Source organism: Elephas maximus, chromosome 18 (genome assembly GCF_024166365.1).
Source record: "Elephas maximus indicus isolate mEleMax1 chromosome 18, mEleMax1 primary haplotype, whole genome shotgun sequence".
In the NCBI taxonomy this organism is placed as follows: Eukaryota; Metazoa; Chordata; class Mammalia; order Proboscidea; family Elephantidae; genus Elephas; species Elephas maximus.
This window is the reverse complement of record NC_064836.1, coordinates 1,369,710-1,441,798: the sequence shown is the minus strand read 5'-3', so window position 1 is coordinate 1,441,798 and position 72,089 is coordinate 1,369,710.

Below are 72,089 nucleotides of genomic sequence, written 5' to 3'. Positions count from 1 at the left end.
CTTAACCCTAAACCTAACCTGAACCACTAACCCTAACTCTAACCCTAACCCGAAACCAAACCCCCACACTTAACCAAAATTTCAACCTAACCATAACCCTAAACCTACCCTAACTTCATTCAAACCATAACCCTGAGCTAAACTAACGCTAAACCTAACCCTAGCCCTAAACCTAAGTCTACCCCTAACCGTGAATCTAAACTGAACTCTAAACCAAAACCCTAAACCTGACCCTAAGATTAATCCAAACAGCTACCCCAACCCTAACCCTCATCCTTAACCTAAATTTCACCCTAAACCTAAGCCTAAAGCACTATCACCATACTCTAGCCCTAACTCTAAACCTAACCTAACTCTAACCCTAAACCTTACTGTAACACCCAAAAACATCAGCTTAATGTAAACATAACACTAATCCTCACACGAAACCCTACCCCTTTCCCTAACTCTAACCCTATCCCTCATCCTAACCCTAAACCTGACGTAAACCTAACTCTTACCCTAACCTTAAACTTAACCTTAACTCTACCCTAACCTTAACCGTAAACCTAACAATAACTCTAAACCTGACCTTAACCCTAACCCTAGAGCCTAGCACTAACTCTAAACCTAACCCTAACCTAGCCTTACACTTTACCGTAAACCTAGTCTTAACCCTAACCCGACCGCTACCTTAACCCTAACCTAAACCTAACCCAAACACTAACCTTAACCCTAAATCTAACATTAACCCTGAATCCCTCTATTAACTGAAACTTCACCATGACCCTAACTCTAACCCTAACCATAACAATTACCCTAAACCCTCACCTTAACTGTAAACCTAAACCTAACCCTCACCATATCCCCAACCCTCACCCTAACCCCTAACTATATTCCTAACCCTAAACCTAATGCTATCCCTAACCCTAACTGTAACCCTAACACGAACAGTAACCCTAATCTAACACTAACCCTAACATTAACCCTAAACTTAAACCTACCCTAACCATAAACCTAAAAGTCGCATCCTAAACCTAACGTCTAACACTAACCCTAATCCTAACTCTCACCCTTAACCTAAACTTCACACTAACCCTAAACCTAAAACTAACCCTAACACTAAACATAACCCCTAACCCTAAACTGGACCCTAAATCTAACCATAACACTAACCTGAACACAAACCCAAACTCTAGCCCTAACCCTAAAAGTAACCCTCAGCCTATGCTAAACTTCAACCAAATCCTAACCCTAACCATAACCGTAAACGTAAACCTAGCCCAAACCCTAACCTTAAACCTAACTCTAACCGTAAAGCTAGTCCATCTGTAACCCTAAACCTAAGCCTTACAATAGCTCTGAACCTAACCCTAATCCTAAGCCCAACAATAGACCTAATCCTAAACCTACCCCGAACTCTAAACTTGACCCTAAATAGAACACTAACTCTAACCCTAAACCAGGACTTAAACCTAAAACTTACCCTGCACCTAACCCTAAACCTAACCCTAACTCTAACTCTAACCCTAATCATAACACTTGCCCTAAAACCTAACCTTAACTGCAATACTAACTGTAACCCTCACCTAACCCCTAACCGTACCCCCAAAAGCTAACCCTAACGCTATCCCTAACCCTAACCCTAACACTCACCTGAAAACCTAAGCCCTAACGATAACCCTAACCCTAACCCAAAACCTAACCCCTAGCACCAAAGCCTGACCCTAACTCTAACACTAACCCTAAACCTAATCATAAAACTAACCCTAAACCTAATCATAAAACTAACCCTAACCCTAAACCAAAACTAACCATGACCAGAACCACAATGCCTAACCGGAACCCTCACCCAAGCCCTAACCCAAAACTACTCCTCTAATCCCTAACACCTTACCATAACCATAATTCTAACCCTACCCAACCCTAATCCTAAACCTAATCCTCACACCAACCACAATGCCTAACACAAACCGTAAACCTAACCCTAACCGTAACACTGAACTTAACCCTAACCTAAAATCTACCCCTAACCCTAAAAGTAAACAGAACCCATAAACTTATTCCTAACCCTAAACATAACCTTAACACTAACCTGAAAACTCAAGCAAACCTTAGCCATAACCCTAACCCTCACCCTATCTTAAACTTCACCCTATCCCTAATCTAAAGCACACCCTAACTTTAACCCTGACCCTAACCTTAACCTTGGCCCACCTGTAACCCCAAACCTAACCCTTACAATAACTCTGACCCTAACCCTCACCCTAAACCTAATCCTAATCCTAACCCTGACCCTAACCCTAACCAAACCTTAACCCTAACTTTACCCTACCATAAACTTAAACCTAACCCTAACCTGTAACCCGAAATCTAAACCTAACCCTAGCCCTAGGCCTAAACCTAACCCTAACCCTAAATGTAACACTTACCCAAAACCCTCTCCTTAACTGTAACCCTAAATCTAACTCTTAACCTAACCCTAAATATAACCCTACCCTAAACCTAACCGAAACACTAACACCTAACTCGAAATCAAATCCTGATCTTTAGCCTAAACCTAACCTTAACCCTAAGCCTAAGCCTAACCACTAACCCTAATTCTAACCCTAACCCTAAGCCTGATCCTAAACCGAACCCTAACCCTTACCCTAAACCTGACCCTAACATTAACCGAAACACCTAACCCCAACCCAAACCCTAAACCTAACCCTAACCTTAACCCAAACACCTAACCTTAACGCTAACCCTAACCCTCATCCTTAACATAAATTTCAAGATAAACCTAAGCCTAACCTTAACCCTAAAACCAAACCTAACCCTAAAAAACCCTAAACTATCCCCTAAATATAGCCCTAAACCTAAACCTCATCCTAACCCTAACTACAACCCTGACCTAACCGTAACACTGTAAAACATCAGCTTAAGTGTAAACCTAACACTAACCCTCCCACGAACACCTAACCCTTTCCCTAACCCTAACCTTAACCCGGACCTAAACCTAACACTTACCCTAACGCTAAACTTAACCTTAACTCCACCCTAAAACTAACAAAAACTCTAAACCTGACCCTACCTCTTACCCTAAACCCTAGTACTAGCTCTAACTCTAAACCTAACCCTAACCTAGCCCTACCCTTTACCGTAAACCTAGCCTTAACCCTAACCTTACCCCTACCCTAACCCTAACCCTAACACTAAACTTAACCCTAACTGTAATCTTAACCCTAACCCTTACCCTGACCCTGACTATTAACTGAAACTTCACCTTAAACCTAACCCAAACTCTAACTCGAACCCTAACTATAACACTGACCCTAAACCCTCACCTTAACTGTAAACCTAACCCTAACCCACACCCTAACCACAACCCTCACCCTAACCCCTAACCGTATCCCCAACCCTAAACCTAATGCTATCCCTAACCTTATCCCTAACCCAAACACGAACATTAAACCTAATCTAACCCTAACTCTAACATTAACCCAACCCTAACCATAAACCTAACGTTAGCATCCTAAATCTAACCTCTAACACTAACTATAATCCTAACCCTAATTCTAACTCTTATCCTAACCCTCACCCTTAACCTAAACTTCACACTAACCCTAAACCAAAACATAACCCTAACCCTAAACATAACCCCTAACCCTAACCTGAACCCTAGCCTTAAAGCTAACCTGGACACAAACCCAAACTCTAGCCCTAACCATAAAAATAACCCTCACGCTATCCTAAACTTCATCCAAACTCTAACGCTACCTTAAACCTAAACCTAAACCTAACCCAAACCCTAACCTTAAACCTACCTCTAACCATAACGCTAGTCCATCTGTAACCCTAAACCTAACCCTTACAATAGCCCGGAAATTAACCCTAAACCTAATCCTAGCCCTAGACCTAATCCTAACCTAACCCTAACTGCACCCTTGACCCTAAAGAGAACACTAACTCTAACCCTAAACCTGGACCTAAACCTAAATCTTCCCCTACACCTAACTCTAAACCTAAAAATAACTCCAACTCTAACCCTAATCATAACACTTATCCTAAACCCACACTTTAACTGCAAAACTAACCGTAACCCTCACCCTAACCCCTAACCGTATCCCCCAAACCTAACCCTAATGCAATCCCTAACCTTAACCCTAAAACTAACCTGAAACCCCTGAGCCCTAACGATAACCCTAACTCTAACACAAACCCTAACCCCTAACACCAAAGCCTAATCCAAACCTTAACCCTAACTCTCACCCTAACTCTAACACTAACCCGAAACCTAATCATAAACCTAAACCAAACCCAACCATGACCAGAACCACAATTCCTAACCGGAACCCTCACCCAAACCCTAACCCTAAACTACACCTCTAACCACTAACACCTTACCATAAACCTAATCCTAACCTTTATCCTAACCCTCACCCTTAACCTAAACTTCACTAACCCTAAACCAAAGCGTAACCCAAACCCTAAACATAACCCCTAACCCAAAACCGAACCCTAAACCTAACCTTAACACTAAGCTGAACACAAAACCAAACTTTAGCCCAAACCATAAAAATAACCCTCACCCTATCCTAAACTTCATCCAAACCCTAACCCTAAACCTAAACCTAACCCAAACCCTATCCTTGAACATAACTCTAACCATAATGCTAGTCCAAATGGAACCCTAAACCTAACCCTTACAATAGCCCTGAACCTAACCCTAAACCTAATCCTAACCCTAGACCTAAACCTTACCCTAACCCTAAATCTAACCTTGACCCTAAATTGACCACTGACTCCAACACTAAACCGGCACCTAAACCTAAATATTGCCCTACACCTAACCATAACCCTAACTCTAACCCTAATGATGACACTTAACCTAAACCCTCACCTAAACTGTAAAAGGAACCGTAACCCTCACCCTAACCCCTAACCGTATCCCCAACCCTAACCCTGATGCTATCCGTAACCCTAACCCTAACACTAACCTGAACCCCTGAGCCCTAACAATAACCCTAACCCTAACCCAAACGCTAAACCCTAACACCAAAGCCTAACCCAAAACTTAACTCTAACTCGAACACTAACCTGAAACCTAATCATAAACCTAACCGTAACCCTAAACCAAACCTAACCCTAAAAAACCCTAAACTATCCCCTAAATATAGCCCTAAACCTAAACCTCATCCTAACCCTAACTACAACCTTGACCTAACCGTAACACTGTAAAACATCAGCTTAAGTGTAAACCTAACACTAACCCTCCCACGAACACCTAACCCTTTCCCTAACCCTAACCTTAACCCGGACCTAAACCTAACACTTACCCTAACGCTAAACTTAACCTTAACTCCACCCTAAAACTAACAAAAACTCTAAACCTGACCCTACCTCTTACCCTAAACCCTAGTACTAGCTCTAACTCTAAACCTAACCCTAACCTAGCCCTACCCTTTACCGTAAACCTAGCCTTAACCCTAACCTTACCCCTACCCTAACCCTAACCCTAACACTAAACTTAACCCTAACTGTAATCTTAACCCTAACCCTTACCCTGACCCTGACTATTAACTGAAACTTCACCCTAAACCTAACCCAAACTCTAACTCGAACCCTAACTATAACACTGACCCTAAACCCTCACCTTAACTGTAAACCTAACCCTAACCCACACCCTAACCACAACCCTCACCCTAACCCCTAACCGTATCCCCAACCCTAAACCTAATGCTATCCCTAACCTTATCCCTAACCCAAACACGAACATTAAACCTAATCTAACCCTAACTCTAACATTAACCCAACCCTAACCATAAACCTAACGTTAGCATCCTAAATCTAACCTCTAACACTAACTATAATCCTAACCCTAATTCTAACTCTTATCCTAACCCTCACCCTTAACCTAAACTTCACACTAACCCTAAACCAAAACATAACCCTAACCCTAAACATAACCCCTAACCCTAACCTGAACCCTAGCCTTAAAGCTAACCTGGACACAAACCCAAACTCTAGCCCTAACCATAAAAATAACCCTCACGCTATCCTAAACTTCATCCAAACTCTAACGCTACCTTAAACCTAAACCTAAACCTAACCCAAACCCTAACCTTAAACCTACCTCTAACCATAACGCTAGTCCATCTGTAACCCTAAACCTAACCCTTACAATAGCCCGGAAATTAACCCTAAACCTAATCCTAGCCCTAGACCTAATCCTAACCTAACCCTAACTGCACCCTTGACCCTAAAGAGAACACTAACTCTAACCCTAAACCTGGACCTAAACCTAAATCTTCCCCTACACCTAACCCTAAACCTAAAAATAACTCCAACTCTAACCCTAATCATAACACTTATCCTAAACCCACACTTTAACTGCAAAACTAACCGTAACCCTCACCCTAACCCCTAACCGTATCCCCCAAACCTAACCCTAATGCAATCCCTAACCTTAACCCTAAAACTAACCTGAAACCCCTGAGCCCTAACGATAACCCTAACTCTAACACAAACCCTAACCCCTAACACCAAAGCCTAATCCAAACCTTAACCCTAACTCTCACCCTAACTCTAACACTAACCCGAAACCTAATCATAAACCTAAACCAAACCCAACCATGACCAGAACCACAATTCCTAACCGGAACCCTCACCCAAACCCTAACCCTAAACTACACCTCTAACCACTAACACCTTACCATAAACCTAATCCTAACCTTTATCCTAACCCTCACCCTTAACCTAAACTTCACTAACCCTAAACCAAAGCGTAACCCAAACCCTAAACATAACCCCTAACCCAAAACCGAACCCTAAACCTAACCTTAACACTAAGCTGAACACAAAACCAAACTTTAGCCCAAACCATAAAAATAACCCTCACCCTATCCTAAACTTCATCCAAACCCTAACCCTAAACCTAAACCTAACCCAAACCCTATCCTTGAACATAACTCTAACCATAATGCTAGTCCAAATGGAACCCTAAACCTAACCCTTACAATAGCCCTGAACCTAACCCTAAACCTAATCCTAACCCTAGACCTAAACCTTACCCTAACCCTAAATCTAACCTTGACCCTAAATTGACCACTGACTCTAACACTAAACCGGCACCTAAACCTAAATATTGCCCTACACCTAACCATAACCCTAACTCTAACCCTAATGATGACACTTAACCTAAACCCTCACCTAAACTGTAAAAGGAACCGTAACCCTCACCCTAACCCCTAACCGTATCCCCAACCCTAACCCTGATGCTATCCGTAACCCTAACCCTAACACTAACCTGAACCCCTGAGCCCTAACAATAACCCTAACCCTAACCCAAACGCTAAACCCTAACACCAAAGCCTAACACAAAACTTAACTCTAACTCGAACACTAACCTGAAACCTAATCATAAACCTAACCGTAACCCTAAACCAAACCTAACCATGGTCAGAACCACAATGCTTTACCAGAACCCTCACCCACCCCTAACCCTAAACTACACTTCTAACCCCTAACACCTTACCATAACCATAATCCTAAGCATACACAACCCTAACCCTAAACCTAAACCTCACCCCAACCACAATGCCTAACACAAACCGTAACCTTAACTGTTACACTAAACTTAACCCTAACCTTAAATCTAACCCTAACCCTAAAACTAAACACAACCCATAAACTTAACCCTAACCCTAAACATAACCTTAACACTAACCCGAAAACTAACCCAAACCTTAGCCATAACCCTAACCCTCACCCTATCTTAAACTTCATCCTATCCCTAACCTAAAGCTAACCCTAACTTTAGCCCTAATCCTACCCCTAAACCTAACCCTAACCTTAACCTTGGCCCGTCTGTAACCCTAAACCTAACCCTTGTAATAAATCTGACACTAACCCTCGCCCGAAACCTAATTCTAATCCTAACCCTGACCCTAACCCTAACCTAACCTTAACCCTAACTTTAAGCCTACCATAAACGTAACCTAAACCTAACCCCTAACCCAACTCTAACCCAAAACCTAGCCCTAACCCTATCCGTAACAGTTACGCAAAACCCTCACCTTAACTGTAAACATAAATCTAACTCTTACCGTAACCCTAAACTTAACCCTAATTATAACCCTATCCTAAACCTAACTGAAACACTAACCACTAACCCTAATGCTTAGCCTAAACCTAACCTTAACCCTAAACCTAACCTGAACCACTAACCCTAACTCTAACCCTAACCCGAAACCAAACCCCCACACTTAACCAAAATTTCAACCTAACCATAACCCTAAACCTACCCTAACTTCATTCAAACCATAACCCTGAGCTAAACTAACGCTAAACCTAACCCTAGCCCTAAACCTAAGTCTACCCCTAACCGTGAATCTAAACTGAACTCTAAACCAAAACCCTAAACCTGACCCTAAGATTAATCCAAACAGCTACCCCAACCCTAACCCTCATCCTTAACCTAAATTTCACCCTAAACCTAAGCCTAAAGCACTATCACCATACTCTAGCCCTAACTCTAAACCTAACCTAACTCTAACCCTAAACCTTACTGTAACACCCAAAAACATCAGCTTAATGTAAACATAACACTAATCCTCACACGAAACCCTACCCCTTTCCCTAACTCTAACCCTATCCCTCATCCTAACCCTAAACGTGACGTAAACCTAACTCTTACCCTAACCTTAAACTTAACCTTAACTCTACCCTAACCTTAACCGTAAACCTAACAATAACTCTAAACCTGACCTTAACCCTAACCCTAGAGCCTAGCACTAACTCTAAACCTAACCCTAACCTAGCCTTACACTTTACCGTAAACCTAGTCTTAACCCTAACCCGACCGCTACCTTAACCCTAACCTAAACCTAACCCTAACACTAACCTTAACCCTAAATCTAACATTAACCCTGAATCCCTCTATTAACTGAAACTTCACCATGACCCTAACTCTAACCCTAACCATAACAATTACCCTAAACCCTCACCTTAACTGTAAACCTAAACCTAACCCTCACCATATCCCCAACCCTCACCCTAACCCCTAACTATATTCCTAACCCTAAACCTAATGCTATCCCTAACCCTAACTGTAACCCTAACACGAACAGTAACCCTAATCTAACACTAACCCTAACATTAACCCTAAACTTAAACCTACCCTAACCATAAACCTAAAAGTCGCATCCTAAACCTAACGTCTAACACTAACCCTAATCCTAACTCTCACCCTTAACCTAAACTTCACACTAACCCTAAACCTAAAACTAACCCTAACACTAAACATAACCCCTAACCCTAAACTGGACCCTAAATCTAACCATAACACTAACCTGAACACAAACCCAAACTCTAGCCCTAACCCTAAAAGTAACCCTCAGCCTATGCTAAACTTCAACCAAATCCTAACCGTAACCATAACCGTAAACGTAAACCTAGCCCAAACCCTAACCTTAAACCTAACTCTAACCGTAAAGCTAGTCCATCTGTAACCCTAAACCTAAGCCTTACAATAGCTCTGAACCTAACCCTAATCCTAAGCCCAAAAATAGACCTAATCCTAAACCTACCCCGAACTCTAAACTTGACCCTAAATAGAACACTAACTCTAACCCTAAACCAGGACTTAAACCTAAAACTTACCCTGCACCTAACCCTAAACCTAACCCTAACTCTAACTCTAACCCTAATCATAACACTTGCCCTAAAACCTAACCTTAACTGCAATACTAACTGTAACCCTCACCTAACCCCTAACCGTACCCCCAAAAGCTAACCCTAACGCTATCCCTAACCCTAACCCTAACACTCACCTGAAAACCTAAGCCCTAACGATAACCCTAACCCTAACCCAAAACCTAACCCCTAGCACCAAAGCCTGACCCTAACTCTAACACTAACCCTAAACCTAATCATAAAACTAACCCTAAACCTAATCATAAAACTAACCCTAACCCTAAACCAAAACTAACCATGACCAGAACCACAATGCCTAACCGGAACCCTCACCCAAGCCCTAACCCAAAACTACTCCTCTAATCCCTAACACCTTACCATAACCATAATTCTAACCCTACCCAACCCTAATCCTAAACCTAATCCTCACACCAACCACAATGCCTAACACAAACCGTAAACCTAACCCTAACCGTAACACTGAACTTAACCCTAACCTAAAATCTACCCCTAACCCTAAAAGTAAACAGAACCCATAAACTTATTCCTAACCCTAAACATAACCTTAACACTAACCTGAAAACTCAAGCAAACCTTAGCCATAACCCTAACCCTCACCCTATCTTAAACTTCACCCTATCCCTAATCTAAAGCACACCCTAACTTTAACCCTGACCCTAACCTTAACCTTGGCCCACCTGTAACCCCAAACCTAACCCTTACAATAACTCTGACCCTAACCCTCACCCTAAACCTAATCCTAATCCTAACCCTGACCCTAACCCTAACCAAACCTTAACCCTAACTTTACCCTACCATAAACTTAAACCTAACCCTAACCTGTAACCCGAAATCTAAACCTAACCCTAGCCCTAGGCCTAAACCTAACCCTAACCCTAAATGTAACACTTACCCAAAACCCTCTCCTTAACTGTAACCCTAAATCTAACTCTTAACCTAACCCTAAATATAACCCTACCCTAAACCTAACCGAAACACTAACACCTAACTCGAAATCAAATCCTGATCTTTAGCCTAAACCTAACCTTAACCCTAAGCCTAAGCCTAACCACTAACCCTAATTCTAACCCTAACCCTAAGCCTGATCCTAAACCGAACCCTAACTCTTACCCTAAACCTGACCCTAACATTAACCGAAACACCTAACCCCAACCCAAACCCTAAACCTAACCCTAACCTTAACCCAAACACCTAACCTTAACGCTAACCCTAACCCTCATCCTTAACATAAATTTCAAGATAAACCTAAGCCTAACCTTAACCCTAAAACCAAACCTAACCCTAAAAAACCCTAAACTATCCCCTAAATATAGCCCTAAACCTAAACCTCATCCTAACCCTAACTACAACCCTGACCTAACCGTAACACTGTAAAACATCAGCTTAAGTGTAAACCTAACACTAACCCTCCCACGAACACCTAACCCTTTCCCTAACCCTAACCTTAACCCGGACCTAAACCTAACACTTACCCTAACGCTAAACTTAACCTTAACTCCACCCTAAAACTAACAAAAACTCTAAACCTGACCCTACCTCTTACCCTAAACCCTAGTACTAGCTCTAACTCTAAACCTAACCCTAACCTAGCCCTACCCTTTACCGTAAACCTAGCCTTAACCCTAACCTTACCCCTACCCTAACCCTAACCCTAACACTAAACTTAACCCTAACTGTAATCTTAACCCTAACCCTTACCCTGACCCTGACTATTAACTGAAACTTCACCCTAAACCTAACCCAAACTCTAACTCGAACCCTAACTATAACACTGACCCTAAACCCTCACCTTAACTGTAAACCTAACCCTAACCCACACCCTAACCACAACCCTCACCCTAACCCCTAACCGTATCCCCAACCCTAAACCTAATGCTATCCCTAACCTTATCCCTAACCCAAACACGAACATTAAACCTAATCTAACCCTAACTCTAACATTAACCCAACCCTAACCATAAACCTAACGTTAGCATCCTAAATCTAACCTCTAACACTAACTATAATCCTAACCCTAATTCTAACTCTTATCCTAACCCTCACCCTTAACCTAAACTTCACACTAACCCTAAACCAAAACATAACCCTAACCCTAAACATAACCCCTAACCCTAACCTGAACCCTAGCCTTAAAGCTAACCTGGACACAAACCCAAACTCTAGCCCTAACCATAAAAATAACCCTCACGCTATCCTAAACTTCATCCAAACTCTAACGCTACCTTAAACCTAAACCTAAACCTAACCCAAACCCTAACCTTAAACCTACCTCTAACCATAACGCTAGTCCATCTGTAACCCTAAACCTAACCCTTACAATAGCCCGGAAATTAACCCTAAACCTAATCCTAGCCCTAGACCTAATCCTAACCTAACCCTAACTGCACCCTTGACCCTAAAGAGAACACTAACTCTAACCCTAAACCTGGACCTAAACCTAAATCTTCCCCTACACCTAACCCTAAACCTAAAAATAACTCCAACTCTAACCCTAATCATAACACTTATCCTAAACCCACACTTTAACTGCAAAACTAACCGTAACCCTCACCCTAACCCCTAACCGTATCCCCCAAACCTAACCCTAATGCAATCCCTAACCTTAACCCTAAAACTAACCTGAAACCCCTGAGCCCTAACGATAACCCTAACTCTAACACAAACCCTAACCCCTAACACCAAAGCCTAATCCAAACCTTAACCCTAACTCTCACCCTAACTCTAACACTAACCCGAAACCTAATCATAAACCTAAACCAAACCCAACCATGACCAGAACCACAATTCCTAACCGGAACCCTCACCCAAACCCTAACCCTAAACTACACCTCTAACCACTAACACCTTACCATAAACCTAATCCTAACCTTTATCCTAACCCTCACCCTTAACCTAAACTTCACTAACCCTAAACCAAAGCGTAACCCAAACCCTAAACATAACCCCTAACCCAAAACCGAACCCTAAACCTAACCTTAACACTAAGCTGAACACAAAACCAAACTTTAGCCCAAACCATAAAAATAACCCTCACCCTATCCTAAACTTCATCCAAACCCTAACCCTAAACCTAAACCTAACCCAAACCCTATCCTTGAACATAACTCTAACCATAATGCTAGTCCAAATGGAACCCTAAACCTAACCCTTACAATAGCCCTGAACCTAACCCTAAACCTAATCCTAACCCTAGACCTAAACCTTACCCTAACCCTAAATCTAACCTTGACCCTAAATTGACCACTGACTCTAACACTAAACCGGCACCTAAACCTAAATATTGCCCTACACCTAACCATAACCCTAACTCTAACCCTAATGATGACACTTAACCTAAACCCTCACCTAAACTGTAAAAGGAACCGTAACCCTCACCCTAACCCCTAACCGTATCCCCAACCCTAACCCTGATGCTATCCGTAACCCTAACCCTAACACTAACCTGAACCCCTGAGCCCTAACAATAACCCTAACCCTAACCCAAACGCTAAACCCTAACACCAAAGCCTAACACAAAACTTAACTCTAACTCGAACACTAACCTGAAACCTAATCATAAACCTAACCGTAACCCTAAACCAAACCTAACCATGGTCAGAACCACAATGCTTTACCAGAACCCTCACCCACCCCTAACCCTAAACTACACTTCTAACCCCTAACACCTTACCATAACCATAATCCTAAGCATACACAACCCTAACCCTAAACCTAAACCTCACCCCAACCACAATGCCTAACACAAACCGTAACCTTAACTGTTACACTAAACTTAACCCTAACCTTAAATCTAACCCTAACCCTAAAACTAAACACAACCCATAAACTTAACCCTAACCCTAAACATAACCTTAACACTAACCCGAAAACTAACCCAAACCTTAGCCATAACCCTAACCCTCACCCTATCTTAAACTTCATCCTATCCCTAACCTAAAGCTAACCCTAACTTTAGCCCTAATCCTACCCCTAAACCTAACCCTAACCTTAACCTTGGCCCGTCTGTAACCCTAAACCTAACCCTTGTAATAAATCTGACACTAACCCTCGCCCGAAACCTAATTCTAATCCTAACCCTGACCCTAACCCTAACCTAACCTTAACCCTAACTTTAAGCCTACCATAAACGTAACCTAAACCTAACCCCTAACCCAACTCTAACCCAAAACCTAGCCCTAACCCTATCCGTAACAGTTACGCAAAACCCTCACCTTAACTGTAAACATAAATCTAACTCTTACCGTAACCCTAAACTTAACCCTAATTATAACCCTATCCTAAACCTAACTGAAACACTAACCACTAACCCTAATGCTTAGCCTAAACCTAACCTTAACCCTAAACCTAACCTGAACCACTAACCCTAACTCTAACCCTAACCCGAAACCAAACCCCCACACTTAACCAAAATTTCAACCTAACCATAACCCTAAACCTACCCTAACTTCATTCAAACCATAACCCTGAGCTAAACTAACGCTAAACCTAACCCTAGCCCTAAACCTAAGTCTACCCCTAACCGTGAATCTAAACTGAACTCTAAACCAAAACCCTAAACCTGACCCTAAGATTAATCCAAACAGCTACCCCAACCCTAACCCTCATCCTTAACCTAAATTTCACCCTAAACCTAAGCCTAAAGCACTATCACCATACTCTAGCCCTAACTCTAAACCTAACCTAACTCTAACCCTAAACCTTACTGTAACACCCAAAAACATCAGCTTAATGTAAACATAACACTAATCCTCACACGAAACCCTACCCCTTTCCCTAACTCTAACCCTATCCCTCATCCTAACCCTAAACCTGACGTAAACCTAACTCTTACCCTAACCTTAAACTTAACCTTAACTCTACCCTAACCTTAACCGTAAACCTAACAATAACTCTAAACCTGACCTTAACCCTAACCCTAGAGCCTAGCACTAACTCTAAACCTAACCCTAACCTAGCCTTACACTTTACCGTAAACCTAGTCTTAACCCTAACCCGACCGCTACCTTAACCCTAACCTAAACCTAACCCTAACACTAACCTTAACCCTAAATCTAACATTAACCCTGAATCCCTCTATTAACTGAAACTTCACCATGACCCTAACTCTAACCCTAACCATAACAATTACCCTAAACCCTCACCTTAACTGTAAACCTAAACCTAACCCTCACCATATCCCCAACCCTCACCCTAACCCCTAACTATATTCCTAACCCTAAACCTAATGCTATCCCTAACCCTAACTGTAACCCTAACACGAACAGTAACCCTAATCTAACACTAACCCTAACATTAACCCTAAACTTAAACCTACCCTAACCATAAACCTAAAAGTCGCATCCTAAACCTAACGTCTAACACTAACCCTAATCCTAACTCTCACCCTTAACCTAAACTTCACACTAACCCTAAACCTAAAACTAACCCTAACACTAAACATAACCCCTAACCCTAAACTGGACCCTAAATCTAACCATAACACTAACCTGAACACAAACCCAAACTCTAGCCCTAACCCTAAAAGTAACCCTCAGCCTATGCTAAACTTCAACCAAATCCTAACCGTAACCATAACCGTAAACGTAAACCTAGCCCAAACCCTAACCTTAAACCTAACTCTAACCGTAAAGCTAGTCCATCTGTAACCCTAAACCTAAGCCTTACAATAGCTCTGAACCTAACCCTAATCCTAAGCCCAACAATAGACCTAATCCTAAACCTACCCCGAACTCTAAACTTGACCCTAAATAGAACACTAACTCTAACCCTAAACCAGGACTTAAACCTAAAACTTACCCTGCACCTAACCCTAAACCTAACCCTAACTCTAACTCTAACCCTAATCATAACACTTGCCCTAAAACCTAACCTTAACTGCAATACTAACTGTAACCCTCACCTAACCCCTAACCGTACCCCCAAAAGCTAACCCTAACGCTATCCCTAACCCTAACCCTAACACTCACCTGAAAACCTAAGCCCTAACGATAACCCTAACCCTAACCCAAAACCTAACCCCTAGCACCAAAGCCTGACCCTAACTCTAACACTAACCCTAAACCTAATCATAAAACTAACCCTAAACCTAATCATAAAACTAACCCTAACCCTAAACCAAAACTAACCATGACCAGAACCACAATGCCTAACCGGAACCCTCACCCAAGCCCTAACCCAAAACTACTCCTCTAATCCCTAACACCTTACCATAACCATAATTCTAACCCTACCCAACCCTAATCCTAAACCTAATCCTCACACCAACCACAATGCCTAACACAAACCGTAAACCTAACCCTAACCGTAACACTGAACTTAACCCTAACCTAAAATCTACCCCTAACCCTAAAAGTAAAGAGAACCCATAAACTTATTCCTAACCCTAAACATAACCTTAACACTAACCTGAAAACTCAAGCAAACCTTAGCCATAACCCTAACCCTCACCCTATCTTAAACTTCACCCTATCCCTAATCTAAAGCACACCCTAACTTTAACCCTGACCCTAACCTTAACCTTGGCCCACCTGTAACCCCAAACCTAACCCTTACAATAACTCTGACCCTAACCCTCACCCTAAACCTAATCCTAATCCTAACCCTGACCCTAACCCTAACCAAACCTTAACCCTAACTTTACCCTACCATAAACTTAAACCTAACCCTAACCTGTAACCCGAAATCTAAACCTAACCCTAGCCCTAGGCCTAAACCTAACCCTAACCCTAAATGTAACACTTACCCAAAACCCTCTCCTTAACTGTAACCCTAAATCTAACTCTTAACCTAACCCTAAATATAACCCTACCCTAAACCTAACCGAAACACTAACACCTAACTCGAAATCAAATCCTGATCTTTAGCCTAAACCTAACCTTAACCCTAAGCCTAAGCCTAACCACTAACCCTAATTCTAACCCTAACCCTAAGCCTGATCCTAAACCGAACCCTAACCCTTACCCTAAACCTGACCCTAACATTAACCGAAACACCTAACCCCAACCCAAACCCTAAACCTAACCCTAACCTTAACCCAAACACCTAACCTTAACGCTAACCCTAACCCTCATCCTTAACATAAATTTCAAGATAAACCTAAGCCTAACCTTAACCCTAAAACCAAACCTAACCCTAAAAAACCCTAAACTATCCCCTAAATATAGCCCTAAACCTAAACCTCATCCTAACCCTAACTACAACCCTGACCTAACCGTAACACTGTAAAACATCAGCTTAAGTGTAAACCTAACACTAACCCTCCCACGAACACCTAACCCTTTCCCTAACCCTAACCTTAACCCGGACCTAAACCTAACACTTACCCTAACGCTAAACTTAACCTTAACTCCACCCTAAAACTAACAAAAACTCTAAACCTGACCCTACCTCTTACCCTAAACCCTAGTACTAGCTCTAACTCTAAACCTAACCCTAACCTAGCCCTACCCTTTACCGTAAACCTAGCCTTAACCCTAACCTTACCCCTACCCTAACCCTAACCCTAACACTAAACTTAACCCTAACTGTAATCTTAACCCTAACCCTTACCCTGACCCTGACTATTAACTGAAACTTCACCCTAAACCTAACCCAAACTCTAACTCGAACCCTAACTATAACACTGACCCTAAACCCTCACCTTAACTGTAAACCTAACCCTAACCCACACCCTAACCACAACCCTCACCCTAACCCCTAACCGTATCCCCAACCCTAAACCTAATGCTATCCCTAACCTTATCCCTAACCCAAACACGAACATTAAACCTAATCTAACCCTAACTCTAACATTAACCCAACCCTAACCATAAACCTAACGTTAGCATCCTAAATCTAACCTCTAACACTAACTATAATCCTAACCCTAATTCTAACTCTTATCCTAACCCTCACCCTTAACCTAAACTTCACACTAACCCTAAACCAAAACATAACCCTAACCCTAAACATAACCCCTAACCCTAACCTGAACCCTAGCCTTAAAGCTAACCTGGACACAAACCCAAACTCTAGCCCTAACCATAAAAATAACCCTCACGCTATCCTAAACTTCATCCAAACTCTAACGCTACCTTAAACCTAAACCTAAACCTAACCCAAACCCTAACCTTAAACCTACCTCTAACCATAACGCTAGTCCATCTGTAACCCTAAACCTAACCCTTACAATAGCCCGGAAATTAACCCTAAACCTAATCCTAGCCCTAGACCTAATCCTAACCTAACCCTAACTGCACCCTTGACCCTAAAGAGAACACTAACTCTAACCCTAAACCTGGACCTAAACCTAAATCTTCCCCTACACCTAACCCTAAACCTAAAAATAACTCCAACTCTAACCCTAATCATAACACTTATCCTAAACCCACACTTTAACTGCAAAACTAACCGTAACCCTCACCCTAACCCCTAACCGTATCCCCCAAACCTAACCCTAATGCAATCCCTAACCTTAACCCTAAAACTAACCTGAAACCCCTGAGCCCTAACGATAACCCTAACTCTAACACAAACCCTAACCCCTAACACCAAAGCCTAATCCAAACCTTAACCCTAACTCTCACCCTAACTCTAACACTAACCCGAAACCTAATCATAAACCTAAACCAAACCCAACCATGACCAGAACCACAATTCCTAACCGGAACCCTCACCCAAACCCTAACCCTAAACTACACCTCTAACCACTAACACCTTACCATAAACCTAATCCTAACCTTTATCCTAACCCTCACCCTTAACCTAAACTTCACTAACCCTAAACCAAAGCGTAACCCAAACCCTAAACATAACCCCTAACCCAAAACCGAACCCTAAACCTAACCTTAACACTAAGCTGAACACAAAACCAAACTTTAGCCCAAACCATAAAAATAACCCTCACCCTATCCTAAACTTCATCCAAACCCTAACCCTAAACCTAAACCTAACCCAAACCCTATCCTTGAACATAACTCTAACCATAATGCTAGTCCAAATGGAACCCTAAACCTAACCCTTACAATAGCCCTGAACCTAACCCTAAACCTAATCCTAACCCTAGACCTAAACCTTACCCTAACCCTAAATCTAACCTTGACCCTAAATTGACCACTGACTCTAACACTAAACCGGCACCTAAACCTAAATATTGCCCTACACCTAACCATAACCCTAACTCTAACCCTAATGATGACACTTAACCTAAACCCTCACCTAAACTGTAAAAGGAACCGTAACCCTCACCCTAACCCCTAACCGTATCCCCAACCCTAACCCTAATGGTATCCGTAACCCTAACCCTAACACTAACCTGAACCCCTGAGCCCTAACAATAACCCTAACCCTAACCCAAATGCTAAACCCTAACACCAAAGCCTAACACAAAACTTAACTCTAACTCGAACACTAACCTGAAACCTAATCATAAACCTAACCGTAACCCTAAACCAAACCTAACCATGGTCAGAACCACAATGCTTTACCAGAACCCTCACCCACCCCTAACCCTAAACTACACTTCTAACCCCTAACACCTTACCATAACCATAATCCTAAGCATACACAACCCTAACCCTAAACCTAAACCTCACCCCAACCACAATGCCTAACACAAACCGTAACCTTAACTGTTACACTAAACTTAACCCTAACCTTAAATCTAACCCTAACCCTAAAACTAAACACAACCCATAAACTTAACCCTAACCCTAAACATAACCTTAACACTAACCCGAAAACTAACCCAAACCTTAGCCATAACCCTAACCCTCACCCTATCTTAAACTTCATCCTATCCCTAACCTAAAGCTAACCCTAACTTTAGCCCTAATCCTACCCCTAAACCTAACCCTAACCTTAACCTTGGCCCGTCTGTAACCCTAAACCTAACCCTTGTAATAAATCTGACACTAACCCTCGCCCGAAACCTAATTCTAATCCTAACCCTGACCCTAACCCTAACCTAACCTTAACCCTAACTTTAAGCCTACCATAAACGTAACCTAAACCTAACCCCTAACCCAACTCTAACCCAAAACCTAGCCCTAACCCTATCCGTAACAGTTACGCAAAACCCTCACCTTAACTGTAAACATAAATCTAACTCTTACCGTAACCCTAAACTTAACCCTAATTATAACCCTATCCTAAACCTAACTGAAACACTAACCACTAACCCTAATGCTTAGCCTAAACCTAACCTTAACCCTAAACCTAACCTGAACCACTAACCCTAACTCTAACCCTAACCCGAAACCAAACCCCCACACTTAACCAAAATTTCAACCTAACCATAACCCTAAACCTACCCTAACTTCATTCAAACCATAACCCTGAGCTAAACTAACGCTAAACCTAACCCTAGCCCTAAACCTAAGTCTACCCCTAACCCTGAATCTAAACTGAACTCTAAACCAGAACCCTAAACCTGACCCTAAGATTAATCCAAACACCTACCCCAACCCTAACCCTCATCCTTAACCTAAATTTCACCCTAAACCTAAGCCTAAAGCACTATCACCATACTCTAGCCCTAACTCTAAACCTAACCTAACTCTAACCCTAAACCTTACTGTAACACCCAAAAACATCAGCTTAATGTAAACATAACACTAATCCTCACACGAAACCCTAACCCTTTCCCTAACCCTAACCCTATCCCTCATCCTAACCCTAAACCTGACGTAAACCTAACTCTTACCCTAACCTTAAACTTAACCTTAACCTTAACTCTACCCTAACCTTAACCGTAAACCTAACAATAACTCTAAACCTGACCTTAACCCTAACCCTAGAGCCTAGCACTAACTCTAAACCTAACCCTAACCTAGCCTTACACTTTACCGTAAACCTAGTCTTAACCCTAACCCGACCGCTACCTTAACCCTAACCTAAACCTAACCCTAACACTAACCTTAACCCTAAATCTAACATTAACCCTGAACCCCTCTATTAACTGAAACTTCACCATGACCCTAACTCTAACCCTAACCATAACAATTACCCTAAACCCTCACCTTAACTGTAAACCTAAACCTAACCCTCACCATATCCCCAACCCTCACCCTAACCCCTAACTATATTCCTAACCCTAAACCTAATGCTATCCCTAAACCTAACTGTAACCCTAACACGAACAGTAACCCTAATCTAACACTAACCCTAACATTAACCCTAAACGTAAACCTACCCTAACCATAAACCTAAAAGTAGCATCCTAAACCTAACGTCTAACACTAACCCTAATCCTAACTCTCACCCTTAACCTAAACTTCACACTAACCCTAAACCTAAAACTAACCCTAACACTAAACATAACCCCTAACCCTAAACTGGACCCTAAATCTAACCATAACACTAACCTGAACACAAACCCAAACTCTAGCCCTAACCCTAAAAGTAACCCTCAGCCTATGCTAAACTTCAACCAAATCCTAACCGTAACCATAACCGTAAACGTAAACCTAGCCCAAACCCTAACCTTAAACCTAACTCTAACCGTAAAGCTAGTCCATCTGTAACCCTAAACCTAAGCCTTACAATAGCTCTGAACCTAACCCTAATCCTAAGCCCAACAATAGACCTAATCCTAAACCTACCCCAAACTCTAAACTTGACCCTAAATAGAACACTAACTCTAACCCTAAACCAGGACTTAAACCTAAAACTTACCCTGCACCTAACCCTAAACCTAACCCTAACTCTAACTCTAACCCTAATCATAACACTTGCCCTAAAACCTAACCTTAACTGCAATACTAACTGTAACCCTCACCTAACCCCTAACCGTACCCCCAAAAGCTAACCCTAACGCTATCCCTAACCCTAACCCTAACACTCACCTGAAAACCTAAGCCCTAACGATAACCCTAACCCTAACCCAAAACCTAACCCCTAGCACCAAAGCCTGACCCTAACTCTAACACTAACCCTAAACCTAATCATAAAACTAACCCTAAACCTAATCATAAAACTAACCCTAACCCTAAACCAAAACTAACCATGACCAGAACCACAATGCCTAACCGGAACCCTCACCCAAGCCCTAACCCAAAACTACTCCTCTAATCCCTAACACCTTACCATAACCATAATTCTAACCCTACCCAACCCTAATCCTAAACCTAATCCTCACACCAACCACAATGCCTAACACAAACCGTAAACCTAACCCTAACCGTAACACTGAACTTAACCCTAACCTAAAATCTACCCCTAACCCTAAAAGTAAACAGAACCCATAAACTTATTCCTAACCCTAAACATAACCTTAACACTAACCTGAAAACTCAAGCAAACCTTAGCCATAACCCTAACCCTCACCCTATCTTAAACTTCACCCTATCCCTAATCTAAAGCACACCCTAACTTTAACCCTGACCCTAACCTTAACCTTGGCCCACCTGTAACCCCAAACCTAACCCTTACAATAACTCTGACCCTAACCCTCACCCTAAACCTAATCCTAATCCTAACCCTGACCCTAACCCTAACCAAACCTTAACCCTAACTTTACCCTACCATAAACTTAAACCTAACCCTAACCTGTAACCCGAAATCTAAACCTAACCCTAGCCCTAGGCCTAAACCTAACCCTAACCCTAAATGTAACACTTACCCAAAACCCTCCCCTTAACTGTAACCCTAAATATAACTCTTAACCTAACCCTAAATATAACCCTACCCTAAACCTAACCGAAACACTAACACCTAACTCGAAATCAAATCCTGATCTTTAGCCTAAACCTAACCTTAACCCTAAGCCTAAGCCTAACCACTAACCCTAATTCTAACCCTAACCCTAAGCCTGATCCTAAACCGAACCCTAACCCTTACCCTAAACCTGACCCTAACATTAACCGAAACACCTAACCCCAACCCAAACCCTAAACCTAACCCTAACCTTAACCCAAACACCTAACCCTAACGCTAACCCTAACCCTCATCCTTAACATAAATTTCAAGATAAACCTAAGCCTAACCTTAACCCTAAAACCAAACCTAACCCTAAAAAACCCTAAACTATCCCCTAAATATAGCCCTAAACCTAAACCTCATCCTAACCCTAACTACAACCCTGACCTAACCGTAACACTGTAAAACATCAGCTTAAGTGTAAACCTAACACTAACCCTCCCACGAACACCTAACCCTTTCCCTAACCCTAACCTTAACCCGGACCTAAACCTAACACTTACCCTAACGCTAAACTTAACCTTAACTCCACCCTAAAACTAACAAAAACTCTAAACCTGACCCTACCTCTTACCCTAAACCCTAGTTCTAGCTCTAACTCTAAACCTAACCCTAACCTAGCCCTACCCTTTACCGTAAACCTAGCCTTAACCCTAACCTTACCCCTACCCTAACCCTAACCCTAACACTAAACTTAACCCTAACTGTAATCTTAACCCTAACCCTTACCCTGACCCTGACTATTAACTGAAACTTCACCCTAAACCTAACCCAAACTCTAACTCGAACCCTAACTATAACACTGACCCTAAACCCTCACCTTAACTGTAAACCTAACCCTAACCCACACCCTAACCACAACCCTCACCCTAACCCCTAACCGTATCCCCAACCCTAAACCTAATGCTATCCCTAACCTTATCCCTAACCCAAACACGAACATTAAACCTAATCTAACCCTAACTCTAACATTAACCCAACCCTAACCATAAACCTAACGTTAGCATCCTAAATCTAACCTCTAACACTAACTATAATCCTAACCCTAATTCTAACTCTTATCCTAACCCTCACCCTTAACCTAAACTTCACACTAACCCTAAACCAAAACATAACCCTAACCCTAAACATAACCCCTAACCCTAACCTGAACCCTAGCCTTAAAGCTAACCTGGACACAAACCCAAACTCTAGCCCTAACCATAAAAATAACCCTCACGCTATCCTAAACTTCATCCAAACTCTAACGCTACCTTAAACCTAAACCTAAACCTAACCCAAACCCTAACCTTAAACCTACCTCTAACCATAACGCTAGTCCATCTGTAACCCTAAACCTAACCCTTACAATAGCCCGGAAATTAACCCTAAACCTAATCCTAGCCCTAGACCTAATCCTAACCTAACCCTAACTGCACCCTTGACCCTAAAGAGAACACTAACTCTAACCCTAAACCTGGACCTAAACCTAAATCTTCCCCTACACCTAACCCTAAACCTAAAAATAACTCCAACTCTAACCCTAATCATAACACTTATCCTAAACCCACACTTTAACTGCAAAACTAACCGTAACCCTCACCCTAACCCCTAACCGTATCCCCCAAACCTAACCCTAATGCAATCCCTAACCTTAACCCTAAAACTAACCTGAAACCCCTGAGCCCTAACGATAACCCTAACTCTAACACAAACCCTAACCCCTAACACCAAAGCCTAATCCAAACCTTAACCCTAACTCTCACCCTAACTCTAACACTAACCCGAAACCTAATCATAAACCTAAACCAAACCCAACCATGACCAGAACCACAATTCCTAACCGGAACCCTCACCCAAACCCTAACCCTAAACTACACCTCTAACCACTAACACCTTACCATAAACCTAATCCTAACCTTTATCCTAACCCTCACCCTTAACCTAAACTTCACTAACCCTAAACCAAAGCGTAACCCAAACCCTAAACATAACCCCTAACCCAAAACCGAACCCTAAACCTAACCTTAACACTAAGCTGAACACAAAACCAATCTTTAGCCCAAACCATAAAAATAACCCTCACCCTATCCTAAACTTCATCCAAACCCTAACCCTAAACCTAAACCTAACCCAAACCCGATCCTTGAACATAACTCTAACCATAATGCTAGTCCAAATGGAACCCTAAACCTAACCCTTACAATAGCCCTGAACCTAACCCTAAACCTAATCCTAACCCTAGACCTAAACCTTACCCTAACCCTAAATCTAACCTTGACCCTAAATTGACCACTGACTCCAACACTAAACCGGCACCTAAACCTAAATATTGCCCTACACCTAACCATAACCCTAACTCTAACCCTAATGATGACACTTAACCTAAACCCTCACCTAAACTGTAAAAGGAACCGTAACCCTCACCCTAACCCCTAACCGTATCCCCAAAGCTAACCCTGATGCTATCCGTAACCCTAACCCTAACACTAACCTGAACCCCTGAGCCCTAACAATAACCCTAACCCTAACCCAAACGCTAAACCCTAACACCAAAGCCTAACCCAAAACTTAACTCTAACTCGAACACTAACCTGAAACCTAATCATAAACCTAACCGTAACCCTAAACCAAACCTAACCCTAAAAAACCCTAAACTATCCCCTAAATATAGCCCTAAACCTAAACCTCATCCTAACCCTAACTACAACCCTGACCTAACCGTAACACTGTAAAACATCAGCTTAAGTGTAAACCTAACACTAACCCTCCCACGAACACCTAACCCTTTCCCTAACCCTAACCTTAACCCGGACCTAAACCTAACACTTACCCTAACGCTAAACTTAACCTTAACTCCACCCTAAAACTAACAAAAACTCTAAACCTGACCCTACCTCTTACCCTAAACCCTAGTACTAGCTCTAACTCTAAACCTAACCCTAACCTAGCCCTACCCTTTACCGTAAACCTAGCCTTAACCCTAACCTTACCCCTACCCTAACCCTAACCCTAACACTAAACTTAACCCTAACTGTAATCTTAACCCTAACCCTTACCCTGACCCTGACTATTAACTGAAACTTCACCCTAAACCTAACCCAAACTCTAACTCGAACCCTAACTATAACACTGACCCTAAACCCTCACCTTAACTGTAAACCTAACCCTAACCCACACCCTAACCACAACCCTCACCCTAACCCCTAACCGTATCCCCAACCCTAAACCTAATGCTATCCCTAACCTTATCCCTAACCCAAACACGAACATTAAACCTAATCTAACCCTAACTCTAACATTAACCCAACCCTAACCATAAACCTAACGTTAGCATCCTAAATCTAACCTCTAACACTAACTATAATCCTAACCCTAATTCTAACTCTTATCCTAACCCTCACCCTTAACCTAAACTTCACACTAACCCTAAACCAAAACATAACCCTAACCCTAAACATAACCCCTAACCCTAACCTGAACCCTAGCCTTAAAGCTAACCTGGACACAAACCCAAACTCTAGCCCTAACCATAAAAATAACCCTCACGCTATCCTAAACTTCATCCAAACTCTAACGCTACCTTAAACCTAAACCTAAACCTAACCCAAACCCTAACCTTAAACCTACCTCTAACCATAACGCTAGTCCATCTGTAACCCTAAACCTAACCCTTACAATAGCCCGGAAATTAACCCTAAACCTAATCCTAGCCCTAGACCTAATCCTAACCTAACCCTAACTGCACCCTTGACCCTAAAGAGAACACTAACTCTAACCCTAAACCTGGACCTAAACCTAAATCTTCCCCTACACCTAACCCTAAACCTAAAAATAACTCCAACTCTAACCCTAATCATAACACTTATCCTAAACCCACACTTTAACTGCAAAACTAACCGTAACCCTCACCCTAACCCCTAACCGTATCCCCCAAACCTAACCCTAATGCAATCCCTAACCTTAACCCTAAAACTAACCTGAAACCCCTGAGCCCTAACGATAACCCTAACTCTAACACAAACCCTAACCCCTAACACCAAAGCCTAATCCAAACCTTAACCCTAACTCTCACCCTAACTCTAACACTAACCCGAAACCTAATCATAAACCTAAACCAAACCCAACCATGACCAGAACCACAATTCCTAACCGGAACCCTCACCCAAACCCTAACCCTAAACTACACCTCTAACCACTAACACCTTACCATAAACCTAATCCTAACCTTTATCCTAACCCTCACCCTTAACCTAAACTTCACTAACCCTAAACCAAAGCGTAACCCAAACCCTAAACATAACCCCTAACCCAAAACCGAACCCTAAACCTAACCTTAACACTAAGCTGAACACAAAACCAATCTTTAGCCCAAACCATAAAAATAACCCTCACCCTATCCTAAACTTCATCCAAACCCTAACCCTAAACCTAAACCTAACCCAAACCCGATCCTTGAACATAACTCTAACCATAATGCTAGTCCAAATGGAACCCTAAACCTAACCCTTACAATAGCCCTGAACCTAACCCTAAACCTAATCCTAACCCTAGACCTAAACCTTACCCTAACCCTAAATCTAACCTTGACCCTAAATTGACCACTGACTCCAACACTAAACCGGCACCTAAACCTAAATATTGCCCTACACCTAACCATAACCCTAACTCTAACCCTAATGATGACACTTAACCTAAACCCTCACCTAAACTGTAAAAGGAACCGTAACCCTCACCCTAACCCCTAACCGTATCCCCAAAGCTAACCCTGATGCTATCCGTAACCCTAACCCTAACACTAACCTGAACCCCTGAGCCCTAACAATAACCCTAACCCTAACCCAAACGCTAAACCCTAACACCAAAGCCTAACCCAAAACTTAACTCTAACTCGAACACTAACCTGAAACCTAATCATAAACCTAACCGTAACCCTAAACCAAACCTAACCCTAAAAAACCCTAAACTATCCCCTAAATATAGCCCTAAACCTAAACCTCATCCTAACCCTAACTACAACCCTGACCTAACCGTAACACTGTAAAACATCAGCTTAAGTGTAAACCTAACACTAACCCTCCCACGAACACCTAACCCTTTCCCTAACCCTAACCTTAACCCGGACCTAAACCTAACACTTACCCTAACGCTAAACTTAACCTTAACTCCACCCTAAAACTAACAAAAACTCTAAACCTGACCCTACCTCTTACCCTAAACCCTAGTACTAGCTCTAACTCTAAACCTAACCCTAACCTAGCCCTACCCTTTACCGTAAACCTAGCCTTAACCCTAACCTTACCCCTACCCTAACCCTAACCCTAACACTAAACTTAACCCTAACTGTAATCTTAACCCTAACCCTTACCCTGACCCTGACTATTAACTGAAACTTCACCCTAAACCTAACCCAAACTCTAACTCGAACCCTAACTATAACACTGACCCTAAACCCTCACCTTAACTGTAAACCTAACCCTAACCCACACCCTAACCACAACCCTCACCCTAACCCCTAACCGTATCCCCAACCCTAAACCTAATGCTATCCCTAACCTTATCCCTAACCCAAACACGAACATTAAACCTAATCTAACCCTAACTCTAACATTAACCCAACCCTAACCATAAACCTAACGTTAGCATCCTAAATCTAACCTCTAACACTAACTATAATCCTAACCCTAATTCTAACTCTTATCCTAACCCTCACCCTTAACCTAAACTTCACACTAACCCTAAACCAAAACATAACCCTAACCCTAAACATAACCCCTAACCCTAACCTGAACCCTAGCCTTAAAGCTAACCTGGACACAAACCCAAACTCTAGCCCTAACCATAAAAATAACCCTCACGCTATCCTAAACTTCATCCAAACTCTAACGCTACCTTAAACCTAAACCTAAACCTAACCCAAACCCTAACCTTAAACCTACCTCTAACCATAACGCTAGTCCATCTGTAACCCTAAACCTAACCCTTACAATAGCCCGGAAATTAACCCTAAACCTAATCCTAGCCCTAGACCTAATCCTAACCTAACCCTAACTGCACCCTTGACCCTAAAGAGAACACTAACTCTAACCCTAAACCTGGACCTAAACCTAAATCTTCCCCTACACCTAACCCTAAACCTAAAAATAACTCCAACTCTAACCCTAATCATAACACTTATCCTAAACCCACACTTTAACTGCAAAACTAACCGTAACCCTCACCCTAACCCCTAACCGTATCCCCCAAACCTAACCCTAATGCAATCCCTAACCTTAACCCTAAAACTAACCTGAAACCCCTGAGCCCTAACGATAACCCTAACTCTAACACAAACCCTAACCCCTAACACCAAAGCCTAATCCAAACCTTAACCCTAACTCTCACCCTAACTCTAACACTAACCCGAAACCTAATCATAAACCTAAACCAAACCCAACCATGACCAGAACCACAATTCCTAACCGGAACCCTCACCCAAACCCTAACCCTAAACTACACCTCTAACCACTAACACCTTACCATAAACCTAATCCTAACCTTTATCCTAACCCTCACCCTTAACCTAAACTTCACTAACCCTAAACCAAAGCGTAACCCAAACCCTAAACATAACCCCTAACCCAAAACCGAACCCTAAACCTAACCTTAACACTAAGCTGAACACAAAACCAAACTTTAGCCCAAACCATAAAAATAACCCTCACCCTATCCTAAACTTCATCCAAACCCTAACCCTAAACCTAAACCTAACCCAAACCCGATCCTTGAACATAACTCTAACCATAATGCTAGTCCAAATGGAACCCTAAACCTAACCCTTACAATAGCCCTGAACCTAACCCTAAACCTAATCCTAACCCTAGACCTAAACCTTACCCTAACCCTAAATCTAACCTTGACCCTAAATTGACCACTGACTCTAACACTAAACCGGCACCTAAACCTAAATATTGCCCTACACCTAACCATAACCCTAACTCTAACCCTAATGATGACACTTAACCTAAACCCTCACCTAAACTGTAAAAGGAACCGTAACCCTCACCCTAACCCCTAACCGTATCCCCAACCCTAACCCTAATGGTATCCGTAACCCTAACCCTAACACTAGCCTGAACCCCTGAGCCCTAACAATAACCCTAACCCTAACCCAAACGCTAAACCCTAACACCAAAACCTAACCCAAAACTTAACTCTAACTCGAACACTAACCTGAAACCTAATCATAAACCTAACCGTAACCCTAAACCAAACCTAACCATGGTCGGAACCACAATGCTTTACCAGAACCCTCACCCACCCCTAACCCTAAACTACACTTCTAACCCCTAACACCTTACCATAACCATAATCCTAAGCATACACAACCCTAACCCTAAACCTAAACCTCACCCCAACCACAATGCCTAACACAAACCGTAACCTTAACTGTTACACTAAACTTAACCCTAACCTTAAATCTAACCCTAACCCTAAAACTAAACACAACCCATAAACTTAACCCTAACCCTAAACATAACCTTAACACTAACCCGAAAACTAACCCAAACCTTAGCCATAACCCTAACCCTCACCCTATCTTAAACTTCATCCTATCCCTAACCTAAAGCTAACCCTAACTTTAGCCCTAATCCTACCCCTAAACCTAACCCTAACCTTAACCTTGGCCCGTCTGTAACCCTAAACCTAACCCTTGTAATAAATCTGACACTAACCCTCGCCCGAAACCTAATTCTAATCCTAACCCTGACCCTAACCCTAACCTAACCTTAACCCTAACTTTAAGCCTACCATAAACTTAACCTAAACCTAACCCCTAACCCAACTCTAACCCTAAACCTAGCCCTAACCCTATCCGTAACAGTTACGCAAAACCCTCACCTTAACTGTAAAAGTAAATCTAACTCTTACCGTAACCCTAAACTTAACCCTAATTATAACCCTATCCTAAACCTAACTGACACACTAACCACTAACCCTAACTCTAACCCTAATGCTTAGCCTAAACCTAACCTTAACCCTAAACCTAACCTTAACCACTAACCCTAACTCTAACCCCAACCCGAAACCAAACCCTCACACTTAACCCAAATTTCAACCTAACCATAACCCTAAACCTACCCTAACTTCATTCAAACCTTAACCCTGAGCTAAACTAACGCTAAACCTAACCCTAGCCCTAAACCTAAGTCTACCCCTAACCCTGAATCTAAACTGAACTCTAAACCAGAACCCTAAACCTGACCCTAAGATTAATCCAAACACCTACCCCAACCCTAACCCTCATCCTTAACCTAAATTTCACCCTAAACCTAAGCCTAAAGCACTATCACCATACTCTAGCCCTAACTCTAAACCTAACCTAACTCTAACCCTAAACCTTACTGTAACACCCAAAAACATCAGCTTAATGTAAACATAACACTAATCCTCACACGAAACCCTAACCCTTTCCCTAACCCTAACCCTATCCCTCATCCTAACCCTAAACGTGACGTAAACCTAACTCTTACCCTAACCTTAAACTTAACCTTAACCTTAACTCTACCCTAACCTTAACCGTAAACCTAACAATAACTCTAAACCTGACCTTAACCCTAACCCTAGAGCCTAGCACTAACTCTAAACCTAACCCTAACCTAGCCTTACACTTTACCGTAAACCTAGTCTTAACCCTAACCCGACCGCTACCTTAACCCTAACCTAAACCTAACCCTAACACTAACCTTAACCCTAAATCTAACATTAACCCTGAATCCCTCTATTAACTGAAACTTCACCATGACCCTAACTCTAACCCTAACCATAACAATTACCCTAAACCCTCACCTTAACTGTAAACCTAAACCTAACCCTCACCATATCCCCAACCCTCACCCTAACCCCTAACTATATTCCTAACCCTAAACCTAATGCTATCCCTAACCCTAACTGTAACCCTAACACGAACAGTAACCCTAATCTAACACTAACCCTAACATTAACCCTAAACTTAAACCTACCCTAACCATAAACCTAAAAGTCGCATCCTAAACCTAACGTCTAACACTAACCCTAATCCTAACTCTCACCCTTAACCTAAACTTCACACTAACCCTAAACCTAAAACTAACCCTAACACTAAACATAACCCCTAACCCTAAACTGGACCCTAAATCTAACCATAACACTAACCTGAACACAAACCCAAACTCTAGCCCTAACCCTAAAAGTAACCCTCAGCCTATGCTAAACTTCAACCAAATCCTAACCGTAACCATAACTGTAAACGTAAACCTAGCCCAAACCCTAACCTTAAACCTAACTCTAACCGTAAAGCTAGTCCATCTGTAACCCTAAACTTAAGCCTTACAATAGCTCTGAACCTAACCCTAATCCTAAGCCCAACAATAGACCTAATCCTAAACCTACCCCGAACTCTAAACTTGACCCTAAATAGAACACTAACTCTAACCCTAAACCAGGACTTAAACCTAAAACTTACCCTGCACCTAACCCTAAACCTAACCCTAACTCTAACTCTAACCCTAATCATAACACTTGCCCTAAAACCTAACCTTAACTGCAATACTAACTGTAACCCTCACCTAACCCCTAACCGTACCCCCAAAAGCTAACCCTAACGCTATCCCTAACCCTAACCCTAACACTCACCTGAAAACCTAAGCCCTAACGATAACCCTAACCCTAACCCAAAACCTAACCCCTAGCACCAAAGCCTGACCCTAACTCTAACACTAACCCTAAACCTAATCATAAAACTAACCCTAAACCTAATCATAAAACTAACCCTAACCCTAAACCAAACCTAACCATGACCAGAACCACAATGCCTAACCGGAACCCTCACCCAAGCCCTAACCCAAAACTACTCCTCTAATCCCTAACACCTTACCATAACCATAATCCTAACCCTACCCAACCCTAATCCTAAACCTAATCCTCACACCAACCACAATGCCTAACACAAACCGTAAACCTAACCCTAACCGTAACACTGAACTTAACCCTAACCTAAAATCTACCCCTAACCCTAAAAGTAAACAGAACCCATAAACTTATTCCTAACCCTAAACATAACCTTAACACTAACCTGAAAACTCAAGCAAACCTTAGCCATAACCCTAACCCTCACCCTATCTTAAACTTCACCCTATCCCTAATCTAAAGCACACCCTAACTTTAACCCTGACCCTAACCTTAACCTTGGCCCACCTGTAACCCCAAACCTAACCCTTACAATAACTCTGACCCTAACCCTCACCCTAAACCTAATCCTAATCCTAACCCTGACCCTAACCCTAACCAAACCTTAACCCTAACTTTACCCTACCATAAACTTAAACCTAACCCTAACCTGTAACCCGAAATCTAAACCTAACCCTAGCCCTAGGCCTAAACCTAACCCTAACCCTAAATGTAACACTTACCCAAAACCCTCCCCTTAACTGTAACCATAAATCTAACTCTTAACCTAACCCTAAATATAACCCTACCCTAAACCTAACCGAAACACTCACACCTAACTCGAAATCAAATCCTGATCTTTAGCCTAAACCTAACCTTAACCCTAAGCCTAAGCCTAACCACTAACCCTAATTCTAACCCTAACCCTAAGCCTGATCCTAAACCGAACCCTAACCCTTACCCTAAACCTGACCCTAACATTAACCGAAACACCTAACCCCAACCCAAACCCTAAACCTAACCCTAACCTTAACCCAAACACCTAACCCTAACGCTAACCCTAACCCTCATCCTTAACATAAATTTCAAGATAAACCTAAGCCTAACCTTAACCCTAAAACCAAACCTAACCCTAAAAAACCCTAAACTATCCCCTAAATATAGCCCTAAACCTAAACCTCATCCTAACCCTAACTACAACCCTGACCTAACCGTAACACTGTAAAACATCAGCTTAAGTGTAAACCTAACACTAACCCTCCCACGAACACCTAACCCTTTCCCTAACCCTAACCTTAACCCGGACCTAAACCTAACACTTACCCTAACGCTAAACTTAACCTTAACTCCACCCTAAAACTAACAAAAACTCTAAACCTGACCCTACCTCTTACCCTAAACCCTAGTACTAGCTCTAACTCTAAACCTTACCCTAACCTAGCCCTACCCTTTACCGTAAACCTAGCCTTAACCCTAACCTTACCCCTACCCTAACCCTAACCCTAACACTAAACTTAACCCTAACTGTAATCTTAACCCTAACCCTTACCCTGACCCTGACTATTAACTGAAACTTCACCCTAAACCTAACCCAAACTCTAACTCGAACCCTAACTATAACACTGACCCTAAACCCTCACCTTAACTGTAAACCTAACCCTAACCCACACCCTAACCACAACCCTCACCCTAACCCCTAACCGTATCCCCAACCCTAAACCTAATGCTATCCCTAACCTTATCCCTAACCCAAACACGAACATTAAACCTAATCTAACCCTAACTCTAACATTAACCCAACCCTAACCATAAACCTAACGTTAGCATCCTAAATCTAACCTCTAACACTAACTATAATCCTAACCCTAATTCTAACTCTTATCCTAACCCTCACCCTTAACCTAAACTTCACACTAACCCTAAACCAAAACATAACCCTAACCCTAAACATAACCCCTAACCCTAACCTGAACCCTAGCCTTAAAGCTAACCTGGACACAAACCCAAACTCTAGCCCTAACCATAAAAATAACCCTCACGCTATCCTAAACTTCATCCAAACTCTAACGCTACCTTAAACCTAAACCTAAACCTAACCCAAACCCTAACCTTAAACCTACCTCTAACCATAACGCTAGTCCATCTGTAACCCTAAACCTAACCCTTACAATAGCCCGGAAATTAACCCTAAACCTAATCCTAGCCCTAGACCTAATCCTAACCTAACCCTAACTGCACCCTTGACCCTAAAGAGAACACTAACTCTAACCCTAAACCTGGACCTAAACCTAAATCTTCCCCTACACCTAACCCTAAACCTAAAAATAACTCCAACTCTAACCCTAATCATAACACTTATCCTAAACCCACACTTTAACTGCAAAACTAACCGTAACCCTCACCCTAACCCCTAACCGTATCCCCCAAACCTAACCCTAATGCAATCCCTAACCTTAACCCTAAAACTAACCTGAAACCCCTGAGCCCTAACGATAACCCTAACTCTAACACAAACCCTAACCCCTAACACCAAAGCCTAATCCAAACCTTAACCCTAACTCTCACCCTAACTCTAACACTAACCCGAAACCTAATCATAAACCTAAACCAAACCCAACCATGACCAGAACCACAATTCCTAACCGGAACCCTCACCCAAACCCTAACCCTAAACTACACCTCTAACCACTAACACCTTACCATAAACCTAATCCTAACCTTTATCCTAACCCTCACCCTTAACCTAAACTTCACTAACCCTAAACCAAAGCGTAACCCAAACCCTAAACATAACCCCTAACCCAAAACCGAACCCTAAACCTAACCTTAACACTAAGCTGAACACAAAACCAAACTTTAGCCCAAACCATAAAAATAACCCTCACCCTATCCTAAACTTCATCCAAACCCTAACCCTAAACCTAAACCTAACCCAAACCCTATCCTTGAACATAACTCTAACCATAATGCTAGTCCAAATGGAACCCTAAACCTAACCCTTACAATAGCCCTGAACCTAACCCTAAACCTAATCCTAACCCTAGACCTAAACCTTACCCTAACCCTAAATCTAACCTTGACCCTAAATTGACCACTGACTCTAACACTAAACCGGCACCTAAACCTAAATATTGCCCTACACCTAACCATAACCCTAACTCTAACCCTAATGATGACACTTAACCTAAACCCTCACCTAAACTGTAAAAGGAACCGTAACCCTCACCCTAACCCCTAACCGTATCCCCAACCCGAACCCTGATGCTATCCGTAACCCTAACCCTAACACTAACCTGAACCCCTGAGCCCTAACAATAACCCTAACCCTAACCCAAACGCTAAACCCTAACACCAAAGCCTAACACAAAACTTAACTCTAACTCGAACACTAACCTGAAACCTAATCATAAACCTAACCGTAACCCTAAACCAAACCTAACCATGGTCAGAACCACAATGCTTTACCAGAACCCTCACCCACCCCTAACCCTAAACTACACTTCTAACCCCTAACACCTTACCATAACCATAATCCTAAGCATACACAACCCTAACCCTAAACCTAAACCTCACCCCAACCACAATGCCTAACACAAACCGTAACCTTAACTGTTACACTAAACTTAACCCTAACCTTAAATCTAACCCTAACCCTAAAACTAAACACAACCCATAAACTTAACCCTAACCCTAAACATAACCTTAACACTAACCCGAAAACTAACCCAAACCTTAGCCATAACCCTAACCCTCACCCTATCTTAAACTTCATCCTATCCCTAACCTAAAGCTAACCCTAACTTTAGCCCTAATCCTACCCCTAAACCTAACCCTAACCTTAACCTTGGCCCGTCTGTAACCCTAAACCTAACCCTTGTAATAAATCTGACACTAACCCTCGCCCGAAACCTAATTCTAATCCTAACCCTGACCCTAACCCTAACCTAACCTTAACCCTAACTTTAAGCCTACCATAAACGTAACCTAAACCTAACCCCTAACCCAACTCGAACCCAAAACCTAGCCCTAACCCTATCCGTAACAGTTACGCAAAACCCTCACCTTAACTGTAAACATAAATCTAACTCTTACCGTAACCCTAAACTTAACCCTAATTATAACCCTATCCTAAACCTAACTGAAACACTAACCACTAACCCTAATGCTTAGCCTAAACCTAACCTTAACCCTAAACCTAACCTGAACCACTAACCCTAACTCTAACCCTAACCCGAAACCAAACCCCCACACTTAACCAAAATTTCAACCTAACCATAACCCTAAACCTACCCTAACTTCATTCAAACCATAACCCTGAGCTAAACTAACGCTAAACCTAACCCTAGCCCTAAACCTAAGTCTACCCCTAACCGTGAATCTAAACTGAACTCTAAACCAAAACCCTAAACCTGACCCTAAGATTAATCCAAACAGCTACCCCAACCCTAACCCTCATCCTTAACCTAAATTTCACCCTAAACCTAAGCCTAAAGCACTATCACCATACTCTAGCCCTAACTCTAAACCTAACCTAACTCTAACCCTAAACCTTACTGTAACACCCAAAAACATCAGCTTAATGTAAACATAACACTAATCCTCACACGAAACCCTACCCCTTTCCCTAACTCTAACCCTATCCCTCATCCTAACCCTAAACGTGACGTAAACCTAACTCTTACCCTAACCTTAAACTTAACCTTAACTCTACCCTAACCTTAACCGTAAACCTAACAATAACTCTAAACCTGACCTTAACCCTAACCCTAGAGCCTAGCACTAACTCTAAACCTAACCCTAACCTAGCCTTACACTTTACCGTAAACCTAGTCTTAACCCTAACCCGACCGCTACCTTAACCCTAACCTAAACCTAACCCTAACACTAACCTTAACCCTAAATCTAACATTAACCCTGAATCCCTCTATTAACTGAAACTTCACCATGACCCTAACTCTAACCCTAACCATAACAATTACCCTAAACCCTCACCTTAACTGTAAACCTAAACCTAACCCTCACCATATCCCCAACCCTCACCCTAACCCCTAACTATATTCCTAACCCTAAACCTAATGCTATCCCTAACCCTAACTGTAACCCTAACACGAACAGTAACCCTAATCTAACACTAACCCTAACATTAACCCTAAACTTAAACCTACCCTAACCATAAACCTAAAAGTCGCATCCTAAACCTAACGTCTAACACTAACCCTAATCCTAACTCTCACCCTTAACCTAAACTTCACACTAACCCTAAACCTAAAACTAACCCTAACACTAAACATAACCCCTAACCCTAAACTGGACCCTAAATCTAACCATAACACTAACCTGAACACAAACCCAAACTCTAGCCCTAACCCTAAAAGTAACCCTCAGCCTATGCTAAACTTCAACCAAATCCTAACCGTAACCATAACCGTAAACGTAAACCTAGCCCAAACCCTAACCTTAAACCTAACTCTAACCGTAAAGCTAGTCCATCTGTAACCCTAAACCTAAGCCTTACAATAGCTCTGAACCTAACCCTAATCCTAAGCCCAACAATAGACCTAATCCTAAACCTACCCCGAACTCTAAACTTGACCCTAAATAGAACACTAACTCTAACCCTAAACCAGGACTTAAACCTAAAACTTACCCTGCACCTAACCCTAAACCTAACCCTAACTCTAACTCTAACCCTAATCATAACACTTGCCCTAAAACCTAACCTTAACTGCAATACTAACTGTAACCCTCACCTAACCCCTAACCGTACCCCCAAAAGCTAACCCTAACGCTATCCCTAACCCTAACCCTAACACTCACCTGAAAACCTAAGCCCTAACGATAACCCTAACCCTAACCCAAAACCTAACCCCTAGCACCAAAGCCTGACCCTAACTCTAACACTAACCCTAAACCTAATCATAAAACTAACCCTAAACCTAATCATAAAACTAACCCTAACCCTAAACCAAAACTAACCATGACCAGAACCACAATGCCTAACCGGAACCCTCACCCAAGCCCTAACCCAAAACTACTCCTCTAATCCCTAACACCTTACCATAACCATAATTCTAACCCTACCCAACCCTAATCCTAAACCTAATCCTCACACCAACCACAATGCCTAACACAAACCGTAAACCTAACCCTAACCGTAACACTGAACTTAACCCTAACCTAAAATCTACCCCTAACCCTAAAAGTAAACAGAACCCATAAACTTATTCCTAACCCTAAACATAACCTTAACACTAACCTGAAAACTCAAGCAAACCTTAGCCATAACCCTAACCCTCACCCTATCTTAAACTTCACCCTATCCCTAATCTAAAGCACACCCTAACTTTAACCCTGACCCTAACCTTAACCTTGGCCCACCTGTAACCCCAAACCTAACCCTTACAATAACTCTGACCCTAACCCTCACCCTAAACCTAATCCTAATCCTAACCCTGACCCTAACCCTAACCAAACCTTAACCCTAACTTTACCCTACCATAAACTTAAACCTAACCCTAACCTGTAACCCGAAATCTAAACCTAACCCTAGCCCTAGGCCTAAACCTAACCCTAACCCTAAATGTAACACTTACCCAAAACCCTCTCCTTAACTGTAACCCTAAATCTAACTCTTAACCTAACCCTAAATATAACCCTACCCTAAACCTAACCGAAACACTAACACCTAACTCGAAATCAAATCCTGATCTTTAGCCTAAACCTAACCTTAACCCTAAGCCTAAGCCTAACCACTAACCCTAATTCTAACCCTAACCCTAAGCCTGATCCTAAACCGAACCCTAACCCTTACCCTAAACCTGACCCTAACATTAACCGAAACACCTAACCCCAACCCAAACCCTAAACCTAACCCTAACCTTAACCCAAACACCTAACCTTAACGCTAACCCTAACCCTCATCCTTAACATAAATTTCAAGATAAACCTAAGCCTAACCTTAACCCTAAAACCAAACCTAACCCTAAAAAACCCTAAACTATCCCCTAAATATAGCCCTAAACCTAAACCTCATCCTAACCCTAACTACAACCCTGACCTAACCGTAACACTGTAAAACATCAGCTTAAGTGTAAACCTAACACTAACCCTCCCACGAACACCTAACCCTTTCCCTAACCCTAACCTTAACCCGGACCTAAACCTAACACTTACCCTAACGCTAAACTTAACCTTAACTCCACCCTAAAACTAACAAAAACTCTAAACCTGACCCTACCTCTTACCCTAAACCCTAGTACTAGCTCTAACTCTAAACCTAACCCTAACCTAGCCCTACCCTTTACCGTAAACCTAGCCTTAACCCTAACCTTACCCCTACCCTAACCCTAACCCTAACACTAAACTTAACCCTAACTGTAATCTTAACCCTAACCCTTACCCTGACCCTGACTATTAACTGAAACTTCACCCTAAACCTAACCCAAACTCTAACTCGAACCCTAACTATAACACTGACCCTAAACCCTCACCTTAACTGTAAACCTAACCCTAACCCACACCCTAACCACAACCCTCACCCTAACCCCTAACCGTATCCCCAACCCTAAACCTAATGCTATCCCTAACCTTATCCCTAACCCAAACACGAACATTAAACCTAATCTAACCCTAACTCTAACATTAACCCAACCCTAACCATAAACCTAACGTTAGCATCCTAAATCTAACCTCTAACACTAACTATAATCCTAACCCTAATTCTAACTCTTATCCTAACCCTCACCCTTAACCTAAACTTCACACTAACCCTAAACCAAAACATAACCCTAACCCTAAACATAACCCCTAACCCTAACCTGAACCCTAGCCTTAAAGCTAACCTGGACACAAACCCAAACTCTAGCCCTAACCATAAAAATAACCCTCACGCTATCCTAAACTTCATCCAAACTCTAACGCTACCTTAAACCTAAACCTAAACCTAACCCAAACCCTAACCTTAAACCTACCTCTAACCATAACGCTAGTCCATCTGTAACCCTAAACCTAACCCTTACAATAGCCCGGAAATTAACCCTAAACCTAATCCTAGCCCTAGACCTAATCCTAACCTAACCCTAACTGCACCCTTGACCCTAAAGAGAACACTAACTCTAACCCTAAACCTGGACCTAAACCTAAATCTTCCCCTACACCTAACCCTAAACCTAAAAATAACTCCAACTCTAACCCTAATCATAACACTTATCCTAAACCCACACTTTAACTGCAAAACTAACCGTAACCCTCACCCTAACCCCTAACCGTATCCCCCAAACCTAACCCTAATGCAATCCCTAACCTTAACCCTAAAACTAACCTGAAACCCCTGAGCCCTAACGATAACCCTAACTCTAACACAAACCCTAACCCCTAACACCAAAGCCTAATCCAAACCTTAACCCTAACTCTCACCCTAACTCTAACACTAACCCGAAACCTAATCATAAACCTAAACCAAACCCAACCATGACCAGAACCACAATTCCTAACCGGAACCCTCACCCAAACCCTAACCCTAAACTACACCTCTAACCACTAACACCTTACCATAAACCTAATCCTAACCTTTATCCTAACCCTCACCCTTAACCTAAACTTCACTAACCCTAAACCAAAGCGTAACCCAAACCCTAAACATAACCCCTAACCCAAAACCGAACCCTAAACCTAACCTTAACACTAAGCTGAACACAAAACCAAACTTTAGCCCAAACCATAAAAATAACCCTCACCCTATCCTAAACTTCATCCAAACCCTAACCCTAAACCTAAACCTAACCCAAACCCTATCCTTGAACATAACTCTAACCATAATGCTAGTCCAAATGGAACCCTAAACCTAACCCTTACAATAGCCCTGAACCTAACCCTAAACCTAATCCTAACCCTAGACCTAAACCTTACCCTAACCCTAAATCTAACCTTGACCCTAAATTGACCACTGACTCTAACACTAAACCGGCACCTAAACCTAAATATTGCCCTACACCTAACCATAACCCTAACTCTAACCCTAATGATGACACTTAACCTAAACCCTCACCTAAACTGTAAAAGGAACCGTAACCCTCACCCTAACCCCTAACCGTATCCCCAACCCTAACCCTGATGCTATCCGTAACCCTAACCCTAACACTAACCTGAACCCCTGAGCCCTAACAATAACCCTAACCCTAACCCAAACGCTAAACCCTAACACCAAAGCCTAACACAAAACTTAACTCTAACTCGAACACTAACCTGAAACCTAATCATAAACCTAACCGTAACCCTAAACCAAACCTAACCATGGTCAGAACCACAATGCTTTACCAGAACCCTCACCCACCCCTAACCCTAAACTACACTTCTAACCCCTAACACCTTACCATAACCATAATCCTAAGCATACACAACCCTAACCCTAAACCTAAACCTCACCCCAACCACAATGCCTAACACAAACCGTAACCTTAACTGTTACACTAAACTTAACCCTAACCTTAAATCTAACCCTAACCCTAAAACTAAACACAACCCATAAACTTAACCCTAACCCTAAACATAACCTTAACACTAACCCGAAAACTAACCCAAACCTTAGCCATAACCCTAACCCTCACCCTATCTTAAACTTCATCCTATCCCTAACCTAAAGCTAACCCTAACTTTAGCCCTAATCCTACCCCTAAACCTAACCCTAACCTTAACCTTGGCCCGTCTGTAACCCTAAACCTAACCCTTGTAATAAATCTGACACTAACCCTCGCCCGAAACCTAATTCTAATCCTAACCCTGACCCTAACCCTAACCTAACCTTAACCCTAACTTTAAGCCTACCATAAACGTAACCTAAACCTAACCCCTAACCCAACTCGAACCCAAAACCTAGCCCTAACCCTATCCGTAACAGTTACGCAAAACCCTCACCTTAACTGTAAACATAAATCTAACTCTTACCGTAACCCTAAACTTAACCCTAATTATAACCCTATCCTAAACCTAACTGAAACACTAACCACTAACCCTAATGCTTAGCCTAAACCTAACCTTAACCCTAAACCTAACCTGAACCACTAACCCTAACTCTAACCCTAACCCGAAACCAAACCCCCACACTTAACCAAAATTTCAACCTAACCATAACCCTAAACCTACCCTAACTTCATTCAAACCATAACCCTGAGCTAAACTAACGCTAAACCTAACCCTAGCCCTAAACCTAAGTCTACCCCTAACCGTGAATCTAAACTGAACTCTAAACCAAAACCCTAAACCTGACCCTAAGATTAATCCAAACAGCTACCCCAACCCTAACCCTCATCCTTAACCTAAATTTCACCCTAAACCTAAGCCTAAAGCACTATCACCATACTCTAGCCCTAACTCTAAACCTAACCTAACTCTAACCCTAAACCTTACTGTAACACCCAAAAACATCAGCTTAATGTAAACATAACACTAATCCTCACACGAAACCCTACCCCTTTCCCTAACTCTAACCCTATCCCTCATCCTAACCCTAAACCTGACGTAAACCTAACTCTTACCCTAACCTTAAACTTAACCTTAACTCTACCCTAACCTTAACCGTAAACCTAACAATAACTCTAAACCTGACCTTAACCCTAACCCTAGAGCCTAGCACTAACTCTAAACCTAACCCTAACCTAGCCTTACACTTTACCGTAAACCTAGTCTTAACCCTAACCCGACCGCTACCTTAACCCTAACCTAAACCTAACCCTAACACTAACCTTAACCCTAAATCTAACATTAACCCTGAATCCCTCTATTAACTGAAACTTCACCATGACCCTAACTCTAACCCTAACCATAACAATTACCCTAAACCCTCACCTTAACTGTAAACCTAAACCTAACCCTCACCATATCCCCAACCCTCACCCTAACCCCTAACTATATTCCTAACCCTAAACCTAATGCTATCCCTAACCCTAACTGTAACCCTAACACGAACAGTAACCCTAATCTAACACTAACCCTAACATTAACCCTAAACTTAAACCTACCCTAACCATAAACCTAAAAGTCGCATCCTAAACCTAACGTCTAACACTAACCCTAATCCTAACTCTCACCCTTAACCTAAACTTCACACTAACCCTAAACCTAAAACTAACCCTAACACTAAACATAACCCCTAACCCTAAACTGGACCCTAAATCTAACCATAACACTAACCTGAACACAAACCCAAACTCTAGCCCTAACCCTAAAAGTAACCCTCAGCCTATGCTAAACTTCAACCAAATCCTAACCGTAACCATAACCGTAAACGTAAACCTAGCCCAAACCCTAACCTTAAACCTAACTCTAACCGTAAAGCTAGTCCATCTGTAACCCTAAAGCTAAGCCTTACAATAGCTCTGAACCTAACCCTAATCCTAAGCCCAACAATAGACCTAATCCTAAACCTACCCCGAACTCTAAACTTGACCCTAAATAGAACACTAACTCTAACCCTAAACCAGGACTTAAACCTAAAACTTACCCTGCACCTAACCCTAAACCTAACCCTAACTCTAACTCTAACCCTAATCATAACACTTGCCCTAAAACCTAACCTTAACTGCAATACTAACTGTAACCCTCACCTAACCCCTAACCGTACCCCCAAAAGCTAACCCTAACGCTATCCCTAACCCTAACCCTAACACTCACCTGAAAACCTAAGCCCTAACGATAACCCTAACCCTAACCCAAAACCTAACCCCTAGCACCAAAGCCTGACCCTAACTCTAACACTAACCCTAAACCTAATCATAAAACTAACCCTAAACCTAATCATAAAACTAACCCTAACCCTAAACCAAAACTAACCATGACCAGAACCACAATGCCTAACCGGAACCCTCACCCAAGCCCTAACCCAAAACTACTCCTCTAATCCCTAACACCTTACCATAACCATAATTCTAACCCTACCCAACCCTAATCCTAAACCTAATCCTCACACCAACCACAATGCCTAACACAAACCGTAAACCTAACCCTAACCGTAACACTGAACTTAACCCTAACCTAAAATCTACCCCTAACCCTAAAAGTAAACAGAACCCATAAACTTATTCCTAACCCTAAACATAACCTTAACACTAACCTGAAAACTCAAGCAAACCTTAGCCATAACCCTAACCCTCACCCTATCTTAAACTTCACCCTATCCCTAATCTAAAGCACACCCTAACTTTAACCCTGACCCTAACCTTAACCTTGGCCCACCTGTAACCCCAAACCTAACCCTTACAATAACTCTGACCCTAACCCTCACCCTAAACCTAATCCTAATCCTAACCCTGACCCTAACCCTAACCAAACCTTAACCCTAACTTTACCCTACCATAAACTTAAACCTAACCCTAACCTGTAACCCGAAATCTAAACCTAACCCTAGCCCTAGGCCTAAACCTAACCCTAACCCTAAATGTAACACTTACCCAAAACCCTCTCCTTAACTGTAACCCTAAATCTAACTCTTAACCTAACCCTAAATATAACCCTACCCTAAACCTAACCGAAACACTAACACCTAACTCGAAATCAAATCCTGATCTTTAGCCTAAACCTAACCTTAACCCTAAGCCTAAGCCTAACCACTAACCCTAATTCTAACCCTAACCCTAAGCCTGATCCTAAACCGAACCCTAACCCTTACCCTAAACCTGACCCTAACATTAACCGAAACACCTAACCCCAACCCAAACCCTAAACCTAACCCTAACCTTAACCCAAACACCTAACCTTAACGCTAACCCTAACCCTCATCCTTAACATAAATTTCAAGATAAACCTAAGCCTAACCTTAACCCTAAAACCAAACCTAACCCTAAAAAACCCTAAACTATCCCCTAAATATAGCCCTAAACCTAAACCTCATCCTAACCCTAACTACAACCCTGACCTAACCGTAACACTGTAAAACATCAGCTTAAGTGTAAACCTAACACTAACCCTCCCACGAACACCTAACCCTTTCCCTAACCCTAACCTTAACCCGGACCTAAACCTAACACTTACCCTAACGCTAAACTTAACCTTAACTCCACCCTAAAACTAACAAAAACTCTAAACCTGACCCTACCTCTTACCCTAAACCCTAGTACTAGCTCTAACTCTAAACCTAACCCTAACCTAGCCCTACCCTTTACCGTAAACCTAGCCTTAACCCTAACCTTACCCCTACCCTAACCCTAACCCTAACACTAAACTTAACCCTAACTGTAATCTTAACCCTAACCCTTACCCTGACCCTGACTATTAACTGAAACTTCACCCTAAACCTAACCCAAACTCTAACTCGAACCCTAACTATAACACTGACCCTAAACCCTCACCTTAACTGTAAACCTAACCCTAACCCACACCCTAACCACAACCCTCACCCTAACCCCTAACCGTATCCCCAACCCTAAACCTAATGCTATCCCTAACCTTATCCCTAACCCAAACACGAACATTAAACCTAATCTAACCCTAACTCTAACATTAACCCAACCCTAACCATAAACCTAACGTTAGCATCCTAAATCTAACCTCTAACACTAACTATAATCCTAACCCTAATTCTAACTCTTATCCTAACCCTCACCCTTAACCTAAACTTCACACTAACCCTAAACCAAAACATAACCCTAACCCTAAACATAACCCCTAACCCTAACCTGAACCCTAGCCTTAAAGCTAACCTGGACACAAACCCAAACTCTAGCCCTAACCATAAAAATAACCCTCACGCTATCCTAAACTTCATCCAAACTCTAACGCTACCTTAAACCTAAACCTAAACCTAACCCAAACCCTAACCTTAAACCTACCTCTAACCATAACGCTAGTCCATCTGTAACCCTAAACCTAACCCTTACAATAGCCCGGAAATTAACCCTAAACCTAATCCTAGCCCTAGACCTAATCCTAACCTAACCCTAACTGCACCCTTGACCCTAAAGAGAACACTAACTCTAACCCTAAACCTGGACCTAAACCTAAATCTTCCCCTACACCTAACCCTAAACCTAAAAATAACTCCAACTCTAACCCTAATCATAACACTTATCCTAAACCCACACTTTAACTGCAAAACTAACCGTAACCCTCACCCTAACCCCTAACCGTATCCCCCAAACCTAACCCTAATGCAATCCCTAACCTTAACCCTAAAACTAACCTGAAACCCCTGAGCCCTAACGATAACCCTAACTCTAACACAAACCCTAACCCCTAACACCAAAGCCTAATCCAAACCTTAACCCTAACTCTCACCCTAACTCTAACACTAACCCGAAACCTAATCATAAACCTAAACCAAACCCAACCATGACCAGAACCACAATTCCTAACCGGAACCCTCACCCAAACCCTAACCCTAAACTACACCTCTAACCACTAACACCTTACCATAAACCTAATCCTAACCTTTATCCTAACCCTCACCCTTAACCTAAACTTCACTAACCCTAAACCAAAGCGTAACCCAAACCCTAAACATAACCCCTAACCCAAAACCGAACCCTAAACCTAACCTTAACACTAAGCTGAACACAAAACCAAACTTTAGCCCAAACCATAAAAATAACCCTCACCCTATCCTAAACTTCATCCAAACCCTAACCCTAAACCTAAACCTAACCCAAACCCTATCCTTGAACATAACTCTAACCATAATGCTAGTCCAAATGGAACCCTAAACCTAACCCTTACAATAGCCCTGAACCTAACCCTAAACCTAATCCTAACCCTAGACCTAAACCTTACCCTAACCCTAAATCTAACCTTGACCCTAAATTGACCACTGACTCTAACACTAAACCGGCACCTAAACCTAAATATTGCCCTACACCTAACCATAACCCTAACTCTAACCCTAATGATGACACTTAACCTAAACCCTCACCTAAACTGTAAAAGGAACCGTAACCCTCACCCTAACCCCTAACCGTATCCCCAACCCTAACCCTAATGCTATCCGTAACCCTAACCCTAACACTAACCTGAACCCCTGAGCCCTAACAATAACCCTAACCCTAACCCAAATGCTAAACCCTAACACCAAAGCCTAACACAAAACTTAACTCTAACTCGAACACTAACCTGAAACCTAATCATAAACCTAACCGTAACCCTAAACCAAACCTAACCATGGTCAGAACCACAATGCTTTACCAGAACCCTCACCCACCCCTAACCCTAAACTACACTTCTAACCCCTAACACCTTACCATAACCATAATCCTAAGCATACACAACCCTAACCCTAAACCTAAACCTCACCCCAACCACAATGCCTAACACAAACCGTAACCTTAACTGTTACACTAAACTTAACCCTAACCTTAAATCTAACCCTAACCCTAAAACTAAACACAACCCATAAACTTAACCCTAACCCTAAACATAACCTTAACACTAACCCGAAAACTAACCCAAACCTTAGCCATAACCCTAACCCTCACCCTATCTTAAACTTCATCCTATCCCTAACCTAAAGCTAACCCTAACTTTAGCCCTAATCCTACCCCTAAACCTAACCCTAACCTTAACCTTGGCCCGTCTGTAACCCTAAACCTAACCCTTGTAATAAATCTGACACTAACCCTCGCCCGAAACCTAATTCTAATCCTAACCCTGACCCTAACCCTAACCTAACCTTAACCCTAACTTTAAGCCTACCATAAACGTAACCTAAACCTAACCCCTAACCCAACTCGAACCCAAAACCTAGCCCTAACCCTATCCGTAACAGTTACGCAAAACCCTCACCTTAACTGTAAACATAAATCTAACTCTTACCGTAACCCTAAACTTAACCCTAATTATAACCCTATCCTAAACCTAACTGAAACACTAACCACTAACCCTAATGCTTAGCCTAAACCTAACCTTAACCCTAAACCTAACCTGAACCACTAACCCTAACTCTAACCCTAACCCGAAACCAAACCCCCACACTTAACCAAAATTTCAACCTAACCATAACCCTAAACCTACCCTAACTTCATTCAAACCATAACCCTGAGCTAAACTAACGCTAAACCTAACCCTAGCCCTAAACCTAAGTCTACCCCTAACCGTGAATCTAAACTGAACTCTAAACCAAAACCCTAAACCTGACCCTAAGATTAATCCAAACAGCTACCCCAACCCTAACCCTCATCCTTAACCTAAATTTCACCCTAAACCTAAGCCTAAAGCACTATCACCATACTCTAGCCCTAACTCTAAACCTAACCTAACTCTAACCCTAAACCTTACTGTAACACCCAAAAACATCAGCTTAATGTAAACATAACACTAATCCTCACACGAAACCCTACCCCTTTCCCTAACTCTAACCCTATCCCTCATCCTAACCCTAAACCTGACGTAAACCTAACTCTTACCCTAACCTTAAACTTAACCTTAACTCTACCCTAACCTTAACCGTAAACCTAACAATAACTCTAAACCTGACCTTAACCCTAACCCTAGAGCCTAGCACTAACTCTAAACCTAACCCTAACCTAGCCTTACACTTTACCGTAAACCTAGTCTTAACCCTAACCCGACCGCTACCTTAACCCTAACCTAAACCTAACCCTAACACTAACCTTAACCCTAAATCTAACATTAACCCTGAATCCCTCTATTAACTGAAACTTCACCATGACCCTAACTCTAACCCTAACCATAACAATTACCCTAAACCCTCACCTTAACTGTAAACCTAAACCTAACCCTCACCATATCCCCAACCCTCACCCTAACCCCTAACTATATTCCTAACCCTAAACCTAATGCTATCCCTAACCCTAACTGTAACCCTAACACGAACAGTAACCCTAATCTAACACTAACCCTAACATTAACCCTAAACTTAAACCTACCCTAACCATAAACCTAAAAGTCGCATCCTAAACCTAACGTCTAACACTAACCCTAATCCTAACTCTCACCCTTAACCTAAACTTCACACTAACCCTAAACCTAAAACTAACCCTAACACTAAACATAACCCCTAACCCTAAACTGGACCCTAAATCTAACCATAACACTAACCTGAACACAAACCCAAACTCTAGCCCTAACCCTAAAAGTAACCCTCAGCCTATGCTAAACTTCAACCAAATCCTAACCCTAACCATAACCGTAAACGTAAACCTAGCCCAAACCCTAACCTTAAACCTAACTCTAACCGTAAAGCTAGTCCATCTGTAACCCTAAACCTAAGCCTTACAATAGCTCTGAACCTAACCCTAATCCTAAGCCCAACAATAGACCTAATCCTAAACCTACCCCGAACTCTAAACTTGACCCTAAATAGAACACTAACTCTAACCCTAAACCAGGACTTAAACCTAAAACTTACCCTGCACCTAACCCTAAACCTAACCCTAACTCTAACTCTAACCCTAATCATAACACTTGCCCTAAAACCTAACCTTAACTGCAATACTAACTGTAACCCTCACCTAACCCCTAACCGTACCCCCAAAAGCTAACCCTAACGCTATCCCTAACCCTAACCCTAACACTCACCTGAAAACCTAAGCCCTAACGATAACCCTAACCCTAACCCAAAACCTAACCCCTAGCACCAAAGCCTGACCCTAACTCTAACACTAACCCTAAACCTAATCATAAAACTAACCCTAAACCTAATCATAAAACTAACCCTAACCCTAAACCAAAACTAACCATGACCAGAACCACAATGCCTAACCGGAACCCTCACCCAAGCCCTAACCCAAAACTACTCCTCTAATCCCTAACACCTTACCATAACCATAATTCTAACCCTACCCAACCCTAATCCTAAACCTAATCCTCACACCAACCACAATGCCTAACACAAACCGTAAACCTAACCCTAACCGTAACACTGAACTTAACCCTAACCTAAAATCTACCCCTAACCCTAAAAGTAAACAGAACCCATAAACTTATTCCTAACCCTAAACATAACCTTAACACTAACCTGAAAACTCAAGCAAACCTTAGCCATAACCCTAACCCTCACCCTATCTTAAACTTCACCCTATCCCTAATCTAAAGCACACCCTAACTTTAACCCTGACCCTAACCTTAACCTTGGCCCACCTGTAACCCCAAACCTAACCCTTACAATAACTCTGACCCTAACCCTCACCCTAAACCTAATCCTAATCCTAACCCTGACCCTAACCCTAACCAAACCTTAACCCTAACTTTACCCTACCATAAACTTAAACCTAACCCTAACCTGTAACCCGAAATCTAAACCTAACCCTAGCCCTAGGCCTAAACCTAACCCTAACCCTAAATGTAACACTTACCCAAAACCCTCTCCTTAACTGTAACCCTAAATCTAACTCTTAACCTAACCCTAAATATAACCCTACCCTAAACCTAACCGAAACACTAACACCTAACTCGAAATCAAATCCTGATCTTTAGCCTAAACCTAACCTTAACCCTAAGCCTAAGCCTAACCACTAACCCTAATTCTAACCCTAACCCTAAGCCTGATCCTAAACCGAACCCTAACCCTTACCCTAAACCTGACCCTAACATTAACCGAAACACCTAACCCCAACCCAAACCCTAAACCTAACCCTAACCTTAACCCAAACACCTAACCTTAACGCTAACCCTAACCCTCATCCTTAACATAAATTTCAAGATAAACCTAAGCCTAACCTTAACCCTAAAACCAAACCTAACCCTAAAAAACCCTAAACTATCCCCTAAATATAGCCCTAAACCTAAACCTCATCCTAACCCTAACTACAACCCTGACCTAACCGTAACACTGTAAAACATCAGCTTAAGTGTAAACCTAACACTAACCCTCCCACGAACACCTAACCCTTTCCCTAACCCTAACCTTAACCCGGACCTAAACCTAACACTTACCCTAACGCTAAACTTAACCTTAACTCCACCCTAAAACTAACAAAAACTCTAAACCTGACCCTACCTCTTACCCTAAACCCTAGTACTAGCTCTAACTCTAAACCTAACCCTAACCTAGCCCTACCCTTTACCGTAAACCTAGCCTTAACCCTAACCTTACCCCTACCCTAACCCTAACCCTAACACTAAACTTAACCCTAACTGTAATCTTAACCCTAACCCTTACCCTGACCCTGACTATTAACTGAAACTTCACCCTAAACCTAACCCAAACTCTAACTCGAACCCTAACTATAACACTGACCCTAAACCCTCACCTTAACTGTAAACCTAACCCTAACCCACACCCTAACCACAACCCTCACCCTAACCCCTAACCGTATCCCCAACCCTAAACCTAATGCTATCCCTAACCTTATCCCTAACCCAAACACGAACATTAAACCTAATCTAACCCTAACTCTAACATTAACCCAACCCTAACCATAAACCTAACGTTAGCATCCTAAATCTAACCTCTAACACTAACTATAATCCTAACCCTAATTCTAACTCTTATCCTAACCCTCACCCTTAACCTAAACTTCACACTAACCCTAAACCAAAACATAACCCTAACCCTAAACATAACCCCTAACCCTAACCTGAACCCTAGCCTTAAAGCTAACCTGGACACAAACCCAAACTCTAGCCCTAACCATAAAAATAACCCTCACGCTATCCTAAACTTCATCCAAACTCTAACGCTACCTTAAACCTAAACCTAAACCTAACCCAAACCCTAACCTTAAACCTACCTCTAACCATAACGCTAGTCCATCTGTAACCCTAAACCTAACCCTTACAATAGCCCGGAAATTAACCCTAAACCTAATCCTAGCCCTAGACCTAATCCTAACCTAACCCTAACTGCACCCTTGACCCTAAAGAGAACACTAACTCTAACCCTAAACCTGGACCTAAACCTAAATCTTCCCCTACACCTAACCCTAAACCTAAAAATAACTCCAACTCTAACCCTAATCATAACACTTATCCTAAACCCACACTTTAACTGCAAAACTAACCGTAACCCTCACCCTAACCCCTAACCGTATCCCCCAAACCTAACCCTAATGCAATCCCTAACCTTAACCCTAAAACTAACCTGAAACCCCTGAGCCCTAACGATAACCCTAACTCTAACACAAACCCTAACCCCTAACACCAAAGCCTAATCCAAACCTTAACCCTAACTCTCACCCTAACTCTAACACTAACCCGAAACCTAATCATAAACCTAAACCAAACCCAACCATGACCAGAACCACAATTCCTAACCGGAACCCTCACCCAAACCCTAACCCTAAACTACACCTCTAACCACTAACACCTTACCATAAACCTAATCCTAACCTTTATCCTAACCCTCACCCTTAACCTAAACTTCACTAACCCTAAACCAAAGCGTAACCCAAACCCTAAACATAACCCCTAACCCAAAACCGAACCCTAAACCTAACCTTAACACTAAGCTGAACACAAAACCAAACTTTAGCCCAAACCATAAAAATAACCCTCACCCTATCCTAAACTTCATCCAAACCCTAACCCTAAACCTAAACCTAACCCAAACCCTATCCTTGAACATAACTCTAACCATAATGCTAGTCCAAATGGAACCCTAAACCTAACCCTTACAATAGCCCTGAACCTAACCCTAAACCTAATCCTAACCCTAGACCTAAACCTTACCCTAACCCTAAATCTAACCTTGACCCTAAATTGACCACTGACTCTAACACTAAACCGGCACCTAAACCTAAATATTGCCCTACACCTAACCATAACCCTAACTCTAACCCTAATGATGACACTTAACCTAAACCCTCACCTAAACTGTAAAAGGAACCGTAACCCTCACCCTAACCCCTAACCGTATCCCCAACCCTAACCCTAATGCTATCCGTAACCCTAACCCTAACACTAACCTGAACCCCTGAGCCCTAACAATAACCCTAACCCTAACCCAAATGCTAAACCCTAACACCAAAGCCTAACACAAAACTTAACTCTAACTCGAACACTAACCTGAAACCTAATCATAAACCTAACCGTAACCCTAAACCAAACCTAACCATGGTCAGAACCACAATGCTTTACCAGAACCCTCACCCACCCCTAACCCTAAACTACACTTCTAACCCCTAACACCTTACCATAACCATAATCCTAAGCATACACAACCCTAACCCTAAACCTAAACCTCACCCCAACCACAATGCCTAACACAAACCGTAACCTTAACTGTTACACTAAACTTAACCCTAACCTTAAATCTAACCCTAACCCTAAAACTAAACACAACCCATAAACTTAACCCTAACCCTAAACATAACCTTAACACTAACCCGAAAACTAACCCAAACCTTAGCCATAACCCTAACCCTCACCCTATCTTAAACTTCATCCTATCCCTAACCTAAAGCTAACCCTAACTTTAGCCCTAATCCTACCCCTAAACCTAACCCTAACCTTAACCTTGGCCCGTCTGTAACCCTAAACCTAACCCTTGTAATAAATCTGACACTAACCCTCGCCCGAAACCTAATTCTAATCCTAACCCTGACCCTAACCCTAACCTAACCTTAACCCTAACTTTAAGCCTACCATAAACGTAACCTAAACCTAACCCCTAACCCAACTCGAACCCAAAACCTAGCCCTAACCCTATCCGTAACAGTTACGCAAAACCCTCACCTTAACTGTAAACATAAATCTAACTCTTACCGTAACCCTAAACTTAACCCTAATTATAACCCTATCCTAAACCTAACTGAAACACTAACCACTAACCCTAATGCTTAGCCTAAACCTAACCTTAACCCTAAACCTAACCTGAACCACTAACCCTAACTCTAACCCTAACCCGAAACCAAACCCCCACACTTAACCAAAATTTCAACCTAACCATAACCCTAAACCTACCCTAACTTCATTCAAACCATAACCCTGAGCTAAACTAACGCTAAACCTAACCCTAGCCCTAAACCTAAGTCTACCCCTAACCCTGAATCTAAACTGAACTCTAAACCAGAACCCTAAACCTGACCCTAAGATTAATCCAAACACCTACCCCAACCCTAACCCTCATCCTTAACCTAAATTTCACCCTAAACCTAAGCCTAAAGCACTATCACCATACTCTAGCCCTAACTCTAAACCTAACCTAACTCTAACCCTAAACCTTACTGTAACACCCAAAAACATCAGCTTAATGTAAACATAACACTAATCCTCACACGAAACCCTAACCCTTTCCCTAACCCTAACCCTATCCCTCATCCTAACCCTAAACCTGACGTAAACCTAACTCTTACCCTAACCTTAAACTTAACCTTAACCTTAACTCTACCCTAACCTTAACCGTAAACCTAACAATAACTCTAAACCTGACCTTAACCCTAACCCTAGAGCCTAGCACTAACTCTAAACCTAACCCTAACCTAGCCTTACACTTTACCGTAAACCTAGTCTTAACCCTAACCCGACCGCTACCTTAACCCTAACCTAAACCTAACCCTAACACTAACCTTAACCCTAAATCTAACATTAACCCTGAACCCCTCTATTAACTGAAACTTCACCATGACCCTAACTCTAACCCTAACCATAACAATTACCCTAAACCCTCACCTTAACTGTAAACCTAAACCTAACCCTCACCATATCCCCAACCCTCACCCTAACCCCTAACTATATTCCTAACCCTAAACCTAATGCTATCCCTAAACCTAACTGTAACCCTAACACGAACAGTAACCCTAATCTAACACTAACCCTAACATTAACCCTAAACGTAAACCTACCCTAACCATAAACCTAAAAGTAGCATCCTAAACCTAACGTCTAACACTAACCCTAATCCTAACTCTCACCCTTAACCTAAACTTCACACTAACCCTAAACCTAAAACTAACCCTAACACTAAACATAACCCCTAACCCTAAACTGGACCCTAAATCTAACCATAACACTAACCTGAACACAAACCCAAACTCTAGCCCTAACCCTAAAAGTAACCCTCAGCCTATGCTAAACTTCAACCAAATCCTAACCGTAACCATAACCGTAAACGTAAACCTAGCCCAAACCCTAACCTTAAACCTAACTCTAACCGTAAAGCTAGTCCATCTGTAACCCTAAACCTAAGCCTTACAATAGCTCTGAACCTAACCCTAATCCTAAGCCCAACAATAGACCTAATCCTAAACCTACCCCGAACTCTAAACTTGACCCTAAATAGAACACTAACTCTAACCCTAAACCAGGACTTAAACCTAAAACTTACCCTGCACCTAACCCTAAACCTAACCCTAACTCTAACTCTAACCCTAATCATAACACTTGCCCTAAAACCTAACCTTAACTGCAATACTAACTGTAACCCTCACCTAACCCCTAACCGTACCCCCAAAAGCTAACCCTAACGCTATCCCTAACCCTAACCCTAACACTCACCTGAAAACCTAAGCCCTAACGATAACCCTAACCCTAACCCAAAACCTAACCCCTAGCACCAAAGCCTGACCCTAACTCTAACACTAACCCTAAACCTAATCATAAAACTAACCCTAAACCTAATCATAAAACTAACCCTAACCCTAAACCAAAACTAACCATGACCAGAACCACAATGCCTAACCGGAACCCTCACCCAAGCCCTAACCCAAAACTACTCCTCTAATCCCTAACACCTTACCATAACCATAATTCTAACCCTACCCAACCCTAATCCTAAACCTAATCCTCACACCAACCACAATGCCTAACACAAACCGTAAACCTAACCCTAACCGTAACACTGAACTTAACCCTAACCTAAAATCTACCCCTAACCCTAAAAGTAAAGAGAACCCATAAACTTATTCCTAACCCTAAACATAACCTTAACACTAACCTGAAAACTCAAGCAAACCTTAGCCATAACCCTAACCCTCACCCTATCTTAAACTTCACCCTATCCCTAATCTAAAGCACACCCTAACTTTAACCCTGACCCTAACCTTAACCTTGGCCCACCTGTAACCCCAAACCTAACCCTTACAATAACTCTGACCCTAACCCTCACCCTAAACCTAATCCTAATCCTAACCCTGACCCTAACCCTAACCAAACCTTAACCCTAACTTTACCCTACCATAAACTTAAACCTAACCCTAACCTGTAACCCGAAATCTAAACCTAACCCTAGCCCTAGGCCTAAACCTAACCCTAACCCTAAATGTAACACTTACCCAAAACCCTCTCCTTAACTGTAACCCTAAATCTAACTCTTAACCTAACCCTAAATATAACCCTACCCTAAACCTAACCGAAACACTAACACCTAACTCGAAATCAAATCCTGATCTTTAGCCTAAACCTAACCTTAACCCTAAGCCTAAGCCTAACCACTAACCCTAATTCTAACCCTAACCCTAAGCCTGATCCTAAACCGAACCCTAACCCTTACCCTAAACCTGACCCTAACATTAACCGAAACACCTAACCCCAACCCAAACCCTAAACCTAACCCTAACCTTAACCCAAACACCTAACCTTAACGCTAACCCTAACCCTCATCCTTAACATAAATTTCAAGATAAACCTAAGCCTAACCTTAACCCTAAAACCAAACCTAACCCTAAAAAACCCTAAACTATCCCCTAAATATAGCCCTAAACCTAAACCTCATCCTAACCCTAACTACAACCCTGACCTAACCGTAACACTGTAAAACATCAGCTTAAGTGTAAACCTAACACTAACCCTCCCACGAACACCTAACCCTTTCCCTAACCCTAACCTTAACCCGGACCTAAACCTAACACTTACCCTAACGCTAAACTTAACCTTAACTCCACCCTAAAACTAACAAAAACTCTAAACCTGACCCTACCTCTTACCCTAAACCCTAGTACTAGCTCTAACTCTAAACCTAACCCTAACCTAGCCCTACCCTTTACCGTAAACCTAGCCTTAACCCTAACCTTACCCCTACCCTAACCCTAACCCTAACACTAAACTTAACCCTAACTGTAATCTTAACCCTAACCCTTACCCTGACCCTGACTATTAACTGAAACTTCACCCTAAACCTAACCCAAACTCTAACTCGAACCCTAACTATAACACTGACCCTAAACCCTCACCTTAACTGTAAACCTAACCCTAACCCACACCCTAACCACAACCCTCACCCTAACCCCTAACCGTATCCCCAACCCTAAACCTAATGCTATCCCTAACCTTATCCCTAACCCAAACACGAACATTAAACCTAATCTAACCCTAACTCTAACATTAACCCAACCCTAACCATAAACCTAACGTTAGCATCCTAAATCTAACCTCTAACACTAACTATAATCCTAACCCTAATTCTAACTCTTATCCTAACCCTCACCCTTAACCTAAACTTCACACTAACCCTAAACCAAAACATAACCCTAACCCTAAACATAACCCCTAACCCTAACCTGAACCCTAGCCTTAAAGCTAACCTGGACACAAACCCAAACTCTAGCCCTAACCATAAAAATAACCCTCACGCTATCCTAAACTTCATCCAAACTCTAACGCTACCTTAAACCTAAACCTAAACCTAACCCAAACCCTAACCTTAAACCTACCTCTAACCATAACGCTAGTCCATCTGTAACCCTAAACCTAACCCTTACAATAGCCCGGAAATTAACCCTAAACCTAATCCTAGCCCTAGACCTAATCCTAACCTAACCCTAACTGCACCCTTGACCCTAAAGAGAACACTAACTCTAACCCTAAACCTGGACCTAAACCTAAATCTTCCCCTACACCTAACCCTAAACCTAAAAATAACTCCAACTCTAACCCTAATCATAACACTTATCCTAAACCCACACTTTAACTGCAAAACTAACCGTAACCCTCACCCTAACCCCTAACCGTATCCCCCAAACCTAACCCTAATGCAATCCCTAACCTTAACCCTAAAACTAACCTGAAACCCCTGAGCCCTAACGATAACCCTAACTCTAACACAAACCCTAACCCCTAACACCAAAGCCTAATCCAAACCTTAACCCTAACTCTCACCCTAACTCTAACACTAACCCGAAACCTAATCATAAACCTAAACCAAACCCAACCATGACCAGAACCACAATTCCTAACCGGAACCCTCACCCAAACCCTAACCCTAAACTACACCTCTAACCACTAACACCTTACCATAAACCTAATCCTAACCTTTATCCTAACCCTCACCCTTAACCTAAACTTCACTAACCCTAAACCAAAGCGTAACCCAAACCCTAAACATAACCCCTAACCCAAAACCGAACCCTAAACCTAACCTTAACACTAAGCTGAACACAAAACCAAACTTTAGCCCAAACCATAAAAATAACCCTCACCCTATCCTAAACTTCATCCAAACCCTAACCCTAAACCTAAACCTAACCCAAACCCTATCCTTGAACATAACTCTAACCATAATGCTAGTCCAAATGGAACCCTAAACCTAACCCTTACAATAGCCCTGAACCTAACCCTAAACCTAATCCTAACCCTAGACCTAAACCTTACCCTAACCCTAAATCTAACCTTGACCCTAAATTGACCACTGACTCTAACACTAAACCGGCACCTAAACCTAAATATTGCCCTACACCTAACCATAACCCTAACTCTAACCCTAATGATGACACTTAACCTAAACCCTCACCTAAACTGTAAAAGGAACCGTAACCCTCACCCTAACCCCTAACCGTATCCCCAACCCTAACCCTAATGCTATCCGTAACCCTAACCCTAACACTAACCTGAACCCCTGAGCCCTAACAATAACCCTAACCCTAACCCAAATGCTAAACCCTAACACCAAAGCCTAACACAAAACTTAACTCTAACTCGAACACTAACCTGAAACCTAATCATAAACCTAACCGTAACCCTAAACCAAACCTAACCATGGTCAGAACCACAATGCTTTACCAGAACCCTCACCCACCCCTAACCCTAAACTACACTTCTAACCCCTAACACCTTACCATAACCATAATCCTAAGCATACACAACCCTAACCCTAAACCTAAACCTCACCCCAACCACAATGCCTAACACAAACCGTAACCTTAACTGTTACACTAAACTTAACCCTAACCTTAAATCTAACCCTAACCCTAAAACTAAACACAACCCATAAACTTAACCCTAACCCTAAACATAACCTTAACACTAACCCGAAAACTAACCCAAACCTTAGCCATAACCCTAACCCTCACCCTATCTTAAACTTCATCCTATCCCTAACCTAAAGCTAACCCTAACTTTAGCCCTAATCCTACCCCTAAACCTAACCCTAACCTTAACCTTGGCCCGTCTGTAACCCTAAACCTAACCCTTGTAATAAATCTGACACTAACCCTCGCCCGAAACCTAATTCTAATCCTAACCCTGACCCTAACCCTAACCTAACCTTAACCCTAACTTTAAGCCTACCATAAACGTAACCTAAACCTAACCCCTAACCCAACTCTAACCCAAAACCTAGCCCTAACCCTATCCGTAACAGTTACGCAAAACCCTCACCTTAACTGTAAACATAAATCTAACTCTTACCGTAACCCTAAACTTAACCCTAATTATAACCCTATCCTAAACCTAACTGAAACACTAACCACTAACCCTAATGCTTAGCCTAAACCTAACCTTAACCCTAAACCTAACCTGAACCACTAACCCTAACTCTAACCCTAACCCGAAACCAAACCCCCACACTTAACCAAAATTTCAACCTAACCATAACCCTAAACCTACCCTAACTTCATTCAAACCATAACCCTGAGCTAAACTAACGCTAAACCTAACCCTAGCCCTAAACCTAAGTCTACCCCTAACCCTGAATCTAAACTGAACTCTAAACCAGAACCCTAAACCTGACCCTAAGATTAATCCAAACACCTACCCCAACCCTAACCCTCATCCTTAACCTAAATTTCACCCTAAACCTAAGCCTAAAGCACTATCACCATACTCTAGCCCTAACTCTAAACCTAACCTAACTCTAACCCTAAACCTTACTGTAACACCCAAAAACATCAGCTTAATGTAAACATAACACTAATCCTCACACGAAACCCTAACCCTTTCCCTAACCCTAACCCTATCCCTCATCCTAACCCTAAACCTGACGTAAACCTAACTCTTACCCTAACCTTAAACTTAACCTTAACCTTAACTCTACCCTAACCTTAACCGTAAACCTAACAATAACTCTAAACCTGACCTTAACCCTAACCCTAGAGCCTAGCACTAACTCTAAACCTAACCCTAACCTAGCCTTACACTTTACCGTAAACCTAGTCTTAACCCTAACCCGACCGCTACCTTAACCCTAACCTAAACCTAACCCTAACACTAACCTTAACCCTAAATCTAACATTAACCCTGAACCCCTCTATTAACTGAAACTTCACCATGACCCTAACTCTAACCCTAACCATAACAATTACCCTAAACCCTCACCTTAACTGTAAACCTAAACCTAACCCTCACCATATCCCCAACCCTCACCCTAACCCCTAACTATATTCCTAACCCTAAACCTAATGCTATCCCTAAACCTAACTGTAACCCTAACACGAACAGTAACCCTAATCTAACACTAACCCTAACATTAACCCTAAACGTAAACCTACCCTAACCATAAACCTAAAAGTAGCATCCTAAACCTAACGTCTAACACTAACCCTAATCCTAACTCTCACCCTTAACCTAAACTTCACACTAACCCTAAACCTAAAACTAACCCTAACACTAAACATAACCCCTAACCCTAAACTGGACCCTAAATCTAACCATAACACTAACCTGAACACAAACCCAAACTCTAGCCCTAACCCTAAAAGTAACCCTCAGCCTATGCTAAACTTCAACCAAATCCTAACCGTAACCATAACCGTAAACGTAAACCTAGCCCAAACCCTAACCTTAAACCTAACTCTAACCGTAAAGCTAGTCCATCTGTAACCCTAAACCTAAGCCTTACAATAGCTCTGAACCTAACCCTAATCCTAAGCCCAACAATAGACCTAATCCTAAACCTACCCCAAACTCTAAACTTGACCCTAAATAGAACACTAACTCTAACCCTAAACCAGGACTTAAACCTAAAACTTACCCTGCACCTAACCCTAAACCTAACCCTAACTCTAACTCTAACCCTAATCATAACACTTGCCCTAAAACCTAACCTTAACTGCAATACTAACTGTAACCCTCACCTAACCCCTAACCGTACCCCCAAAAGCTAACCCTAACGCTATCCCTAACCCTAACCCTAACACTCACCTGAAAACCTAAGCCCTAACGATAACCCTAACCCTAACCCAAAACCTAACCCCTAGCACCAAAGCCTGACCCTAACTCTAACACTAACCCTAAACCTAATCATAAAACTAACCCTAAACCTAATCATAAAACTAACCCTAACCCTAAACCAAAACTAACCATGACCAGAACCACAATGCCTAACCGGAACCCTCACCCAAGCCCTAACCCAAAACTACTCCTCTAATCCCTAACACCTTACCATAACCATAATTCTAACCCTACCCAACCCTAATCCTAAACCTAATCCTCACACCAACCACAATGCCTAACACAAACCGTAAACCTAACCCTAACCGTAACACTGAACTTAACCCTAACCTAAAATCTACCCCTAACCCTAAAAGTAAACAGAACCCATAAACTTATTCCTAACCCTAAACATAACCTTAACACTAACCTGAAAACTCAAGCAAACCTTAGCCATAACCCTAACCCTCACCCTATCTTAAACTTCACCCTATCCCTAATCTAAAGCACACCCTAACTTTAACCCTGACCCTAACCTTAACCTTGGCCCACCTGTAACCCCAAACCTAACCCTTACAATAACTCTGACCCTAACCCTCACCCTAAACCTAATCCTAATCCTAACCCTGACCCTAACCCTAACCAAACCTTAACCCTAACTTTACCCTACCATAAACTTAAACCTAACCCTAACCTGTAACCCGAAATCTAAACCTAACCCTAGCCCTAGGCCTAAACCTAACCCTAACCCTAAATGTAACACTTACCCAAAACCCTCCCCTTAACTGTAACCCTAAATATAACTCTTAACCTAACCCTAAATATAACCCTACCCTAAACCTAACCGAAACACTAACACCTAACTCGAAATCAAATCCTGATCTTTAGCCTAAACCTAACCTTAACCCTAAGCCTAAGCCTAACCACTAACCCTAATTCTAACCCTAACCCTAAGCCTGATCCTAAACCGAACCCTAACCCTTACCCTAAACCTGACCCTAACATTAACCGAAACACCTAACCCCAACCCAAACCCTAAACCTAACCCTAACCTTAACCCAAACACCTAACCCTAACGCTAACCCTAACCCTCATCCTTAACATAAATTTCAAGATAAACCTAAGCCTAACCTTAACCCTAAAACCAAACCTAACCCTAAAAAACCCTAAACTATCCCCTAAATATAGCCCTAAACCTAAACCTCATCCTAACCCTAACTACAACCCTGACCTAACCGTAACACTGTAAAACATCAGCTTAAGTGTAAACCTAACACTAACCCTCCCACGAACACCTAACCCTTTCCCTAACCCTAACCTTAACCCTGACCTAAACCTAACACTTACCCTAACGCTAAACTTAACCTTAACTCCACCCTAAAACTAACAAAAACTCTAAACCTGACCCTACCTCTTACCCTAAACCCTAGTTCTAGCTCTAACTCTAAACCTAACCCTAACCTAGCCCTACCCTTTACCGTAAACCTAGCCTTAACCCTAACCTTACCCCTACCCTAACCCTAACCCTAACACTAAACTTAACCCTAACTGTAATCTTAACCCTAACCCTTACCCTGACCCTGACTATTAACTGAAACTTCACCCTAAACCTAACCCAAACTCTAACTCGAACCCTAACTATAACACTGACCCTAAACCCTCACCTTAACTGTAAACCTAACCCTAACCCACACCCTAACCACAACCCTCACCCTAACCCCTAACCGTATCCCCAACCCTAAACCTAATGCTATCCCTAACCTTATCCCTAACCCAAACACGAACATTAAACCTAATCTAACCCTAACTCTAACATTAACCCAACCCTAACCATAAACCTAACGTTAGCATCCTAAATCTAACCTCTAACACTAACTATAATCCTAACCCTAATTCTAACTCTTATCCTAACCCTCACCCTTAACCTAAACTTCACACTAACCCTAAACCAAAACATAACCCTAACCCTAAACATAACCCCTAACCCTAACCTGAACCCTAGCCTTAAAGCTAACCTGGACACAAACCCAAACTCTAGCCCTAACCATAAAAATAACCCTCACGCTATCCTAAACTTCATCCAAACTCTAACGCTACCTTAAACCTAAACCTAAACCTAACCCAAACCCTAACCTTAAACCTACCTCTAACCATAACGCTAGTCCATCTGTAACCCTAAACCTAACCCTTACAATAGCCCGGAAATTAACCCTAAACCTAATCCTAGCCCTAGACCTAATCCTAACCTAACCCTAACTGCACCCTTGACCCTAAAGAGAACACTAACTCTAACCCTAAACCTGGACCTAAACCTAAATCTTCCCCTACACCTAACCCTAAACCTAAAAATAACTCCAACTCTAACCCTAATCATAACACTTATCCTAAACCCACACTTTAACTGCAAAACTAACCGTAACCCTCACCCTAACCCCTAACCGTATCCCCCAAACCTAACCCTAATGCAATCCCTAACCTTAACCCTAAAACTAACCTGAAACCCCTGAGCCCTAACGATAACCCTAACTCTAACACAAACCCTAACCCCTAACACCAAAGCCTAATCCAAACCTTAACCCTAACTCTCACCCTAACTCTAACACTAACCCGAAACCTAATCATAAACCTAAACCAAACCCAACCATGACCAGAACCACAATTCCTAACCGGAACCCTCACCCAAACCCTAACCCTAAACTACACCTCTAACCACTAACACCTTACCATAAACCTAATCCTAACCTTTATCCTAACCCTCACCCTTAACCTAAACTTCACTAACCCTAAACCAAAGCGTAACCCAAACCCTAAACATAACCCCTAACCCAAAACCGAACCCTAAACCTAACCTTAACACTAAGCTGAACACAAAACCAATCTTTAGCCCAAACCATAAAAATAACCCTCACCCTATCCTAAACTTCATCCAAACCCTAACCCTAAACCTAAACCTAACCCAAACCCGATCCTTGAACATAACTCTAACCATAATGCTAGTCCAAATGGAACCCTAAACCTAACCCTTACAATAGCCCTGAACCTAACCCTAAACCTAATCCTAACCCTAGACCTAAACCTTACCCTAACCCTAAATCTAACCTTGACCCTAAATTGACCACTGACTCCAACACTAAACCGGCACCTAAACCTAAATATTGCCCTACACCTAACCATAACCCTAACTCTAACCCCAATGATGACACTTAACCTAAACCCTCACCTAAACTGTAAAAGGAACCGTAACCCTCACCCTAACCCCTAACCGTATCCCCAAAGCTAACCCTGATGCTATCCGTAACCCTAACCCTAACACTAACCTGAACCCCTGAGCCCTAACAATAACCCTAACCCTAACCCAAACGCTAAACCCTAACACCAAAGCCTAACCCAAAACTTAACTCTAACTCGAACACTAACCTGAAACCTAATCATAAACCTAACCGTAACCCTAAACCAAACCTAACCCTAAAAAACCCTAAACTATCCCCTAAATATAGCCCTAAACCTAAACCTCATCCTAACCCTAACTACAACCCTGACCTAACCGTAACACTGTAAAACATCAGCTTAAGTGTAAACCTAACACTAACCCTCCCACGAACACCTAACCCTTTCCCTAACCCTAACCTTAACCCGGACCTAAACCTAACACTTACCCTAACGCTAAACTTAACCTTAACTCCACCCTAAAACTAACAAAAACTCTAAACCTGACCCTACCTCTTACCCTAAACCCTAGTACTAGCTCTAACTCTAAACCTAACCCTAACCTAGCCCTACCCTTTACCGTAAACCTAGCCTTAACCCTAACCTTACCCCTACCCTAACCCTAACCCTAACACTAAACTTAACCCTAACTGTAATCTTAACCCTAACCCTTACCCTGACCCTGACTATTAACTGAAACTTCACCCTAAACCTAACCCAAACTCTAACTCGAACCCTAACTATAACACTGACCCTAAACCCTCACCTTAACTGTAAACCTAACCCTAACCCACACCCTAACCACAACCCTCACCCTAACCCCTAACCGTATCCCCAACCCTAAACCTAATGCTATCCCTAACCTTATCCCTAACCCAAACACGAACATTAAACCTAATCTAACCCTAACTCTAACATTAACCCAACCCTAACCATAAACCTAACGTTAGCATCCTAAATCTAACCTCTAACACTAACTATAATCCTAACCCTAATTCTAACTCTTATCCTAACCCTCACCCTTAACCTAAACTTCACACTAACCCTAAACCAAAACATAACCCTAACCCTAAACATAACCCCTAACCCTAACCTGAACCCTAGCCTTAAAGCTAACCTGGACACAAACCCAAACTCTAGCCCTAACCATAAAAATAACCCTCACGCTATCCTAAACTTCATCCAAACTCTAACGCTACCTTAAACCTAAACCTAAACCTAACCCAAACCCTAACCTTAAACCTACCTCTAACCATAACGCTAGTCCATCTGTAACCCTAAACCTAACCCTTACAATAGCCCGGAAATTAACCCTAAACCTAATCCTAGCCCTAGACCTAATCCTAACCTAACCCTAACTGCACCCTTGACCCTAAAGAGAACACTAACTCTAACCCTAAACCTGGACCTAAACCTAAATCTTCCCCTACACCTAACCCTAAACCTAAAAATAACTCCAACTCTAACCCTAATCATAACACTTATCCTAAACCCACACTTTAACTGCAAAACTAACCGTAACCCTCACCCTAACCCCTAACCGTATCCCCCAAACCTAACCCTAATGCAATCCCTAACCTTAACCCTAAAACTAACCTGAAACCCCTGAGCCCTAACGATAACCCTAACTCTAACACAAACCCTAACCCCTAACACCAAAGCCTAATCCAAACCTTAACCCTAACTCTCACCCTAACTCTAACACTAACCCGAAACCTAATCATAAACCTAAACCAAACCCAACCATGACCAGAACCACAATTCCTAACCGGAACCCTCACCCAAACCCTAACCCTAAACTACACCTCTAACCACTAACACCTTACCATAAACCTAATCCTAACCTTTATCCTAACCCTCACCCTTAACCTAAACTTCACTAACCCTAAACCAAAGCGTAACCCAAACCCTAAACATAACCCCTAACCCAAAACCGAACCCTAAACCTAACCTTAACACTAAGCTGAACACAAAACCAAACTTTAGCCCAAACCATAAAAATAACCCTCACCCTATCCTAAACTTCATCCAAACCCTAACCCTAAACCTAAACCTAACCCAAACCCGATCCTTGAACATAACTCTAACCATAATGCTAGTCCAAATGGAACCCTAAACCTAACCCTTACAATAGCCCTGAACCTAACCCTAAACCTAATCCTAACCCTAGACCTAAACCTTACCCTAACCCTAAATCTAACCTTGACCCTAAATTGACCACTGACTCTAACACTAAACCGGCACCTAAACCTAAATATTGCCCTACACCTAACCATAACCCTAACTCTAACCCTAATGATGACACTTAACCTAAACCCTCACCTAAACTGTAAAAGGAACCGTAACCCTCACCCTAACCCCTAACCGTATCCCCAACCCTAACCCTAATGGTATCCGTAACCCTAACCCTAACACTAGCCTGAACCCCTGAGCCCTAACAATAACCCTAACCCTAACCCAAACGCTAAACCCTAACACCAAAACCTAACCCAAAACTTAACTCTAACTCGAACACTAACCTGAAACCTAATCATAAACCTAACCGTAACCCTAAACCAAACCTAACCATGGTCGGAACCACAATGCTTTACCAGAACCCTCACCCACCCCTAACCCTAAACTACACTTCTAACCCCTAACACCTTACCATAACCATAATCCTAAGCATACACAACCCTAACCCTAAACCTAAACCTCACCCCAACCACAATGCCTAACACAAACCGTAACCTTAACTGTTACACTAAACTTAACCCTAACCTTAAATCTAACCCTAACCCTAAAACTAAACACAACCCATAAACTTAACCCTAACCCTAAACATAACCTTAACACTAACCCGAAAACTAACCCAAACCTTAGCCATAACCCTAACCCTCACCCTATCTTAAACTTCATCCTATCCCTAACCTAAAGCTAACCCTAACTTTAGCCCTAATCCTACCCCTAAACCTAACCCTAACCTTAACCTTGGCCCGTCTGTAACCCTAAACCTAACCCTTGTAATAAATCTGACACTAACCCTCGCCCGAAACCTAATTCTAATCCTAACCCTGACCCTAACCCTAACCTAACCTTAACCCTAACTTTAAGCCTACCATAAACTTAACCTAAACCTAACCCCTAACCCAACTCTAACCCTAAACCTAGCCCTAACCCTATCCGTAACAGTTACGCAAAACCCTCACCTTAACTGTAAAAGTAAATCTAACTCTTACCGTAACCCTAAACTTAACCCTAATTATAACCCTATCCTAAACCTAACTGACACACTAACCACTAACCCTAACTCTAACCCTAATGCTTAGCCTAAACCTAACCTTAACCCTAAACCTAACCTTAACCACTAACCCTAACTCTAACCCCAACCCGAAACCAAACCCTCACACTTAACCCAAATTTCAACCTAACCATAACCCTAAACCTACCCTAACTTCATTCAAACCTTAACCCTGAGCTAAACTAACGCTAAACCTAACCCTAGCCCTAAACCTAAGTCTACCCCTAACCCTGAATCTAAACTGAACTCTAAACCAGAACCCTAAACCTGACCCTAAGATTAATCCAAACACCTACCCCAACCCTAACCCTCATCCTTAACCTAAATTTCACCCTAAACCTAAGCCTAAAGCACTATCACCATACTCTAGCCCTAACTCTAAACCTAACCTAACTCTAACCCTAAACCTTACTGTAACACCCAAAAACATCAGCTTAATGTAAACATAACACTAATCCTCACACGAAACCCTAACCCTTTCCCTAACCCTAACCCTATCCCTCATCCTAACCCTAAACCTGACGTAAACCTAACTCTTACCCTAACCTTAAACTTAACCTTAACCTTAACTCTACCCTAACCTTAACCGTAAACCTAACAATAACTCTAAACCTGACCTTAACCCTAACCCTAGAGCCTAGCACTAACTCTAAACCTAACCCTAACCTAGCCTTACACTTTACCGTAAACCTAGTCTTAACCCTAACCCGACCGCTACCTTAACCCTAACCTAAACCTAACCCTAACACTAACCTTAACCCTAAATCTAACATTAACCCTGAATCCCTCTATTAACTGAAACTTCACCATGACCCTAACTCTAACCCTAACCATAACAATTACCCTAAACCCTCACCTTAACTGTAAACCTAAACCTAACCCTCACCATATCCCCAACCCTCACCCTAACCCCTAACTATATTCCTAACCCTAAACCTAATGCTATCCCTAACCCTAACTGTAACCCTAACACGAACAGTAACCCTAATCTAACACTAACCCTAACATTAACCCTAAACTTAAACCTACCCTAACCATAAACCTAAAAGTCGCATCCTAAACCTAACGTCTAACACTAACCCTAATCCTAACTCTCACCCTTAACCTAAACTTCACACTAACCCTAAACCTAAAACTAACCCTAACACTAAACATAACCCCTAACCCTAAACTGGACCCTAAATCTAACCATAACACTAACCTGAACACAAACCCAAACTCTAGCCCTAACCCTAAAAGTAACCCTCAGCCTATGCTAAACTTCAACCAAATCCTAACCGTAACCATAACCGTAAACGTAAACCTAGCCCAAACCCTAACCTTAAACCTAACTCTAACCGTAAAGCTAGTCCATCTGTAACCCTAAACCTAAGCCTTACAATAGCTCTGAACCTAACCCTAATCCTAAGCCCAACAATAGACCTAATCCTAAACCTACCCCAAACTCTAAACTTGACCCTAAATAGAACACTAACTCTAACCCTAAACCAGGACTTAAACCTAAAACTTACCCTGCACCTAACCCTAAACCTAACCCTAACTCTAACTCTAACCCTAATCATAACACTTGCCCTAAAACCTAACCTTAACTGCAATACTAACTGTAACCCTCACCTAACCCCTAACCGTACCCCCAAAAGCTAACCCTAACGCTATCCCTAACCCTAACCCTAACACTCACCTGAAAACCTAAGCCCTAACGATAACCCTAACCCTAACCCAAAACCTAACCCCTAGCACCAAAGCCTGACCCTAACTCTAACACTAACCCTAAACCTAATCATAAAACTAACCCTAAACCTAATCATAAAACTAACCCTAACCCTAAACCAAAACTAACCATGACCAGAACCACAATGCCTAACCGGAACCCTCACCCAAGCCCTAACCCAAAACTACTCCTCTAATCCCTAACACCTTACCATAACCATAATCCTAACCCTACCCAACCCTAATCCTAAACCTAATCCTCACACCAACCACAATGCCTAACACAAACCGTAAACCTAACCCTAACCGTAACACTGAACTTAACCCTAACCTAAAATCTACCCCTAACCCTAAAAGTAAACAGAACCCATAAACTTATTCCTAACCCTAAACATAACCTTAACACTAACCTGAAAACTCAAGCAAACCTTAGCCATAACCCTAACCCTCACCCTATCTTAAACTTCACCCTATCCCTAATCTAAAGCACACCCTAACTTTAACCCTGACCCTAACCTTAACCTTGGCCCACCTGTAACCCCAAACCTAACCCTTACAATAACTCTGACCCTAACCCTCACCCTAAACCTAATCCTAATCCTAACCCTGACCCTAACCCTAACCAAACCTTAACCCTAACTTTACCCTACCATAAACTTAAACCTAACCCTAACCTGTAACCCGAAATCTAAACCTAACCCTAGCCCTAGGCCTAAACCTAACCCTAACCCTAAATGTAACACTTACCCAAAACCCTCCCCTTAACTGTAACCATAAATCTAACTCTTAACCTAACCCTAAATATAACCCTACCCTAAACCTAACCGAAACACTCACACCTAACTCGAAATCAAATCCTGATCTTTAGCCTAAACCTAACCTTAACCCTAAGCCTAAGCCTAACCACTAACCCTAATTCTAACCCTAACCCTAAGCCTGATCCTAAACCGAACCCTAACCCTTACCCTAAACCTGACCCTAACATTAACCGAAACACCTAACCCCAACCCAAACCCTAAACCTAACCCTAACCTTAACCCAAACACCTAACCCTAACGCTAACCCTAACCCTCATCCTTAACATAAATTTCAAGATAAACCTAAGCCTAACCTTAACCCTAAAACCAAACCTAACCCTAAAAAACCCTAAACTATCCCCTAAATATAGCCCTAAACCTAAACCTCATCCTAACCCTAACTACAACCCTGACCTAACCGTAACACTGTAAAACATCAGCTTAAGTGTAAACCTAACACTAACCCTCCCACGAACACCTAACCCTTTCCCTAACCCTAACCTTAACCCGGACCTAAACCTAACACTTACCCTAACGCTAAACTTAACCTTAACTCCACCCTAAAACTAACAAAAACTCTAAACCTGACCCTACCTCTTACCCTAAACCCTAGTACTAGCTCTAACTCTAAACCTTACCCTAACCTAGCCCTACCCTTTACCGTAAACCTAGCCTTAACCCTAACCTTACCCCTACCCTAACCCTAACCCTAACACTAAACTTAACCCTAACTGTAATCTTAACCCTAACCCTTACCCTGACCCTGACTATTAACTGAAACTTCACCCTAAACCTAACCCAAACTCTAACTCGAACCCTAACTATAACACTGACCCTAAACCCTCACCTTAACTGTAAACCTAACCCTAACCCACACCCTAACCACAACCCTCACCCTAACCCCTAACCGTATCCCCAACCCTAAACCTAATGCTATCCCTAACCTTATCCCTAACCCAAACACGAACATTAAACCTAATCTAACCCTAACTCTAACATTAACCCAACCCTAACCATAAACCTAACGTTAGCATCCTAAATCTAACCTCTAACACTAACTATAATCCTAACCCTAATTCTAACTCTTATCCTAACCCTCACCCTTAACCTAAACTTCACACTAACCCTAAACCAAAACATAACCCTAACCCTAAACATAACCCCTAACCCTAACCTGAACCCTAGCCTTAAAGCTAACCTGGACACAAACCCAAACTCTAGCCCTAACCATAAAAATAACCCTCACGCTATCCTAAACTTCATCCAAACTCTAACGCTACCTTAAACCTAAACCTAAACCTAACCCAAACCCTAACCTTAAACCTACCTCTAACCATAACGCTAGTCCATCTGTAACCCTAAACCTAACCCTTACAATAGCCCGGAAATTAACCCTAAACCTAATCCTAGCCCTAGACCTAATCCTAACCTAACCCTAACTGCACCCTTGACCCTAAAGAGAACACTAACTCTAACCCTAAACCTGGACCTAAACCTAAATCTTCCCCTACACCTAACCCTAAACCTAAAAATAACTCCAACTCTAACCCTAATCATAACACTTATCCTAAACCCACACTTTAACTGCAAAACTAACCGTAACCCTCACCCTAACCCCTAACCGTATCCCCCAAACCTAACCCTAATGCAATCCCTAACCTTAACCCTAAAACTAACCTGAAACCCCTGAGCCCTAACGATAACCCTAACTCTAACACAAACCCTAACCCCTAACACCAAAGCCTAATCCAAACCTTAACCCTAACTCTCACCCTAACTCTACCACTAACCCGAAACCTAATCATAAACCTAAACCAAACCCAACCATGACCAGAACC